This window comes from Papaver somniferum, chromosome 3 (assembly GCF_003573695.1).
Source record: "Papaver somniferum cultivar HN1 chromosome 3, ASM357369v1, whole genome shotgun sequence".
Classification (NCBI taxonomy): Eukaryota; Viridiplantae; Streptophyta; class Magnoliopsida; order Ranunculales; family Papaveraceae; genus Papaver; species Papaver somniferum.
In genome coordinates this window covers 36,883,819-36,955,122 of record NC_039360.1, presented here as the reverse complement: position 1 = coordinate 36,955,122, position 71,304 = coordinate 36,883,819, and the positions used below count along the sequence as shown (strand labels likewise).

The following is a 71,304-nucleotide window of genomic DNA, read 5'->3' as shown; positions in this document are numbered from 1 at the left end:
TGAGTACCCATAGCTTCATCATCAGGTTGTGGATGATAAAATCCATCATATGTTTGGTTAGGTTGAGTTTGGGGCAAAAAGCTTTCATCATCTAACAAATAACTCATTTCCGGATCATTAGAAGTATTGACAAATACACTATGAGGTGAAGGGGGTTCTGATTCTGAGGATGAGGTATCATCACATGAATCACTCAATCATAATTACTAAACTCAAAAAAAGATTTTTTTGGTTCACCCATCTTCTTCATCATATTTCCTTCATCTTCTTCTTATCTCTCAATAATAATGTTATAACAAAACAATCTCACTAATATAACTCACTAATCACTAATCAGTTATTAATCATTACACTAACACTAATCAATCATCACACTAAGTTTATCATCAAGGATAAAGCAGGTATTTAAAAAAAATTCAGATAAGGGGTGACTGAAAAATACTACCAATATCCATCCCAAAAACTTGAGAGTAGTCCCCCACCTTTTTTGAGTAGTCCCCAAAAAATCGTTCCAATTCAGCGCTGCTCCAAATCAACAACCTTTTGTGAGCCCAACTCAACAACCTTTTGTGAGCCCAACACACTAGCAAGAGTCAAGAGTATTGGTCAGTGTATATTGACATAGTCCACGGGCTTATCCTAAAATAAGCAGGGACTTAGTTTCAAACATGTAAATATCGTAACACGTTTTTTTTAAATACGGAAACAAACCCTAAAAAATCTCTGTCCTAATCTAAGATTTTTTCCCCCTTTTCCTTTCGACAAACCACAAAATCGAGCTCAAGGTTATGTGAATCAAACCCGGTTCCGGGAGAGATTTCACGAAAAAATATTCAGGTCAGCTCAATTACCAGATCTATGGTTTCATTTCAGAAAAAAAAAAGATAGATTTTTTTTTTTAATTTTGTTATTATCTTGTTTTGATTGGTTCTGGTTTAATCTAGTGTTTGTATGATGTTCTGTAACTAATTAAGTTAGGGTTTTTGCAGATCTACGTAAAGGGGTATCGGTGTTATATGATTTTGGAAGGAGAATGTCAGATTATATAAAGAATGATTCGATTCAAATTAGAGATGTTTGGTGCGATAATCTGGAAGAGGAATTCAATTTGATTCGAGAAATTGTTGATGAGTATCCATATGTTGCTATGGATACTGAATTCCCTGGAATTGTGTTGCGTCCAATTGGGAATTTCAAAAACAGCTCTGAATTTCATTATCAAACATTAAAAGCTAATGTTGATATGTTGAAGTTGATTCAATTAGGTCTTACTTTTTCTGATGAAGATGGGAATTTACCAACATGTGGAACAGATAAATGTTGTGTATGGCAATTCAATTTTAGGGAATTCAGTGTAAGTGATGATGTTTTCGCAAATGATTCGATTGAGTTGTTGCGAGAAAGTGGGATTGATTTCAAGAAGAATAATGAGAATGGAATTGATGCACATCTTTTCGGCGAGTTATTGATGTCGTCTGGGATTGTTTTGAATGATAATGTTCATTGGGTGACGTTTCATAGTGGATATGATTTTGGTTATCTGTTGAAACTATTGACTAGAAAAACTCTTCCAGATACTCAAGTTGGTTTCTTCAATCTGATCAAGACGTTTTTTCCAACGGTTTATGATATTAAGCATTTGATGAAGTTTTGTAATAGTCTTCATGGTGGGTTGAACAAGTTAGCTGAATTGTTGGAAGTTGAAAGGATTGGAATTTGTCATCAAGCTGGTTCGGATAGTTTACTCACTGCATGTACATTTAGAAAACTCAAGGAATCTTACTTTGGTGGATCAACTGAGAAATACTCAGGTGTGTTGTATGGTTTGGGTGTTGAGAATGGCGATTGAAATGAAACAAATGTTGTTAAAATAGTATGAATATTATGAAGAAAAAAAAAAGAAAATATGTTGTTGTGTTTGATTTTTACTACCTGAGAGATGGGTTTGTTGTTGAGATTACCATTCTCTGTAGTTTGTAGTACACATCTCTTTGGCAAAGGAAATTTGGCTTTTTAAGTTATGGTGTTTCTCTCTTTCATTTCTGGTATGTTTGCTTCTCTCCCTCTCCCTCTCTTGTGCATATTAGTTTGGATTCAGGGTTCAGTCCTAAGCTTTGGTGGGATTTACCACATCTAGAGTTCTAGGTTTGAATTGATACCAAGCTTTGAGTCATATTGCATTGAAATATCTAACAAATATTCTGGCTGCCAAATTCTTCTGTCAACTTCCAGTAGAAATATATTTTTGCTTTCTTGTCCTGACATATGACGGATTGAAATTTTGGTAACTGTCATCCCCTTCGCTTGGTTCTAAAGATTTTAATAAAATTTCAGTGCATACCTCATGGATTGCAATTTTGTTAGACAAGTCCGTTTCTAGAATGAAATCAAGCTTTGGGTTCTGGGAATTCTAGCTATCTGCACGATATTATTGTGAAGCTTTTCAGGGGTGCATGTGGATTCATGATTCTTGGATGTTTAGCAGGTTTTCTCTTTGCAGTTGTTTTGACAGTTCTGTGTTGATGGATCCAGTCTCCATTAAGTGACTCTAGTAACAGTAACAACTGATGGATCATTAAGTGTTCCACTGGCTGAGCAGCCTGGTTAGTCTTTGTGCCATAGCCGCCTACGAAACAGTGTGTTTTATTTGAGAGAAAAACTATATGACCGGAAGTCCTGGCCGAAGCAGATAGTTCTCTTTTGTTGTTTTTCCTGGCCTTCTGAAATCACCTTAGTATTAGCTGATTAGTGTGCTGTCTTTTTTTCTTCTTTTCTTTTGAAGTTCATCTGATTTCATCCATTTCTTCTCCTGCCAACTATATGGTATGCTTACTGCTTTCTTTCTCCAGTGGTGTTGAAAATTTGTGGAATCTGGTGTCTCACCTCTTTTGCCACTTCCATTTAACAAAATGAGCGTTCGTTTCTTACTGACGGCTAGAAATGTTATGGATTTTAACAATTCAGTACATCAGAAGAAACCATGTGAAGACTGGTATCATTCCTTTTCATCCAGACCCAATGACAAGGCGAGTCCCTGTGGAAAACCATATAACAGTTGATGTTAATGGGGTTTTCAACAACACTCTTGCGGTCCGTGATGTAGTTGCTAGAGATGGTTCAACTGCTTCTAAAGGGGTGTGTGTAGACTTGGAGAGTTGAGTACTCGAGTGCTTACTCTCCAAAGCAGCAGCAGAGCTCAGGGCTTTCAGTCTTGCAATTCAGTTTGCTCTAAGAACTGGTTATAGCAGCATCATCATAGATGGAGATGCTCGGGCCATCGGTAGCATCCTGAATGGAGAGTGAAGCTTATGATGGAGCATGCATCACAAGCTGCAAACCCTTACTACTCAAATTGACGCTCCTCCAGATTCTTATCCATTGATTTTTTTTTTAATTATTAAATGGATGAGCGGCATGTGAGCCAATGAAATGGCTCACACTCAATTATTAGAAAAACAAAAAAAAGTCTACAACTCTCACAAATCATCGATCAATCAATGTCAAACGGAATCAACTGCAAACAGATGCATGCTCCCAAGTCCCATTCTATTTTTAGGAAAATGTAATAAAGACCCAAGGAGTAGACACCAAAATAATGCCCAGCTTAGGTGTCGCACGGGTACTGCCTATTCACATTTAGTCGTGGACCCTACCATGGGCCGGAAAGGATTCACCGTCCCGGATCTACGGATTTGCATATCATATAGTGATGTCAAACGTTGGGCTATAATTCCGGGGTCTCACTAGCACAGTCGCTCATTTTGCCATGGTGGGATGACATTATGACACGTCTGAGGAGGAGTTGTGGACAAATGATTTGCTCTGCTATCACGTTTCAGTTAACCTAAGGCAACCGAAAGGGCATTAAGAAAATTCAACCAATTTTACTTTCCAGCCAAACTGGGGTATACCCGGATTAACTGGGGTATTGTAGATACTAAATACCACACGTCATAATATGTGCGTGAAAGTAATAATTCGATAAACGAGCGAAAAGTATCGCGTATAGTATATTTGAGATGACGCATCAGATGACGTCAGAAGAGTCATGAGTAAAGTGTGACAGTCGTGCGAAATTATAGAGGACGTGCGAGAAGAGTCAAGACTAGCGTGCGATAATGACGCACGCCAGATCCGAAAATAAAGGTTTTATTAGCTGTCATCCACTATGGAAACCCCTATATAAGGAGACCAAGCAACCTTCTGAAGAAGGGATCTTTTTGAGAGCTTAGACTTGGAATTTAGGAGAGAGAAAGATTATTTGTTCGAACTCATCTCAAATCTTGTAACCATATTGAAGATTTTATGAATAAATGTATAAAATTTAAGATGATTACTTGAATTGTTATTAATATAGGGTGTGGTTGTAGGATTTCCAACAACTACATTTTGGCGTTAGAAATCAGTTTGGATTGATATACCGTGGTGGTGAATGTTTAAAGATTTAAATCTAACAATTCAAAAGAATAATCTCAGAAGGTTCATCTTAATTGCTCAAATTTTTAATTCGTTACAGAGAAATTCTTCTTTACATTGAAACAAGAAAAAACAAAAATGGTGAGAAGAAGCAAGAGAATCGCTGGAAGACGAAGGAGTGAAATTGCAGAGTCATCTAGGATGGGAGAAAGAGATAATCCTCAACAACAAGTTAATAATCCAGCTCAACAAGAACCTGTACAAAATAACGCTACTGATTATGACAGAGTAAGTGTTCATACTTCACAAACAGATTCAACAGAAGAGAATGCGCATAGGACTGGAGAAGGAAGATTCATAGAAGGAGATGATGAAGATATGACAATTGCATAACTTCGACAAAGGTTGGCTGATGAAAGAAGGCGAGAGGAGGAAGAACGTGCGAGTTTGATGCGTCTAAATAATGAGTTAAGAGAAGAGAATATAAGATTACAGGAGCAGAAATCGAGAAGTATGACTCGCTCAAGGCCGAGATCAAATACATCAAGACAAAGTCAAACTAGTCGAAGATAAATCAGACAACAACAACGTTTGGATGATATTGAAGAAAATAGTCAGGAAAATGATGATCTACATGACCGACGAAATGGATATCGCGTAGACCAACCGCCAACGGATGACTGGTACGTACAACATGGTGAAGATCATCGAATGCAAGAAGATAACAGAGATAACAGGTATGAACAGCGAGTCGAGAGGTATCAAGATGAACAACGTGATCCAAAACAAGGAAGAATGATATTACAGGGTAGACAAGTTTAAGAGATCAATGCGAACGCGAAGCCAAGGTTGAAAGATACACTGCAGAACAAAATCAAGCACATGCTGAGCGAGAAAGACGTAGGAGAAGAAGACAAGAAATTGAAGAACGAGAATTCCAAGACGTTGTACGCGAAAATAACCATGACAACCTGGTAAGAAGATGCGAGGTCCATCACACGCTTCCAAACCAGACTATGGAGAATGAGGAAGAACAGAGAAGAACAAGGTGGCATGAAAGTGCAATGATAAGGGATCGACACGATCAAGTCGGACAGGATGACAGAGAAAGACGGAGACGAATGGGAGATGCTGAAGAAGAAAGGGAGATGCAGGAGGCTATTCGTCAAAATAGACATGACAACAGAGTAATGCAAGAAAGATTAAAAAGACCAATGCAACAAGACCAGGTAATGAATGAACAAATTTTAAGAGAGATAGCGGAAATGAGAGAAATGATGACAACAAGAAGAGAGGGCGGTAGGAGACAGTTGGATGAGGAAATTGAAGAAGCAGGAAAAAACACCATTTGCAACACAAATACAGACGGCGGGAATACCACCTAAATGCAGTTTTCCGGTATTCACCAATATATTTGATGGAACAACTTGTGCGATACAGCACATAAAGGCTTATGTGCGAACTTTATTGCAATGAGAAGATCATGATGCGGTTCTTTGCAAGTATTTTCCGGCAAGCTTGTCAGGAGAAGATTTGAAGTGGTTTGAAGGTTTACCTACTGGAACAATCAGATCATTCAATCATTTGCAGTCAATCTTCCTAGGAGCATACATCAGCAACAATGTATTAAGACCAGGCATAGAGCAAGTATTTGGTTTGAGAAGAAGAAAAAATGAATGCCTGCGAAGTCTAACCACAAGATGGAGAACAATGTGCAGTGAAATGGCTGGACGAGTGGATGAAAGAAATCTCATATTAGCGTTTATCAATGCACTCTTTGCAACAGATTTGATATACACACAAATTTTCAGAATTAAAGACACCATATCAATGACAGAGCTACGAGAGTATCAAGAAGAATACATCGATCTTGAATAAAAGGAGAAAGAAATGGAATCCTATCCCGTGGCAAATACAAGCACAAAAGCTGGGAACGCGAGTTTACTTCCTAAACTAGCGAACACAACCGCAAGCACATCTCGAGGAGGATATGAAAAAGTGATAAGCGAAGATCAACAAAAAATGGTAGCAATGTGAAGTCGAGATCAAGAAGAGTGGGAACGAGAAAAACAATTCAATAATCGTGGAGGAAATAATAAAATTCAAAGACTTGATAATCAACCAGAAGGATATGGAGGCCAAAAGAAATATTTTAATCAAGGTCAAAGAGGCAATAAAGTAGTGTGGGAGCCTATAAAGATGCTGTATCTAAATGCTACAGTAGAAAAAAATTTGGGAAGCTATAATTTTGATGGAAGAAATACCGGCACCACCAAATGTGGGAAATGAGCCACCACCAGGGAGAAGAAGTAGGAAATTCTGTGCTTATCATCGCTTTCATGGTCACACAACAAATAATTGTAGGGACATAAAGAAAATCATTCTACGAATGATAGATCAAGGGAAGTTGGATCACTTTTTGGTACAACAGCCACAAAATTTACCTCCACCACCTCCAGAAGGTCGCACACAAGACACGGAGATAGGAAGAAATACCTATTTGATTGAGGTAGGTGCGAAAGCCAAGAATCTATACTGTAATTGATAATACATTCGTTCAAGAACATAGAAGACTTCCATGATAATATCTTGAGTAGAGTTTATGCGAGGGATAGTAATGGAAGAGATACATTGAATCTTGCGAAGATATCTCCCTTAAAAGATTGGCAGAAGCAACTTATTTCCTTCAATGCAGAAGAAGTACCTGGAGGTGAAGAACATCACGAGAATCCCTTAGTGGTAAAATTGGAAATCAATCCAAAAGCAAAAATTGATGCAGATGAAGAGGAAGAAACAGATACATGGGCTATCAACAGAATACTAATAGATCCTGGAAGTTCAGTAGATATCTTATTTTATCATACATACAAAACTATGGGTGGTATTGATGAAGAGCTTATTCCCTCTACTTATAAGATATACGGTTTCAATGGCACAGCTAATAAACCGAAAGGAGGAATAACAATGTGGATTCCTTTAAAAAGCATATCATCGGAAATAATATTCTGTGTAGTTGATGTAGAATCACCTTACAACGCTTTGATTGGAAGGCCGTGATTACATGGTATTTTATGGGTGGCTTCTACTTTTCACCAATGTATCAAGTTTCCTCTTCCTCAAGGCGTAGGAGTAATAAGAGGAGATCCAAATGAAAGAAAAACGTGTCATGATATTGACATTGACAAATGTGAAGAGCGCTCAAGCAAGCGAAGAAACTGGAAACAACAAATAAAATAAATTCAGCGTGGTGAAAGGTTGATGGTAGACGTCGTAAATAAGGAGAAGGAAATAATACATGATTCTTCACAAGCGATAACAATTGCACAAGAGCATAGGCGCGAATTCCAAGAAGGAGATCTAGTGATGAGGTAGAAACCTAGATATAAAAAAACAGGTAAAGGAAATGTGGAAAACATGTGGGAAGGCCCATAAAAGATCAAAAGAGTTGTTAACAATAGGATGTGCGAGTTGATAGATGAAAAGGGAAACTCATGTGATGAATTATGGAATCAAGTGTACTTGAAGAAATATGGTGCATGCGGTAATTCCCGCACGGCAGAAGAAATGGAACAAATACGCATCGATATATTCGATAGCGTGAGAGAACTAAAAAAAGTGCAGAAAGCGAATACAGCAAGTAATTCATCGCGGATGTAACAGTCCTCAAAGAATCAGTTGTTTTTCTAGTAAAAGAAAGATTATATCAGAATTGCATTAATCAAAAATAAGAATGCAATTGAAGAAACCTTTTTCATTATAATGATATAAGAAAAAGACAAAATAAGATTTTATAATAAGACCTTAATTAAAAGGCATCAGAAATAAAGACTTCAATTAAGGAGCCTAGCTATGCGATTGTGGCGTGCATCCTAGTTCGCGTAAAGCAAGAGGAAATAATAAGAACTAACACACGTCATAATTCGTAAGCTAGTTAGCATGGCTCAAGTGAAAGCTACACCGACCCTGGAGCTTGAGTCATGGAGATTTGGGGTGAAACAAAAACCCATCCGGTAGAGCGCCTTAGTTGAAAGACTAAGGTAAGAAGCTCTCTACTAAGGAGTGCAGAAACTCGATCAAGGCGCCGAGGTACACGGTTGAGTCAAGAGTGTCTGGGGCGTACTTGGCCATTCTTGACAAGTCTTGATTATGATGCACTCGGTCCAAAAAAACCCCACTTAGGGTGCGGTCTTGTAACCATAAACCATATCGGTGGAGGGATAAGAGACCGCGAAAACAACTGGTTGTTGCATTACTGGATGGGAGGAGTCCGCCCTAAACCGGTAGGGGTACGCCTCCTTGAAGGGGCAATTGATAAGCCTGTAAATGCTACATTTTATATCCACATTTATATTAGGTAGGATACAATATTTAGTTACTAATACTATTTTAGTGCTTTTGTAGAAAGTACAAGTGAATTCGATCATCCAGCGAATAAACAGTAAAATGTGAGACTTAATGGTGTTTGCGACGAAAATGGAAAAATGTGGTTGGTCTGGTACTTCCATATATCAGCAACCACAATGATGAAATGTGGTTGGCCAGGTATTTCCATGTATCAGCAACCACAATGATCAAATATGCTGGCCTGGTATTTTCATATATCAGCAGCATTTATTATGCTGGCCTAGTATTTCCATGTATCAGCAGCCGGGTTGGCCTGGTATCTCCATATATCAGCAACCATAATGACAAAATGTAGCTGGCCTGGTATTTATATATATCAGCAGCATGAAATTCCACGGCCATAGAACGAAACAAGGAATTGAACTGCACAAAGGAAACAGAGCTCAACGAATGAGATGGTGGACTGTCAAGCCAACAGTTATACTGTTGGGTCACTTAAGCCAACACACAGCCAGAGATAGTGCAAAACCAAACAAAGAACTTATATTTTTGCTTTCATGCAGACACGTCAGGTCAACTAAGAGCAACAAATGAGTTATGAGTGAGAGAAGGTGGTACTCTTATCCACGGGAGAGCAGAAATGTTGAGGATGAAAGAACACACTCAGAGGTACCCAACCGGTGTTTTAATTTCATGAGAAGCAGAAGTATTCGATGAAGAAGTGAGATGTTGCTGCTATGGTTGCGGAGATGGAGACTCACAGATATCCGGAGATGGAGAGAGTGAAGTCTTCCTAACTAAAACAATATCAGTTGGCTGCCGTTCTCTGCTGAGTCTCGGTCGTTTGAGACAGTGATATATCTGGTGGTTGTATACAGGACTTCTTTAAACAGAAACCAAGGAATATAATTGGAGATTCGAGCAAAAGCAGTGAAGACCTGGGTTGGTTGTGAAATGAATTTGGTGCCGAGAAAACAGCACTGAGCAGTCATTTTGTCGCTGGTTTCAGGTGGCGTGCGATTGATATTACGGTGTTGTGAGAGGTGATACGTGATCATGAATGTATGATGTATATGAATCTCGTGTTTGCAGGTGAGGAAAGCTATAAGGAGGAGCTCAGAAATCAGTAAGGATGCAGCTCCTTATGCACTGAAACTGCACTTCAGTTGTTTGTTACAATTCCTGAAAGAGGAATGGTTGTCTTTGTCGTTGATTCAATGGATGTGCGACTGAGAATGGAAAGAACAGAAGAGCTGGTGGTGTTGGTACTGAAAGAAGAGCTGTAGTTGTCTGAGGAAGGTGCTTATCAAGCCAAGCAATAAATTGTGGCCGTATATAAATCTGAAGATGGGAACTGAATTGTGTTCGGTGATTGGTGGATGAGTTTGTGCTCGAGTGGAGTTGGCGAGGTTAAATGTTCTCGATGCTGCTGGCAGAGATGAGTAGAGAACGTGGTGCTGGTTATGAAGGTGTTGATGGAGCAAAGAAATGGCAGTTGGTGCTGAGGAGATGGAGGAGACACGTATGACATTAAACAATTCTCAAGAAAAGATACTTGGCATTTCAGTGGAGTTAAGTCGAAGTTCTCAATGGAGAAATACACAACAGAAGATAGAAAAGATCGGTGTTGTGGTTGGAGTTGGCGCAATGGCCTAAATTTATGCACCTGGTTGCAATAGGTCAAAAAGAGTAGTGGCCGAGATTGAGATAGGCAGCAGTGCAGTTGGGTCTGAATTTATAAGTTGGGCTCGGTGAGAATTGGGCCTTTGGAAACACCTCTACGGTCCAGTTACAGGACTTCACAATACCTATATTTTTGAAGATACAGAAGAGAGACAGGGAGGAGGCTGCGGCTGGGAGCCGACGACAGCAGCAAAGGCATTCTAGGGTTTGGAGTTTCATTTTCTCCCATTGGATTTCAATTAGCTAAGGATTGATTCATATTTGTTTATGGTTTTTAAGAAAGCAATAGCTAGTTAATTCCACGTTAGGGTTTAGGTAGAAACCAATTTCATCGTGTAAACTCTACATTTACATGCTTAATAATGATATGATTGATTAGTATTTTTTCTTCATATGGCTTGGTATTTAATTTCTCATGTGATTTTCTTGATTACTTATGCTCTTCAATTGATATTTCGTGCTTCGATTAAATCCCTTGACGTGGTATGCTTTAGGATTGATAAGTAATGCTTTAGAATCACTACCCTTGAAGCGAAGAAAATTACAGCGGAGAAACAATATTTGAAAATGATTGGAATAGGTTTTTAAAGATTAGAAGAGTTTGCATAATTAATTGGTGGAAACCGAAAATCCTAACAACCTTCTATCATTCTGTTTATCGTTAAATTTATTTATTATTTCATTTTGTCTGAATTTCTGAAAACTCTTAAAAACATCATATTGTTGATTAGTTATTCTTGGTATTACTTAGTAGTGGTATTTCACACTCCTCGTGGAACGACCTGTACTTACCATTGTCTACAAGTTAGACGCTGTGCACTTGCAGTAACAATAATGTAGGTTTTCGAGCCTACCAAGTTTTGGGGTGAAACAAAAACCCATCCGGTAGAGCGCCTTAGTTGAAAGACTAAGGTAAGAATCTCTCTACTAAGGAGTGCAGAAACTCGATCAAGGCGCCGAGGTACACGGTTGAGTCAAGAGTGCCTGGGACGTCTGGAGCGTACCTGGCCATTCTTGACAAGTCTTGATTATGATGCACTCGGTCCGAAGAAACCCCACTTAGGGTGCGGTCTTTTAACCATAAACCATATCGGTGGAGGGATAAGAGACCGCGAAAACAACTGGTTGTTGCATTACTGGATGGGAGGAGCCCACCCTAACCCGGTAGGGGTACGCCTCCTTGAAGGGGCAATCAGGGGGAATATAAGGACGACACCCTCCATTAGGGAGCTGAATTGTGTCAAAAGCCGTAAATATCATGAGACTTTTTACTCAGGGAGTATTAAGGCTTGTCATATTTGCACGATAATAAAACTTGAAGAGGTAATAATACAAGAAATTGATAAGGCGAGAACAATGGGTCATTACGCGAAAACGTAAAGACGTCCTGCGATCTCGTCGCATAGCAAGAATATCATATACAAGGAAAAATAAGACCTTTAATTAGGAAGGCTAAATAAGACCTCATGAGAGAAATATTATAGAAGCTAATAAACATTATTATTTTGCAGGATAAATACACCTTGCGAAGTTTGTCGCACGATACTGAGACAAAAAGGATTCTCAAAAGAGAATTTCGCATGATAATGCACAGAACATAGCTGAGGAAAAACGCAAAGGTAAATTTAAAAAGAAGACAGAAGGTAAAATAATGGGGAAACAATATTCATCCATATATTAGTTTCATCCAATCATCTGTTGTCGAATAACAGAGGCAAGTATGGGAATGCTAGCATTTAAAAAAGTGTTATTTGCCTCCACATGATAGATTTATGCTTATTTGTCATAATAAACGAATGTCATCATGCACATTTAAAAGGGTGATCTCACAAATAACTTTATTTGTTAGAAGGTGAAGCTTTTACACGGGTATATAGCAAGGAGGTTACACATTAAAGGATGGGAATATACATTAAAGAAATATTAAATAATCAAAAAGATTACATCAAAGAAGCAATTTCAGGAGTTAATATTTGAAGACCAAAGAAATGATGAAAACTTTACAAATGTGGCAAAGTAGAAAAGCTATTCAAGAATAGAGAAGCTACTTTTTGCCTAAGTTGTCTTCATTCACCTTATCAGCTTCAGAATTATCAACTTCATCGTCAATTTCTTCATATTCAGAGTCTTCTTCATTCTCAGAAATATCAGAAATTTCTTCATTTGGAGAAACATCAACAAGCTTATACTTTGAGAGAGGAATGCCATTCTCAGCACAGATCTTCCTTATAGCATCATCACGGACGCGAATATCATCCTTGCTATTATTGGAAATGATAGCAGCAACTTGTCTCTTCAACCTGCGATATTTAGAATCACGAGCGATAAACTTCGCTTCAATGCCTTCATGGGAGGAAACCTTTGCTTCCATCTCCTTAATTTGACTGCGAAGTTCTCTTTCAACTACTGCGAAGGAAAATGAGAAAGTTAATGTCATTCATAAAAAATAGATCAAGGGGTAATAAATGGAAGGGTATGATAAACGACCTTCTTTATTGGAAATAATATCTTTAATCAAAGTGGAATGATATGATTCGAGACTAACAGTCACAACTAAGTCATTCCTAGCATTATCTAAGACTTTAGTAGCCCAGTCAAATTCAACATCACTTTCTATGAGAAGTCGAGAACGGATCATTTTTCCTAGATCATCAAGTGCGTCCCTCTCACTTAAAGCTTGATCTCGTTCCACTTGAACTTGAAGAATAGCCTCTTGGAATTTCTTTAAAGCTTTGGCACCATTAATCCTGTTTTGTAAACTTTGTTTTTCTCTTTAATTTCTAAAAAGCGATGTCTAAAATCATTACTGGTAGACAAGGCCTTCCTACGGTGAACATTAAGATCTTGGTACTTCATCTTAAGCTCCTCTAAAGCAAAGGTATTCAACTTGTTATCAACGAAGTTATTTAGAGAAGCATTAAGATATTCTAGAAAAATATCATCATCAACAGGATGAGGGAGAAAATGAAATAAGGAATTCTCCTCATCAGTAAGGCTATAAATCTCTGCAGGAACAGATAATTACAATGGAAGCAAAAGACATAAATAAACAGATTGACAAAATAAGTAAACGATTACGCACCAATTAATTGATCGTTCCTTTTTTTGAAGATCGGAAATCTTGTTTGTACAGGAAGAAATATTAGATTCAAGTTGATGGTTTCTCTTGCGAAGATCAGTAGCATCATTCTCATGAATAGAAGCTTGGGACTTAAGTTCATTATTCTTAGTTGTGAACCTGCGAAGCCTTCTTTCATAGTCTGCAGAGACAACATATGATGAGCGAGCCACCTGCGAGGTTATTAAATAAATGTGAAAAAAAAACTTTCGTGTAATACAACTTTAAAGAGAATGCGAAGTTATAATAAATTACCATAGAAGCAAGCGAATATTGAAAACTGGGACTCAAAGCTGAGGCAGCTCCGCGAAGAGAATCATCATCCAAAGTAGGAGCATCTATTATCTTCGCAAGAGTCTTACATGTGTGAGCCAATGAATCATCTCCAACTGCTGTCATGGAGTCAGAAAAAATACCAGATATCTGATCCATTGCAGATTTAATAGATGGATCTTCACCAAGGAGACTGTCATCATCATCATCATCATCATTGTCGGATTGAGAGCTTGAAGAGGAAGGTGTTTTTCTCTTCTTAGAGGGATTCTTGGAAGAAGATTTGTAAGCAGTCTTTTTTACTGCGAATTACACCTTTTCCTTTCACGCTTACACTTACAATCTCCTCATACGCACATAATAGAAGACAAGAAACAGAGGAAACAATATTGTTAAAATTAAACAAAAGGTGTTTCTTACTTCATTATTGTGCAAAGATGTCGCCCGAGATAATTTTCTGGCTTTTTTTGCTTGGTCAGCCATCTGAAATGAGGAAAGTAGATAAGAGTGGTAGAAGATAAAAGGAAAAAGAGGGAAGTAAAAATAATTAAAGATAGCCTACCACTTTCTCTTCTTCGGGCCATTTGAAAACCCAAGGGTCATAAGCAGGAAGTCCCTCAGGAAGGGGAAGATTTAAGCCATGTTCATCCCTACCAGTTATATATGGGCCCACCAAGATGATTGGGTAATCTAACCATCGCGTATCGTTCGACCAATGAGCGGTACTATTTGAAGGGTCATGCCAATCAACATCTCGCATGATCCTTTTCTTTTCAGCAATACCATCTTTTCTTGACAAACGAATACCCCATTTAGAGGCGCTACTTTTCATGATGGTAACTTCGTAATTCTTGAAAAAATTATCAAGGGTATAATCAGCAGGATTAATTTCCTCATCTCGATGATCAGGATTTCGCTTATCCACTGGGTACTGAGATTCTAAACCTGCTGCATGACGAGAATATTCAAGAGCTATTCTAATACTATCACCGCTAAGTTGAGATATGCCACGCGAAAAATTCTCATGTGAAAGGATCTCATAAAACAAAGGAATTCTGGGATAATAAAGGGGAATAGCAAGACCAGCAAGAAGTTTTCCCACTGAAATGGTGATCTTTTGATCACTCCATTCTTCAAGAGAAAACCATTCAGGTCCAAGTTTGGGTGAAGGTTTTGATCCAGCAAGGGCAGATAACGAAAAACCCCGTGAACCAAACTCTCTCTTCAATCTATCAAATGCTTGTTTGTTCTTCCAACCAGCCTCAGGCATTTTGAAGTATGGGAATGAAGAATAATGAAAGGATGATCAGAGATGATCAAGAAGATCAAGATCAAAATGGGAGAGCAATAACAGAAGAAGTGCGAGAAGAAATCAGAGGAATAGTAGCAGGAGAAAATAGTTGCAGAGAATAAAGAAAAATCCAAGAGTAAAAAGAAGTATGAAGAAGAAAATAAGATATTTACCCTCGATTCCCGAGATATTCATTCATTAATGCGATGATTAAGAATGAACGGATAAGAAAAAGCGGTTATAAAAGACGTGTCAGATCAAGAGTAGCTGAAAAGACACACGTGAGTTCTCACGCTTAAATCAGGGGAATATGTCGGCTGAAAAAAATATGAAAAGATGAATGAGTGCGGCATTTTAAATTGAAATTTCTCATATCGCTCCCTTTCCAAAGAAACGACATGAGAAGAGGCAAAATATAGATACTAAATACATCACGTCATAATATGTGCGGGAAAGCAATAATTTGATAAACGAGCGAAAAGTATTGTGTATAATATATTTGAGATGACGCATTAGATGACGTTAGAAGAGTCATGAGTAAAGAATGACAGTCGTGCGAAATTATAGAGCACGTGAGAGAAGAGTCAAGACTAGCGTGCGATAATGACGCACGCCAGATCCGAAAATAAAGGTTTTATTAGATGTCATCCACTATGTAAACCCCTATATAAGGGGACCGAGCAACCTTGTGAAGGGGGGATCTTTTTGAGAGCTTAGACTTGGAATTTAGGAGAGAGAAAGATTATTTGTTCTCCAAGTTAGAACTCATCTCAAATCTTGTAACCATATTGAAGATTTTATGGATAAATGTATAAAACTTAAGATGATTACTTGAATTGTTATTAATATTTCATATAGGGTGTGGTTGTAGGATTTCCTACAACTACAGGTATACCCGATTTTAAGTGGACTCTTTTTAAGGGCTAAGGGGAGAGTTCTAATGGATGAAGTTACAAAACTACCCTTACTTTTTATAATTCCTTCTCTTCTTCTTCTCCTCTACCTATACCTTTCCGGCTTCCCCATCCCCCATCATTGAAAACTCGTCGATTAATTCGTCGTAATCGTCGATTCGAAAATTATGATTAATCTTCAAACATGGAGCCGCCGCGGCCTAGGGCTAGTAATTTAGTTGTCGACCCTTTCGACCATTGTTCCGCCGACTTGATTATATCTTTCGACCCTGCCGACTATTGAATTTTTTTCTTAATTGTTCTTGTTCAGGTTGGCAAAGGGAAAGAAGAAAAGTATTACTCCTCCTTCAAGACCTCCTCTCTTTGGTAACAAACTCTTGACTGCAACACATCGAGGGGCATTAGTTGATCCGAGAACGCTCAAGATCCGGGAAAGAAATGATTCTCAACCACCACCGGAACCAAGTGATTCAGATGAACCTCCAGATAAATACCAATCAATTCCATCTGGTAGAAGAGGTAATGATGATGATGATGTTGAAAGAACTCCGGCTGCTGGAGGAGGTAACAATGATGATGATGGTGATCAAGACATGCCACCTGTTGGAGGAGGTAATGATGATGGTGATAACAATAATGGAGATAAAGATAAGGATAGAGAATATGAAATTGTTGAAGAGGAAGAGTAAGAAGAAGAATAAGGTGGAGATAATCAACAAACTCAAGTTAATGATCAACAAACCCAAGATGCAACTACAACTGAAACCGGAAAGAAGAAGAAGGTTATCACTAAACCAGCTGATTCCCACATGCCTCTTTCTCACTTGAAGGTTACACTGAAACCAGGTGAGCCTCCACGGGGGACCTCAGAAGATGGTGGACATGTTCTTTTTGGATACAAAGACTCATAGGCATGTGAAATCCAAAATACTATCGTAAGTAATCTCAATTCGTCTTTGTTTTTTATTTAAGTGTATCTATCTTAAATTTTCTTCAAGTGTTTATTTTTCTTTTCATTTTGTGTTTTTGGTATTTAGGATCACAAGCATGCCATCGGTCTCTTGAGACGCCAAGCTTCATGTTCAGTGATTAAGAAATATCCACTTGACAAGGAATGTGACGAGGTGCAAGCGATTGTCAAGAACTCCAGGTTGTGGCCTGCGGTGGAGAGTTCGATTGTTGAGTATGATGGAGTTACCGTATCTGCATTCTGTGAGAGGTTCTACAGAGAGACTGATACAATATTATTCACATTCGGTGAGATGGCGATAACTCCCGATGATGCTCATTAAATTCTAGGCCTCGAGGTTGAGGCAAAAGCAATCAGTAATGGATACGATGATGGCATTAATTGGGACAAGATCTTCGAATTGACTAAAATTTTGTTCGGTTGGAATCAGATTGATACGGAGTCTATGCTTGTGATGAAGGATGGTTATCTAAGCATATTGCATTGAATTTTGACGGATATTCTGGCTACCAAATGCTTTTGCCAATTTTCTTTATATATATATATATTTTTGAAAATTTGAAATTGTTATCGAGTATATGAGTAAAATCTTAAATTTTGAGTATTTTTATCTTCTGAACTGACGAACCAGGTGCAATTCAAGTTTTAGTCACTCGAAGAGACTCACTTGAATGGATACGTTATTTATGAGGTGAAGATCCATTTGATTTTTCATGGATACCCCATAAGGACATTCGGCTACATGATTGAGCAAAACTAGATTATGATTTATTATGGATACAACTATAAGACAAGAAGAAATTTCAAATTCTTATACACTGCTGGTTTGATTAGATGGTATGTACATTCGCTATTAAGTTCTTCACCTTTTTAAGTTGTTAGTAGATGTCAAAATCAGTTATGTTTCTTTTTTGTTATGAAAAAAAATCCTTGATAATTTTTATCCCCTTCGCTTGTTCTAAAGATTTTTGCATCCTTTACGGGTTGCAATTTTGTTTTACAAGTTCTTTTCTAAGACATAGTCAAGCTATGTATTTTGGGTGGCGCTTGCATGATATTATTGCGAATTTTTCTTTGGTGTATGTGGATCATGAATGAATCTTATTTTGGTGGACCAACTAACAATTACTCAGGTGTATATATCAAATGAAGACTGGAACGAAACAAATATTATTAAAATAGTATGAATATTATGAAATAAAAGAAATTATTGTTGTGTTTGATGTTTATTACCTGAAAGATGGATGTTTAATTACCCTTATTTGTAGCACACATCTCTTTGGCAAAAAAAAATTGTCTTTTTAAGTTACGTGTTAATCTTTTTTGTTTGGGGTATATATGCGTAACTCCTTATCCCTCTCACTCTTTTGTGCATGTTATGGGGTTAAATTTGAAACCTTGGATAATACGAGTTTGGATTCATAGTTTCATACCTAAGCTTCGATGGGATTTACCAAAACTTAGGTTGGAATTTGATTAACCCACACATAGAGTTTTAAGTTTGAACTCATAGCAAGCTTTGAATCATATTGCATTCAATTCTAATAGATATTTCTGATTACCAAATCCTTTGGTCAACTTTCTGTATATAAGTTTTTTAATTTTTTATCGAACATATGAGTAAAATCTAAATGTTGAGAATCTTGCTCTTCTGGACTGATGAATTAGGTGCACTTCAAGTTTTAGTCACTCGCAATTCAAGGTTTGGTCACTCGAAGAGACTTATTTGAATGGTTACCTTTTTATGAACTTTTTTTGATGAATACCCCATAAGAGCATTCGTATGCATGATTGAGCAAAACTAGGTAATGATTTTTTTTGACGCAGCGATGACACAAGAAGAAATTCCAAATTCTTACACACTTCTGGTTCCATCCATTTCTTCTCTTGTTGATTATATGGTATGTATACTGCATTTTTAGAATCTGGTGTCATCTCTTTTGTTCCTTATAAGTCTTACAAAATGGATGTTTGTTTTCTAACCTTAAGGAAGACTTAGGCTTAGTCCTATGGCTTTCCAAGATTCAACATGTTGCCACGTAAGCTTGAATCACGAACCAACTGTGATGGAAATTCAACATTCAACAATTCAAGATTCAATCTATTGGGCCCAAAATCTTATACGCCATCAGATTGAGAAATCTATTATTCAATCTAATGAATAATAATGGTAGCGACTAACGGTTAGGCGCTTATTGGCATTTTTATAGGGAATATTTTGTTAAACGACAAATCATATGGCGCTAAAGTATAATCTGGGGCGCCAAACCATTGGTCGCTCTTTTGTTGATTCAAGATTGCGTCCAAGCAGTTGCTTGAATGCTATATTGAATCATGGCTTTGGAGACGCTTTTGTTGCGGTTCAAATGTTGAATTTTGAACTTTGAAGATCCATAAGACTAATCCTTAGAAGTGATTTGGTTTTAATAGTGTGAAACACTCTGTTGCCAACATTACCAATGACGTATATTAGTTCGACATTATATCAGAACCTGTAAAAAGAGGAATGTTGGAAGACTTGTCACTCCTTTTGATCAAATCCAATCACGTGAAGAGTTCCTACAGAGGGTGTCTAGATACCAGAAGTAGATTTCTTTAGAAGTGAAGCAAAGAAAATTTTACAAAAAAATCAACCTTTCAATTTTAGAAGCCATTCTCAAATTTTATTCCCAACTTAAGTTCTGACTTTTTTTGCTTTTAGAAGTTGAAAAGTTAGTTCTAAAGGTGTATCAAAACATACTTCTTAAGAGGATATTCGGATGCCAGAAGAATAAGTCAACCCCCGAAGTTAGAAATTAACTTTTCAGCTTCTAGAAGTCATTATGAAATTCTATACTCAAATAACTTCCGACTTTTTTTTTGCATCGAGAAGTCGAAAAGCAACATCTTAAATGATATCTAAACATGCTATTAGGATACCCGCATAAGGGTGTTAGGATACCTACATAATGAGAAGTAGCCTCTCAACTTAATTAAGTCAAAAATAAAATTAGCTTGTGAATTGAATTTTAAGATGACTTTTAAAAATGAAAAGTATCTTATTTTGTGAGGCAATTTTTTGTTTTTGCATCTAACCTCTAAAAACTACCATGCCTTTGGTTTATCAATTTCTTTTTGGTGATGTTAAAAGTGCTTACTTTCATTGTCTCTAGAAACTAATCTACCTTTGGTTTGTCAACTTCTTTTGTTGGTGATGTTAAAAGCAAGAGATAAAACATGTTTTCATATAGGACAAAACAAGTTTTTCCTTGGCTTGGTACACCCTCACTTAACCTAGTACCCAATTTGCAGCCGTGGTTAAAAGTGCTTACTTTCATCATCCTTCCTATTGAAACGTATTGTCCTTCCTATTGAAGCATAGGTCTAAGTCGCGGCTTTCATTCTTCCAATTCAGTTTGCTGTGGATAACTGGATATACAACAGCTCAAGTTACTCTTATCAGAGATGCTTCTCAAGATTTTCTCCAACATTGTTAATAGGGGTACCAAGTTAAGTGGGGGTGTACCAAAACTATAATAAAACAAAACATATTTTTATATAGGACAAAACAGTTTTTACCTTGGCTTGGTACACCCACCAAACCTGTCACCCAGTTAACAGCCTTGATTCTCTCGGCCATTGAGTTGTAGTAGTTATTATGTCAGGCATGCGCCACCGACAATGGATTGGCTCACACTGACTCGATCAATTATTAGAAAAACTAAAAAATCCAACTCTCACACATCCTCTCACCCGATCTATGTCAAAAGAAAACAATATATTATGGACTGCGAATGCAAACAGATGCATGCTCGCAAGTCCCATCCCCATTTACCAAGTTGGGGCTGTCTTTATGACACATCTGAGAAGGCTTTGTGGACAGATGATCGCCACCTCCCACCAACTTCACGTTTCAGTTAACGTAAGGTAACTCCAATCATTTTAAATCGTTGATGTTTTTACTGGACCCGCAGAAAACCCATCCTACGGTTTAAAAACACAAACAAAATTAATCTGTGGGTGGGTAACATGATTGATGATGATGATGATGATATGAACCAGTTTATATCTTCTTTCGGTTAAAGCAACCAACAACTTACTGCACAAATCGCACCACCACCACAACTGTCCACAAACCACCTCTCAGCTCAGGTTCTCTCTCCCTCCTTCCTCCCTCTCTCTCTCGAACGTTATCTCAGATTCAGTTCTTCATTGATTTCACAATGTTTACTGTAATTTCATAGCTAGTGTCTTTGTAATCTAATTGAACTGAAAAAGAATTTGGGTGAGATGATGATTGTTTTGACAATTTTTGAATCGATTCTTTGTTTTAATAAAGGTTTAGATTTTATAGATCGTGTTTGATTAATCTGATTCTTGAATATTTAGAAGCTGGAAATTGAATGAAATTTGATAATTTGAGCTGGTTATATTTTGTGTCGGAGAAGTTCAATTTTATAGTTAGATTAAGAGGAATTTTAAGTATTCAGCACAAGCATTTTAGTTCAAAGACCTGATTTATTTAGGTTAGTATGGTCTGTAATTTTAGATTTCTGTATAATCGTTAACCTCTGATTAATGGTTGTTGTTTCAGGCTAAGGAATCATGTTTGAGAGTACGAGTGGACGGACTTTGTCATTGCAGCTGTTACTGGTTTGTGTAGTTCTGTTGAGCTGTACGGAGGATAGCAAAGCAGGGATTACTAGTACTTTTATACGTAAGCAATGGCCGTCTAAAGACATTCCTCTTGATAATGAAGTATTTGCAGTTCCTACCGGTCATAATGCGCCTCAACAAGTAAGTCACTGTATCTTTCAATTGCTATACGGAAAAGGGAATTTTACGAGTCTAATGATTAATATAGTGTTCGAATAATGAGCAAAATGTTATTTATGTATACGAGAGAAGGGGGATTTACTTGTATATGCTTTCAGGTGTGATGTTATAATTCATACATTACTTACCTAATTAACTTCTTTACTAGGTGCATATTACCCAAGGTGATTATGATGGGAAGGCGGTCATAGTTTCATGGGTTACAACTGAAATTCCTGGACCAAGCAAAGTGCAATATGGGAAGTCTGAGGAACAACTCCAGTGGAGTGCTGAGGGAACAATCACGAACTACACATTTTACCAGTATAAATCTGGCTACATTCATCATTGCCTTGTAGATGGTCTCGAGGTATTTTTCATTAACTTGTGACATTAGACCAAAGATTAACTTGTGAAGATTTTGCTCCTACCTTGAGATTTAACTTACTAATATAAACTTCTGTTTACTATTACACCATTGGCCTATAACCAAACTCTAGCAATCGGGATTTGTTTGCTAACTCTTACAACATCTGTCTGCTGATGAAACTAGTGATTTTCCAGCACATATCTTGTTCATTATACTGATAGAAAATGAGTTTCATGTTCTTAGTATGACGCCAAATACTACTACAAGATTGGAATGGGTGAGTCTGCTCGAAAATTTTGGTTTCACACGCCTCCAAAGATTGATCCAGATGCTGCCTACACTTTCGGAATTATTGGTAAGTTAATCCCTCTAAAATTTCTTAAGCTCTTGACGCTTTGCGCTCTATAGGGCTTCTAAATGCAAGAAAAGAATACCACCGCTAATCACACCAAGACACACACACAGATATGAGATCTTGATGGTCACTGATACAAACAAATAACCAGAAGCTACTAGTCTTAGTTTCTTCTTAAAGTTTTGCTGATATTACTTAGAAAAGTTTGTAGTTTGTGAGTAGAATTCTCATCTCTTCCCTGTTTTGTGTATTCAGGCGATTTAGGCCAGACCTATAATTCTCTTTCAACCCTCGAGCATTATATGCAAAGTAAAGGACAAGCAGTTCTATTTCTTGGAGATCTTTCTTATGCGGATAGATATACAAAGAACGACATTGGTATCAGGTGGGACTCATGGGGCCGCTTCGCCGAGCGTGTCGCTGCATATCAGCCATGGATTTGGACAGTTGGGAACCACGAAATCGATTACATGCCTGAGCTGGTACTTTTCTTATTTGTTTTCACATGGACATATTTTTTGGTTTCATTTCATCGTTTTCACTTAAATCCCTTTTGTTGCCTTGAGTCTTTCCAGTCACTTCTTACACCATTAGTGGCTTTGATTGTTAGGCTTGGTGTTGTTTGGTTCCAGATAGGTACGTTTGAGTGATGCATGTATTAGATGCTCACACTGTTACAGATTTTGGGTTATTTGAACTGGCAAATTAGACAAAATTTATCTATCGAAGTATATTCCTTTAGGCCAACACGGTAAATATGATGTATGAAGTTGCAGATCCTTTTGACTAAAAGAGCTTGCAACTGAAATGTAGGTAAACCAAATACAGTACTTCTAGGTACTCATCCATAGCTAACCATTAAAAATTGTTCCGGTTCTTATCTAAGCTATCTCTCCCTTCGAGTTTTTCTTAAGCTTTTGATGTATGCCGTGAAAGAGATTTTAGTGTATGGTAGGGGGAGCATAACGTACAATTTACAGGATCCTTTAGCTTATTTTGAAGAACTAAGGTGTTACACTGTAAATCTTAGATATGCATACAAGTGTCTTTCAAGCTCTACTAAGTATAAGTAAAAAAGCGAAAAGTCAAGATTTTCTGAATTTCAGTATAAAAATATGTAAAGAAGGGCGGAACAGTCTAAGTTAAAGTGAAGAAAACAATTATGTTTCTGTAATTACTGTACTCGTATTTTGTTCTCTGATTACGTACATGAAACGGAAGCAATTGAAATTTCTTCGTCATTGTCTTATCCACGTAAATAATTTCTTTGTGAACCAGATTTTTTTTAATGGTACTAATGAAATGATACACAATGTTTGACTGGCAATATTTGTGCAGGGAGAAGTTCGCCCTTTCAAAAATTTTAAGCATAGATACACTACACCTTTCCTGGCTTCGAAGAGTAGCGAGCCTCTTTGGTATGCAATCCGACGTGCTTCTGCTCATATTATAGTACTATCAAGCTATTCTCCATTCGGTAATATCTCAAATCTATATTCTGTGAGTGCTCGCTATTTTCTTCAGTATATGGAGGATGTATTTGTATGTAACCGAGTTCCATGGACAACAACTTTTCATAGTCCTCTTTTTTGATTTGGTAGTAGCAATTAATGATCACTAATATGTTTTGAGTTTCACTGGAAAGCATAAACTTTACAGGGGAGCAGACTTGACCATAAGTACTCAGTAAAAAACATATTTGTTGAGTAAAGAACATGACAACTTAAGAATGGATTCCCTGTTTGCAGCGCTTGTAGCGTACCATACATAATGGTGACTGGATACCAGGGAACTACGAGATTTATTTCTCTATCTCGAAGTACAATGTTAACTTAGACGGATCATCTCAGGTTCTTCTTATCCTGCTTAGGTGTTAAAATTCAGATGATTTTTCCTTGGAAAAAACTATGGCTTTAGCTGTCAGTCATTTCTAATCACATGCACAGCCAATTCCAATTGTTCGATCTGCCATTTTCACCCAATTCCAATTGTTCCATCTGCCATTTTCAGAACTTAATTACGCCATTATTCTTTCTGGGTGAAACTTTAAGTTCTGTGTTAGACTCCTAGTCCATCTGATTTCCGAGTATTGTTGAGGTTTAATTTGTGTTTCGTTAGAATTGTGGAGATTATGTTTCTTGTATATGTTTTTCTAACCTCGATACTATTAAAATTCTTATCAGTGAAGTACACCCCTCAATGGTGGTGGCTCCAAGAAGAACTTGCTAGAGTGGACAGAGAGAAGACACCTTGGCTTATTGTTCTTATGCATGTACCGATTTACAACAGTAACGAAGCGCACTTCATGGAGGGTGAAAGCATGCGTGTTGCATTTGAGAGTTGGTTTGTACAATATAGAGTTGATTTCATCTTTTCCGGCCATGTTCATGCTTACGAAAGATCAGTACGTCTTTTCTTTTCTTTTCTTTTCTTTTTTAATGTATCTTGGCCAATAACATCATACCTCATTAACTTATAAACACGGTAATACCGCAGTATCGAATTTCCAACATAAACTACAATGTATCAGCGGGTGATCCTTATCCTGTGCCTGACAAGTCAGCTCCTGTTTACTTAACCGTTGGTGATGGAGGAAATCAAGAAGGTCTTGCATCAAGGTAAGCCTGGATTTCATAAATCAAAAGCTTTACTCTGATAATATGTGCTGATAGAGCTTCAAGTTGTTTATGTCCTCTTTCATTGTTTCACATCCTCTTGATACGGATATCTCATGTTTACAACTATTCCTGACACTTACAGGTATAGGGATCCACAACCAGAATATTCTGCATTCAGGGAAGCCAGTTATGGTCATGCTACTTTGGAGATAAAGAATCGTACGCACGCATTGTACCATTGGAACCGCAATGATGACGGCAAAAAAGTAACGACAGATACTGTTATGTTCCTCAATCAGTACTGGTAAGTACTAATATATAAAGTGTGTGCGCACGCCACATCTCCTAATGTTGTGTCACTAGCATTACAAAAGGAATTAATTTTTGCACTCGGATCAATTTATGTAGGGCAAGCCATTTGCATAGGAGAAGAAGGAGACTTGAGAAAAGAGGTTTGAAAAGCTTCACTGCCTCATATTAATACAGCAATCTCATCATGGTCTACTCCAGATGGTTATAATTTGGTTTACTAGTGGTGGAAGAGGAAGAGCATAAATAGATTTACATACTGAGCACCATGTTTTTTCCAATTGTTGGAAATAATTGAATCTGGATGTTGTATCTATAATTCCTGTGAGTTAGTGTGTGGGGCATATCCTGTACCTGCCCTTCTGCTTATAGAAAAACATAAAGTTTCTACCATTTCAAACTCCTTGTGGGTTCCCTGATTATATTGCAACTAATTTAATGTACTTGCCATGTAAATTAGTAGTCTTCGGTTCTTTTCGACAGTCTGTTAGGTTCAAAATATGTTGGGCATTTATGTATTTGTGATTGAAGTATTCTGAAATATCATTATTATTTAATCTTATGTGAACATGATGCTGTTGGTGGTGGCGAATATTTGTTATCAAAGCCTCCTCAGATGTGCCATATATAATGTCAGCACAACTTGATTATAGGGAATCTGACGGCAGCAGTTGTTCCTTAATTTGTTTTGTTTCGACATTGATTGGGGTGAGGCAGTGTAGGGCCTTAGTTTCTTTTTTTCTTTTTTTCTTCTAATAATTTAATGGCACATGCAGCACATTTCTTAAATAATGAAAGCTCAAATTGGATGAGAATCTTGCGGAAGCATCTTTGCCAGGGAAGGATGGAGCTTGCCATTCCATTCAGGATGCGATCACTGGTCCCATCATCTATGATAATGCTTAGTGCAAACTGGGATTGCAAGACTTTTAAAGCCCTGACCTCTGCTTATGAGGAGGCTTTGTCAACAATTACTTGCCACCCCATCAACATCATGTGATTCATGCTCAAATAAGATTAGAATATATACTAATTCGATCAGTGAGTAGCGTGATCATAATTGATATGTTGAACCTGTTTATATATATCTTTCTGTCAAAGCAACCAATAACTTACTTCATAAACGGCATCTCCAGAAGTCAACAACCAGCTCTCAGCTCAGGTTCTCTTTAACACACTCTCTCTCTCTCTCTCAGATTCAGTACTTCATTTCACAAAGCTTACAGCAATTTCATTGCTTGGTGTATTCTGTAAAATTGTTAACCTCTGAGTAATGGATGTTGTTTCAGGCTAAGAATCATGTTCAAGAGAATGAGTTCATGGACTTGGTCATTTCAGGTTTTACTCATATGCTTTGTTCTATTGAGCTGTGCGGAGTATAGCAAGGCAGGGATTACTAGTACTTTTATACGTCAGGAATGGCCGTCTACAGACATTCCTCTTGATAATAAAGTATTTGCAGTTCCAACCGGGCATAATGCGCCTCAACAAGTAAGCCACTGTATCTTACACTTCATATAAGGAAAAGGCGCAGTTCTACGAGTCTAATGATGTAATAATAAGCATGAATTTCTGTGCGTGTTAGAGAAATGGGATATACTTGTATGTACTTTCAGGTGTGGTGTTATAATTCGTGCATTACTTACCAATTAACTTCTTTATTAGGTGCATATTACTCAAGGTGATTATGATGGGATGGCGGTCATAGTTTCCTGGGTTACAACTGAAATTCCTGGGCCAAGCAAAGTGCAGTATGGGAAGTCTGAGCATCAATACCAGTGGAGTGCTGAGGGAACAATTACGAACTACACATTTTACCAGTATAAATCTGGCTACATTCATCATTGCCTTGTCGATGGTCTTGAGGTATTTTTCGTCACACTAGGCAAACGGGATTCATTTGCTAACTCCCATAACATCTGATTGCTGATGAAACTAGTAACTATCCAGTACATATCTTGATACAAAATGAGTTTTTTGTTCTTAGTATGACACCAAGTACTACTACAAGATTGGAAACGGCGCTTCTGCTCGAAAATTTTGGTTTCACACACCTCCAAAGATTGATCCAGATGCTGCTTACACTTTTGGAATTATCGGTAAGTTAGTTCCTCTATTTGTTTCTTAAGCAGTTGCCCCTGTACCAGAAGCTGTCTATTACTAATTTATTCTGCTCTCTTAGTCTCTTCTTAAAGTTTTGCTGATATTACTTAGAAAAGGCAGACAATTTGTGAGTATAGTTTTCATCTCTTTGATGTTTTGTATATTCAGGTGATTTAGGCCAGACCTATAATTCTCTTTCAACCCTTGAGCATTATATGCAAAGTAAAGGACAAGCAGTTCTATTTCTTGGAGATCTTTCTTATGCGGACAAATATAAAAAGAACGACATTGGTATTAGGTGGGACTCATGGGGTCGCTTTGCTGAGCGTAGCACTGCGTATCAGCCATGGATTTGGATAGTTGGGAACCACGAAATCGATTACAGGCCTGAGCTGGTACTTCTCTTGTTTCTTTCAACATGGACATACTGTTTGGTTTCAATACGTCGTTTTCGCTTTAATTTTTTTTTATGGTACTAATGGAACTATGCATAATGTTTGACTTGCAATATTTTTCCAGGGAGAAGTTCTTCCTTTCAAAAACTTTATCCATAGGTACGCTACACCTTTCTTGGCTTCGAAGAGTAGTGATCCTGTTTGGTATGCAATTCGGCGTGCTTCTGCTCATATTATAGCATTATCAAGCTATTCTGCATTTGGTAATATCTCAACTCCATTTTTTGTAACTGCTCGATCATTTCTTCAACATATGAGTCAGATGTATATGGATATATCTGCGTGTAATCTATTTCCTTGGATTGTCCTCATTGTTTTCGCACTTATGTGGTGGATTTATCTGCACATGGCTATCAATACATGCGAAATTGTTTCTCTTGAAAGCATAAACATCATTTTGGGACACAATTAACCATTTTGGAATGAATTCCCAGTTTGCAGTCCTCGTAGAGTACCTTAGGTACATTTATTGTCTCATAATGGCTTTCATCTGAATTCTAAGGCTTATTGTGGTTCATTTTGTTTTTTCTCAGAATTGTAGAGATTGCATATCTTATTTATGTTTTCCTAACTTTGAGCCTATTAAAATTCTTATCAGCAAAATACACCCCTCAATGGAGGTGGCTCCGGGAAGAGCTTACCAAAGTGGACAGAGAAAAGACACCTTGGCTTATTGTTCTCATGCATGTACCGCTTTACAACAGTAACGAAGCGCACTTCATGGAGGGTGAAAGCATGCGTGTGGCCTTCGAGAGTTGGTTTGTACAATATAAAGTTGATTTCATCCTATCCGGCCATGTTCATGCGTATGAAAGATCAGTATGTCTCTTCTTTTCTATCTTGGTTAATACCTGCCTAAGATATCCTGTTCATTACACTCAGAGTTAATGGTACTTCTGTGTCTGGATTTCTACCAATAACAAAATTTGATTTGCAGCACCGTTTTTCCAACATACGCTACAATGTCTCAGCTGGTGATCCTTACCCGGTGCCTGACAAGTCAGTTCCTGTTTACTTAACCATTGGTGATGGAGGAAATCAGGAAGGTCTTGCTTCAGGGTAAGCTAAGGCTCGATAAAGCAAAAGCTTTGCTCTGCTTATATGTTCTGATAGAGTTTCAAGTTGTTGTTGTCCTCTTTCTTTCACATCCTCTTGTTTAGGATATCTCATTTTAACAACTGTTCTTGACACTTAAAGATTTAGAGATCCACAACCGGAATATTCTGCATTCAGGGAAGCCAGTTATGGTCATTCTACTCTGGAGATAATGAATCGTACGCACGCATTGTACCATTGGCATCGCAATGATGATGGCAATAAAGTAACAGCAGATTCTGTTATGTTCCTCAATCAGTACTGGTAAGTATTATGGACATCACCAGTTATGGTCATTCTACTCTAGCGAGAAACCAACTGTTTATCATGCCTTTGATGCTTACTAGTGCGGTGTCACAGTCTAGCATGAGTTTCACACGATTGAACGAAACTCTAGGCCTTCTGCGCATGGGATACTGCCCCAAGTTTAGAAATTATCTTTAGCACCAAGTCATCCGGCTTAGCCTTTTTCTAACATATAACGAAGCTGCAATCGGATCACTTTTGCAGGGCAAGCAAATTGCATAGGAGAGAAGAAGACGTGAGAAAAGAACTTTGAAATTATTGAATTTGAATGTTGTATAAATCCTGTGCAAGTTAGTAGTATGTGGATATCCTGTACCTGCTCTTCCGCTAATAGGAAAAAATTATTGCAAACTCCTTGTGGGTTCCCTGATAATATTGCAACTATTAAATGTACTTGCCTTGTAGATGAGTAGTCTTCAGTTCTTTCCGACAGTCGATTAAGGCGCCTGTTAGGGGCAAAATATGTTGTGCATTTTATGTTTTTTCTTTTTTTTTTGTAATTGAAGCATTCTGAACAATAAAATGTTTGCTACCCGGTATATTTAAAATATCATTATTATTTAATCTTATGTGAACATGATGCTGTTGGTGGTGGCGCATATTTGTTAACAAAGCCTCCTCAGATAATGTCGATTATAGGGAATCAGAAGGGAACAGTTGTTCCCTATTTTGTTTTGTTATGACATTGAGTGAGGAGGAAAGGGTAGATTTTTTTGTATTTTTTTTTTCGGATAAAATTTCTTAAATATTGAAAGCTCAATGGATGCGAATCTTTAGGAGCATCATTGACTAGAGCAATTAGAGCTGTAATTTTCGAGAGGAGGAGGATGGAGCTCGTCATCCCATTCAGGATGCGACAGATGCCCCTAGCATATCTTACATCATATAAGCTTGATGCGACTGGATTTTGAGACCTGATCTCTGCTTTAATAGGAGTGTCTACACCCCAATCAATGTCAAAAGAAAACAAACATCTGAGGAGGCTTTGTCAACGAAGATCCAGTGATTCATGCTGAAATAAGATTAGTAATATACTAATCCGATCATGGGTAGCATGATTGATCATAATTATACGATGAACCTATTTTTTGAACACTAAAGAAACAATATACTGCGACCACCGCAAGTCAACAACCAGCTCTTAGCTCAGGTTCTCTCTGATTCAGTTCTTCATTTCACAATGTTTTCATTGTTTGGTGTTTGGATTGTGTAAAATTGTTAACCTTTGAGTAATGGATGTTGTTTCAGGTTTAAGAGTATGAGTACCCAGAATTGGTCATTTCAGTTTTTACTCATATGTTTAGTTCTATTGAGATGTGCGGAGGATAGCAAGTCAGGGTTTACTAGTACTTTTATACGTCAGGAATGGCCGTCTACAGACATTCCTCTTGATAATGAAGTATTTGCTGTTCCTACCGGTCATAATGCGCCTCAACAAGTAGGCCACTTTAACTTTCACTTCCTGTCAGGAAAAGGTTGTATGAGATTGTCTATGTATGATTTACTTGTATATGATTACTTACCGAATTAACATATTTATCAGGTGCATATTACACAAGGTGATTATGATGGGAAAGCTGTCAGAGTTTCGTGGGTTACAACTGAAATTCCTGGACCAAGCAAAGTGCAGTATGGAAAGTCTGAGCATCGATACCAATGGAGTGCTGAAGGAACAATCACAAATTACACATTTTACCAGTATAAATCTGGCTACATTCACCACTGCCTTGTCGATGGTCTTGAGGTATTTTTCGTCACACTACGCAAACGGGATTTGTTTGCTTACTCTTATTGCATCTGACTACTGATACAAAATGAGTTTTTTGTTCTTAGTATGACACCAAATACTACTACAAGATTGGAATGGGCGATTCTGCTCCAAAATTTTGGTTTTATACACCTCCAAAGATTGATCCAGATGCTGCTTACACTTTTGGAATTATTGGCAAGTTATCTCCTTCTTAAGCAGTTGCCCTGTACCAACAGCTATCTATTATCACCTCCGTTTCTAGAAAAGAGGTACTACACTGTTTCATTTTGGCGTAACAACAGGCCAAACTGAAAAAGCAATAGTACTAAGTTATAATTCTCATCTCTTTTCTGTTCTATGTATTCAGGTGACTTAGGCCCGCCAGACCTACAATTCTCTTTCAACCCTGGAGCATTATATGCAAAGTAAAGGACAAGCAGTTTTGTTTCTCGGAGATCTTTCTTATGCGGATAGATACACAAAGAACGACATTGGTATGAGGTGGGACTCATGGGGCCGCTTTTCTGAGCGTAGCGCTGCATATCAATTTGGACGGTTGGGAACCACGAAATTGATTACTTTTCTTGTTTGCATTAACATGGACATATCGTTTGATTTTTATTTTATGGTACTAATGAAATGATACACAGTGTTAAATTGATTTGCCATATTTGTGCAGGGAGAAGTTCTCCCTTTCAAAAACTTTATCCATAGGTATGCTACACCTTTCCTGGCTTCGAAGAGTAGCGAGCCTCTTTGGTATGCAATTATAGTACTATCAAGCTATTCTCCATTTGGTAATATCTCAAGTATAGTTTTTGTGAGTGCTTGATCATTTCTTCAACATATGATTGTCAGACATATGTTTATTTTGTTTCTCCTCAGAATCGTGGAGATTGCGCTTCTTGTATATGTTTTCCTAACTTGAGCCCATCAAAATTCTTATCAGTGACGTACACCCCTCAATGGAGGTGGCTCCGCAAAGAGCTTACCAAAGTGGATAGAGAGAAGACACCTTGGCTTATTGTTCTCATGCATGTACCGCTTTACAACAGTAACGAAGCACATTTCATGGAGGGTGAAAGCATGCGTGTTGCATTTGAGAGTTGGTTTGTACAATATAAAGTTGATTTCATCTTGTCCGGCCATGTTCATGCATACGAAAGATCAGTTTTCTAATCTTTTCCTTGTCTACTTATCTTGGTTAATTATGTATTAACTGTACAAGCTACTCAAAGTTAATGATACTTTTATCTGAATTTCTATTAATAACAAAATTTGATCTGCAGCACCGTATTTCCAACATACACTACAATGTCTCAGCTGGTGATGCTTATCCGGTGCCTGACAAGTCAGCTCCTGTTTATTTAACAGTTGGGGATGGAGGAAATCAGGAAGGTCTTGCTTCAACGTAAGCTAAGCCTTGATACAACAAAAGCTTTGCTCTGATAGACTTTCAAGTTTCTTTCTTTTTTCCTCCCTTTCACATCCTCTTGTTCGGATATCTCATGTAAACCACTGTTTGTGACACTTGTAGGTTTATGGAAGCCAGTTATGGTCATTCTACTCTGGAGATAATGAATCGTACGCATGCACTCCACCATTGGCACCGCAATGATGATAGCAATAAAGTAACAGCAGATTCTGTTATGTTCCTCAATCAGTACTCGTAAGTACTTTAGGCCTTGTGCGCATGGGTACTTCCCCGGTTTAGAAATTATCTTTAGCACAAAGTCATTTTTTTTTAACATATAATAACGAAGTTGCAGTCTGAACACTTTTGCAGGGCAAGCAAATTGCATACGAGAGAAGAAGATTTGATAAAAGAAATTTGAAAAGCTTCATTGCCTCATATTAATGTGAGGTTTTCAGGGTCTTTTTAATTCTTTAAAAGTTAATATATTGAAGAAATTACAAGAGGCTATTTAACCTGTTGGCTACCCTTATATCATTAGTGTAAACTGAAATATGAGAAACTGTCAACAATCCTCAGATTGTGAATACATGTCATTTGAAACTTGAAAGTAAAAACCTAGAGTCATGATTTAAAGCGGATTGATTAAAAGATGGCATTTGTCTCCATTGTTGTTTGTGAGAATCTTGCTTTCTTGCATGTTTTTCTAGAGCATCTGCAACCTTATTACTACACTTATGATTAAAAGTAAAACTCATAAAAGACTCACATGTCTTCAAAATCCTCAGATATTATTGCCTGAAATCTCCACTAAATTGTGTTTGCTTGGCCTTGTGCAAAATCAATTACTCCCTTGCAATCTCCTTCAATCCAGAAGAAGTGACAGTCCATGCTTGCTGTTTCAAGTAATGTCAGTGCTTCTGCCTCTTCACAGCTGGAGGCATCGATGATCCTAGATCCAGTTTGGATAGTTGTACCTGTTGCAGCACGTAATATCAGTCCATAACCCGGAGACTATTTTGTCCTGACGTCGATTCAGAAAAAATGTTTAGCAAAGATGATGCCCAAAATTTAAGATGTCTCAACATTGTTAATGATGTCCGCAGATTAGTTTTCGGTTTTCGTTGTTAATGATGACATGTTCCTCTTATAAAGCTATATAATCCATTCAAAAACAAGTGCATTCTGATATATATAAGACCACCATCTACCATCGCGTATAAAACTATATAATTCTAATTTGAATTTTTACAGATTCTCAATTATCTATAAATTGAGTACACCCTTAAAAAGGAAATAATAATTGGGGGTCCCCAGAAAATAATTAGGGGCCTGCACTATAAAGTCAAAAAAAGGTTATCAAAACCTAATTCAAAGGCACCCCTTAACCCAAATTTTTTAAATGGCTAAAATGGCCTTATATGATTAGTGTTAATAGTTAATTAATTGGATTAACATCAAGTTTTAGAGTCAGTATTGAAGAAAAAAATTGGATTTTTGTGAGTTGAGAAGAAGAAGAGTGGGTTTTAGAGGGAAAACTAGGGTTTGTAAAAATGAGTGATTTAAGTGGGAGAAATGTTGCTCAAAATACCAGGTAAACTTCATACTCTTCTAATGGCCTATATGTTGCTCAAAGTGGTCGAATCACAGCTAATTGCTAACCACCCAGTAAAAGAGTCGTCAATATCGAGAATCTAAACCCAAACGACTCAAACCTGCAACTTTTCCGAGTTATGAAAAGTCGACAACTTTTATTTTATACATAACGACCCTAAGGAAGAATCGTTATAGGGTTTGTCTATATACGTAGACGACTCTACAACCCAAAGATTCTGTATAAATATACCCCTTAGAGTCATCATTTGGTTATGTATAAACCCAAGCGACTCTAAGCTGCCATTACAATTTTCCGAGAAGTCTTCCTCCTCCTCAATCTCATCTCCACCACCATCTGCCATTAGAATTTAGCTCCGTTTCGGGGATTTCGATGTTTCATTTTACTCCTTGGTGTAGCTGTTGACTAGGGTAATGCAAGTCAGAGTTAGATATTAAGAACCCAGCATCTACGTGTATCCAATGTATCTGGAGTGAACATTATGTGGTGTTCCGATACGGTGTCATTTTCACTTTGTCTACTTCATGTGGGTTTCATACCCTTTCATACGTTGGAACGGAAAGTTCTTGGGTTTCGCTTACAATTTTGATTTACTAAAATTGACACTGTTGATGTGTGTTGATTTAATTTATCTATTGCGGACACTACGAATCAATTTCTATGAAAATGAGTTTTCCGTGTGCCTGATCTGTCTACAAGGTACTAATTCCCAAATCAAGTTTCAAGTGTGCTAGGAATATATGTTAGATTACTACCAGTTGGATTCTTGTGGTGATTTAATCTTCTTTGAGATTAATCTATGTGGTCAGTAGACGTGATAGTATTTGGACTTTATTGTTCTTTTAAAGGCAATGGCTTGGATGTGTACTGGAACTAGTCTTAGAAGACTCCAATTTAATGAAGTTCATACTGGAGGTACTAGTCGTTCAAGATTTGCAGTGCTCTCATTAAAAGGGTTGTCAACACAATAACAATACCCACAAATTACAGTTGACGACTCCATGTATGTATGGTGACGATTCTCAAATATAAAATGACGACCCAAAGTGAAAGGATGACGATCCTCTCATATATTTTGGACAGAGAGGTGAGTTTTTTGGTCACCGAGAGTCGTTATTGCATAAAAACAAGTCGTCAGTGAAGGATCGTCAATGGTCCCATAAGACTCCAGTAAATCATAAAACCGTTATCTCTACACTATAAACCTATCGATATGACGACTCTATAACTGTAACTGCAATTTTTCGGTTGGAAAATCTAATTCAAAAGTAACCCATCAAATTAAACACAAATAGGAAATAAATTACGGAGTTTTAATTTCCAATAGAAGATTACGACGATGAAATCAATTGAAGATTTCTGTTTTCTTCGGCGGTCGTTAATGGCGAGAGAGATAAGATTTCTGTTTTCTTCGGCGGTCGTTAATGGCGAGAGAGATGGGAGTCGGGTGAGGAAGGGGAGGGTTTTGGTTTTCTGATTTGGGGGCTTTTAGATTAAGGGTTATTAGGTTTTAAGTTTTTATTATTTGGGAAAGGGGAAAATAGTACTTTCATCTATTTTTGGAACCCCCTATCAATTTTGGTGTGAGTATAAATTGGGCAGGGCCCCTAATTAATTTTTGGGCCCCCAATTAAACTAGGTTAAAAAGGTTTGACAAAAATAAATAACCGAGCTGCTATTCCACACACTTATTGCAGCACTACTTAGCACTCAACCACATCCAGACCCTGGGATTTTGGTAAACAGGTGGGTCACAGCTTAACAATCTTGACCAATAATACTGGGACACATGGATTTGAGCTGTAAGTAGTGCTGTGATTAGAGCACCGAATAGCATTTCCGAATAAATAAAAATGAAGCCCCTAAAAATATGTTGCACGTCAGGGCCGGCCCTGGACACATCATGTTGAGTCTCTGTATATTGGTTGTGCCGACCACTTGAGATGCAAATTCAGCTTTCCTGATTTGGCACCATCTAGAGGGACAGTGTCACTGTATTCCCCTTCCAGAATAACCCTGGTAAGTGTAATGATGCATCGCCCGATATAGTCCTGGAGGGATTAAACAAGCAAATATTGTATTTAGCTTAATACTTCCAAGGGGAAAATAAACATACACAGAAACTATGCTAGAATGTGAAATTTAGAAGACATACCTTTCCAAATGTATCATGATCATAAAGTTCCAGTACTAGCATATCGTGTAAACCATCCTCCACAACAAAGTCAAAAGTTTGGTTCCAGACTGGATTCAGACTGTCATTTACAACCTGACAACAGTAAAGCTTTTAGAAATAGGGAGAGTTCAAGCAAAGATGAAAGTAATAGACATGGTGCACGTGCATGGAGCAAAAACCAAACAAATTGGGTCCAACCCATCAGAGAAAAAAGAAAACCATACGACTCCTGTACTATGTGAAGTTAGAAAGTTACCCTAGTTTTATTTTTGGTTCCCGCTTTCTTCAAACTCAGTATAACGTAGGGATCGGCCTTTCCCAGTATATCAGTTGCTGGCACCTCCTCAGCTGAAATCACTGTCACAGAAAGTACTCCTCTCACTATGACCTCTCTTTTCTTTTGGTTGGCTGCTTTCTCAAGATCACCAGCCTCGGTTCCATCAGACCCAGATTTGAGGGCTTTCTCGAGGGATGTCATTGAGAACTTTGGAGCAAAAGGATTAGTAAACGAATTCTCCATGCCAAATGGAATATACAAAAGCTCCAAATGAACCTAAACAAAAAGCACGATACAGTTGATTAAAACTCAAGATAAGGATGTATTGATTCCACAAGAAGAAAAACTCAAAAACATTTAGGACTGCCATTATTTAGAAACCAGTGATGACAGAGTTAACTGAGACAACCATCTGCCAAGGTATTTCTTTGCAGATAAGCTATAAGCGAACAGATTTAGCTTCTAAAGAGCAGCAGTGTGTGTAGTAAGCAAACACCATCCACAGTGCATCATAAGCTACAAAATTCACAAATGGTCTAGATATGAAGATAATAGAAATATCTTACATGCTATAGTCCAGCTAGGAATTTCTCAGCAAGGGGACATTCTTTTCTATATGATATTTTTAAACCAAGAACGACACAAGAGATTAACAATGAACAATTCTAAAACATGCATCGTGGAAGAAGTTTAACTAAGAGAAAGAAAACTGAAGTACCTGGCCCCTGTTTTTCGTGTCTCTCTGGAGATCCAAATCTTTGACCAACTTCAGCCAAACATCCTTCACTTTACCAGGCTCAAGGTCTTTCAACAACACTTGTGCACATCCAATCAGTTCAGATGCTTGAACTCCTTCATCATCAAAAATTTTGACTATCAAATGTTGAGTAGATGCATCCTCGACTATAAATTCAAAGTGCTCATTCCAAATAGGATTCAGCTGATTGTTCTGCAGAAAATAATTCAACAATTAGTTTTTTAACCCCATGGGCCGATAACTAAGTTAAAAAGAAATATTCGAGAAGGAGGAACAGCTCACTTACAATTGTTTTACTTTTCTTCATTCTGTCAGCTAATGGGCGTATATACACTACAGCATACGGATCAGATTTCCCAATGATGTCCTTGTTTGTTAATTCCTTAGCCTGTACAAGCTTCACTTCTAATGTCCCAACAGGTTTCAGCTCTAGATCACTAAACCAGCACAAAAAGAAGCAGGTAGAAGTTTGTGATACACTAAGACAGATGAGCACTGAAACATGAGAGCATCGAATGTAACACCAAGAAGACAAGCGGAGTAGCTTAGCACCCAGCATGCAGCAATGACACATCCAAGTCCAACCAATAATGCAAAGGGTCCTACTTCAAAGGTCATCCACACAAAAAATGTTATGCATTCAAACCATAGATCTGTGGGCAGTTTTGTATACCTACCATGAATTTTATCTAGTGAAAAAGGAATCCTAGAGTTTGGAGCCTTGGTTGGCTAGATAAACTAAACTTTTCCTAAGCAATGCTAAAAAATCCAATTTGATCTGGTTCAGGGGAGATCTAGTGGTCCAAGAAGCATCCACCAGTTACACACCTTAACCCTATGTTATCTTATGCATGGTTGGAAATTTCAAAAGTTTCAAGAACATGAACGAGATCATTAAGTTTGGACTAGGATTGACCCTTACGGCCACAATGGTGATAGTAAGTACAATAAATAAATCCATACCTATAGTCCCCAGGTATGATGGGAATAATTTTCCGAACTGGCCATGTTATAGAATCTTCAATTGCATCGCGTATCGTGCTCTGCGCAAAAAAGGTGCAATTTAGATAAGTAACCTGACAGGTGCTATCAAGGAATAAAATCTGGGAAACAGTAATAAAATCTCTATTGTATTCTAGAATTCATAATAATAACTAGGAGTTTCATCCAAAAACACCACACGTGCAAGGTTACCATTATGAAATCTACAAAGACTCGTGAACACGACATAATCAACATTATCAGGGTACAAACATATATTAGATAGACATCAAAAAGTTTAATAGTAAGGGAAATTGAACTGCATAAAGGGTATACTACTCATAGTATTCCTATACGAAAACTTGATCTATGGTATATAACATTATCTAAGGGATTTAAACAATCTTACACTTATCAGGCCTGATGTTGGTAACATTTATGTTCTTCACCAGGCTAAAAAAAGCTTCAGAGATATATGGACGTCTTACATATATGGAGACTGGGACTGGGAGGGTAGTAAACAATCTTCCTAACAGGTAAAATCATCATTGGTAAACTACCCTATCAAGAGAAAACAGTTTACCCAGATGAACTGTGATTCTGTCATTCGCAATCGATCCGTTTAACAGAAATAAGAATTGAAATGGTTCATACAAGTAAGGCTGAACCTCGATAGCATTGGAGAGTAAACTACCCTCCCAATCAATTTGCTCAGATGAACTGCTCTTCTATCATAAGCAGTTGATCCATTTAACAGGAATAAGAAAAGAAATGGCTTATACAAGTTAGACCGAACCTCAATAGCATCAGAGATTCCAGGAATAGATGATACATCACCACCAACAACTTTAAGTGTAAAATCCAACTTCTTCTGCAATCCAATAATTCAGAATAATTGTAAGATTAAGTATCATGTTAGTGTTCAGAAAACGGCACTAAGCCAGACTGCTAACAAAATTTTAAGAAAAAGCTTATCAAGGGAACTCCTGTCAGAGAGAAAACTGCACCTTATGCCTCAACGAATAACAAACAGCTCCGAAACAAGGAAACTCATTAACTAGTGGCTTAAACATTAATCTGAAAACCCCCGTGAAACCAATGTTTTTGACCTACATAAGTTTCGAAAGGAAGAAAGATCAGCTAAGCAGACAATAAGGTGAAAGCAAACAAAAATAAAATAACAACAAGGTTGTGTACCTGCAAACATGAAAATGGATGCCAAGTAATAGAGAAGATGGGCACGGGGAGATAATTTTTCTCTCTAACAGAAACAGGCATAGTCACATAGAGAACGGTAAATAAATTAAACCAATTCCTAATATTTTGGAAGAGGTCAACAGGCTAATATATCGACCAGTAAACCAAATGTACATTCGTTGTCACATCCTAGAATTCTAATAAATAGTCAAAGCAACATCCTGTCAGCCATCCTGCATAGCTACATTAATCAACAGATACCAAACTGCTTTAAAATGATAGAAGTGACCGGTGTTTATCTGGCATTATTGTATAAGCACAAATCCAACTACAAGGTCTTTAACAAAAATGTAATTTGTTTGTTAATAGGAATACAGGAGGCCTATGCTGTGAACAAAAAATGTTCCGAGGCAGTAAAAGAACTTGACCAGCAAGACTTCATGAACTGGAGGGCTAATACTATTTACATTGTCTCTATGAAATTCGTATTTTTAGCCTACAAGGTCAGTGACTCAGTGGATATAGGTAACTGAAGAAACTTATGCATTCATATAATTCCACAACAGGAGGAACTACAAAGATGGGGAGATAAACATTCCAGAGGCAGAGATGAGGAGATAAACATTCCAAAGGCGGACAAATGCATAGAGTACTGGTTGCAGGATCACAATGCTGGTCTAGTTCTCTAACTGAACTAGGATACAAAGTAAAGGTTGCAAACAAACAAAAAAGTACTAAATACAAAGTGAATTAGATCATATGTATACAGTTACAATTATCTATGCTCTCAGTGTGCCTATGATGTAGCACCATGCGATACTTAGCTAGTGTGTATCATCTTACGATTCTGTTTTCTTTTCTTTGGAAGATATACCCATTATTGAAATGAAATTCTAGTATTCGACCAAAGAAAAAAAGGAAGAATCAATCACATTCGTGATGCAATCATCCCGGTATTACAGCCAAAGGTCATGAAATACAAGATGCTCGTTGAATAATAAGAACCTAAATTTATTTTTACGCCGCGAGATATTCAAGAATTTTTTTTACAGCCTCTTCTAGGGCAAACAGAGTAATCTTCCACAGAAAGAAGAAAGGAGTCTCCCCCCTTTTTTACCCGAAAGCTCCTTTTATTCCCTGGGCTGGTCAGTACCTAGCCCGGGCCATTTCTTGCTTTTTTTCCAACGCAATAAATGATCATTTCTCTGATTTGAAGCAGAAATACTTGTTTGTATTTTTGTTTTTAAATCAGAGAAAGATGAGTTGATGCATCATCCACTGCGTTGGAATAAACCAAGATAGGGGATATGGAACAATAGGTAGACGCTACAGATTGCATTGAGTCTTGGTATGGAAACCTACTAAGTGACGGAGAAGACAGAATGGGCTACACAAGAGGACATGAACATGGCCAAAGTGATATATAAGCTATTCAGAACTGGAAATTTCTCCATTTGCTACAAATCATCAACTCGGCCAAGTTACAAAAACATGTTTTCACTTCTCAGCCAGTTAAATGTTAATTTTTACTGTTCTTGTATTCTCTTTTGCCCCTTTTACGAAATTGGCACTCTACAATACAAATAAACAGTACAGCAAGATATATGTACGGTATCCAGTATATGAAAAAAGATAACATCAAAACTGAGAACTAAAACATCACCTGTATAGGTAAAGAAACACCAAGTTTCGTCTTGATATCAAGTACTATGCTTGGATTCCCATCCCACTGCATCTCCAACTCCATTGTAATGCCATCCTCACCATCTTCAATGATTGAAACTCCTTCATAAATGATGAACCAGTATCAGTTTCACGTTCCAATAACAATACAACAAGCTGACTAGTTAAAATAAAACATTATAAAGCAAAAACAAATCCATTAAATCAACACAAGCTGGTGAAGGACGTGCTTAAACTCCTGATTTTGTCAATAAAAAGGAATAATTCTGAGTGTCAGTGCTTAACTGCTCATATAATGTAAAACATACAATTAGGAGCACTGGTTATTGAACTAGTGTGTGCTTAATTAATAGAGAAGTTCATGATAAAAGCAGCAATTTAGTGCCATTTTTCATTAATACCAACTATAACTTTCTTTAGCTAAGCAGCAGCATTAGACATCCTTTTGCTTGCTTGAAGATAAAGCATCATGAAAAGTTTCAAATAAAGGATTCATTATTAATACGATATGATATGCAGAACATCTCTAAATCCATTTTTAATTGTTTGAATACTACAAAACAATAAATTTTAAGCAAATTTCCTTGTTGTGCAGCCCTGTTATCAGAAGGTACCTATGAATTCCCTAAGGCTGGTGTTTACCCAGGGAATCAATTCCCTGAAATATGAGCTATTTCCACGGACAGATTTTGGGGAGGCAGGGAGAACTACAATCATTCGATCTGTGACTAGCTTAACAATCTGCTCTAAGTAAGCGAGCATACGTTGACTTGTCTCTCTGAGAGCACCCGAATTAAGTCAAGCTTCACAAAATGCCTAGTAAGAAACATTTTGATTCAGAATCAACAGAACACTCCTCTAGAATGCCTTACCACTTGTCACAATCTAAATAACACAGCTAAGCGAACAACAAACCAATTTGCCCAAAGAGCTAAATACTTAACAAGTTCAAGCATCGAAAGCTACAAAGTTTACGCTAAACTAACTAATATACAGGCACCAACATTGAAATTAGTTTACCAACAAGACTAACCTGTAAATTGTGGAGCAACAGTACCAAGTGTCAACTTAGAAAACTTAAGAGATGAAAGTATAACAGGTCTATATTGTTCAAGAACAGGTTCAACTGAGGTTTTAATCAGTTCGGACGCCGCCTGTAGCGACAACCACAGTATAAATTACATTTCAATTTCAGCTCATAATCAATTTAGAGACAGCAACAACACGAAACTACAAAATTATTACCTGATCAACATATGGCCAGATCTTAGTGAGCTCAAGATTAAGCCATGTTAGCTTTTGTTTCTCTGAAAATACAACCCATGATGGATAAAAATCTAATGGAAGTAGCTTTTTAGAATCTTCAACTGTCATCTTTGAAAACGCTGATACTGTTGCTGCCTGTAAAACAAAAATCATACAAAAAAATCAAAAATAGAAAAACAAAAAAAAAATGTTGCTTTTTTAATGTTTTGTTCTTCTTCTTACCAAATCAGATCGACGTTTTGATCGATAATTCTCAGAACGAACAAAACCCATTATCAATCCAATACCAACAGTGATTCCAATAAACAACCCAAAGAAGAAAGACATGATGAGAAGAACAAAAAAAATTCTTTTTTTCTGATTTTTTTTCTTTTAGGGTTTAGTTAGCTTCTGCAAGTGAGGAGTAAAAAAAAAAAGAGGTTGGGTTTAGTTGAAGCAGTTAATTTTGAACAGAAAATCAAAATCGAAAACGATATCTTTCTTTATGATTAATCATCATATTATTGGGAGAGCGGGTGATTGAGAGTGTGATGATAGATAATGAATGAATATGAAATTTTGGTTTTTTTAGTTTTGATTCAGCTTGGTTTCCTCATTCTGATTATTTAGCTTTTTTGACACGTGCCGACGTGGAAAACTTACAACATCTCGAGACTGTAAGGATTTATTTTACGGGTGGTGGCGCACGGCCGTTCTTAGTTGGTCCACCGACAGATTATTCTTTCTGCCGTGCCCGCCCAGGCCAAGCAAATGTGAGGCAGTAACAGCGTGGCCTTGTAAGTTCTAACCCCATGGGTATCATTGCAACGCGGTTGAATACCGGAAGCGGGATATATTTCTGATTCTTCGGAAGTAGAAGTCAGAAGCATAACTGAAAAGCAAATATTTTGCTTTAAGAAATTGTGTAACCAAAAGCTAATGTCGTTTTTTTTTTTCTAGAAATCATTTTAAAATTGTATAACCAAACTAATTTTTGACTTTTCTGCTTTCAGAAATTAATGTGTATTCAAATCGCCTCTTAAGCATTGAGCCAAAATATTTTTATTGCGGACGCCACAGAGTCAATAAATAAATAAGCAAAAACCTGTATACATCCAAATTTTACCAACCCAAATGAAGCCAAGGGTATCAATTAGAAACTTAATAAGGTGGTGCACTTGCGCAGTTGGTGTAATGAATACATAAAGTTGATTATTCATAAAGGCAGCAGCAGTTCACGTGTAAATACAAACAGAATGTCTTACGAATTACTAAGTTTTAAGCTTTTTAGGCGTGTAGGGTAGGGAAGGGTTACCGTCCCCCAAATTAAAAGGAAGATCTGTTTCCTACTTTAATACTAACACAAACACTGAATTATTGTTAACATATGGCGTGGAAGAGTTGGTAGTATCGGCACAGCTGTATAGAACATCCCGAGCTCTTTGACTCACCACCATTTTTACTTGTAAAACTCACAAGACCGTCAATTTGTTTTCTTCAACAAGGATTTCGAGAGAATTGTTAAAAAATGCTTGTATATGACAAACAGAAGATGTCTGTCGACTCCAATAATACATCTCAAAGAGTAAAAGTTTACATTCTTGATCACTTAAATCCAATGGAAAATTCCAAAGTTTACCTATTCACGCATTCAACTCCTGCAATGTCAAAAAAGAACATATGTATACAAGGGCGGTGAGAGTAAAGAACAGCTGAAGATGGTTTTCAGTAATGTTTGCAGGCCATCACCATTATCAATCTACTGCCAGAGAAGGCTTTTAAACAAAACTAAAATCAATTCTATATCTGTGTATAGTTTTTTTTACATTTTTGGATAAACTCCAGGATTCTTTCCATAAAAAATGGCACCAGACTCAAGAGACAAGTCTTTTCCAGAAAATACAACAGCAAGACTATGATACTCTAATCAATAGCTAAATAAAATTTTCAATTAGACAACCGAAAACTGCGCAACAGCGTGGGAGACCTTCTTTAACTTCAATGACGAGAAGAAAAAAACAAACTAAAATACTAAAGTTGATGGGACTTGATTGCTAAAATATTTGTTTAACTAAATGAAATCACAAAGTTACTGCCCGCGTCATATAGAAAGATATAAACAAGGTTTATGACTACCATAAAGCATAGGAGAAGGAATTTATGGTGCGGTGTGTAGCTCTTCCTATGCACATACATGGTTGATGGCATGGAACTTGCTCATCATTTCTTCATGTTTCTCGGCTTAGAAGAGGAATGCACAAAGCATGTTTCTGTTATAAATCAAACAATAATCATGTACCTTGTGAAGGAGCTCAACTTAGACGTGACTAAACTAGATCCACGCCATTTACAGGGGATGACCTGAAAACTTTATACAAACTGGAAACTCGAAATCGTAATCTGTTCCACTTGCTCTTAAAGAGGAAAGGATGCAACCCCAGTATATGCTCAGGCATAAAATCGTGTCTTGTTAATATACCAACAACAGGTAATCTCTGCATTACAACAAAAACAATTACATTAAAACCACAAGTCAGCATGAACACAGAAGTTACTTAAATAGATGAAAACCAATTTCACGTGCTAGTCATCCAATTATAAGCTTCAACAGTGAATAAAGTCGCAATTCATGGGTATTAAGCTCATGTATTAGTAATTAAAATAAGCTAACATGCATATATAAACATGAGGAGAACACCTGTGCTTCAGGCGAGTATCATGTCCACAAGATATAAGGTATATCAGTGCATCTACCTAGGTCTAGCAGTGACATTCTAAAATAAAATAAGTACAAAATGTTCAAAAAGAGTATAAAAGATTACTTACACCAAAGGTCTTCGGTATCACCAACATATGTCTTAAACCAGCCTCTCTGAATATCATTAGAGCTTTCCCTAATGACATTGTCTCCACAACAGTATATGGAGAGCTGTTTGTAAATGGATGCAAGTCTATAAACATCTCCAGCTCTTCATCAGTCAATTCTATATTTTCTATCGAGTCACATTTGCCTGATCCCCGTTTGCCAAAATCATCTGCACACAACTGCCCAAAGGCATGAATCCCTGTGGGTACAGGACTGGGCAAGAAAGCTTTTTTCTTTAACAACACAATAAGATACTGCCTAAGGACTAAACCGTACAACACCGGTGTCATTGAGATTGGAGGTTCATCAATCACAGGAAATCCATTATGCCCCGTGGTTTTTAAGACTTGTACGATATTCCTAACCTTCTCAATACCGTTAAAGAACTGAAGCGGACCCGTGACAACATCATTGACTGTTAGCTGCCTCATGTATGGCTCTGCGTGAGCTTCTAGGTAGGGGAACCCCTTCAACTTCATGATAATGTCATAAATATTGCCATTAAAACCATCAGCCACTGCTTTAGATATGAGTAAAACTAACATTATCAGGGGAAGCAATAACAGATTGTTGGTAAGTTCCAACAGGATAACACATGTGGACACAGTTATCCTCATAGATCCCCCGAGAAGAGAAGCAGAACCTAGTACCGCAAAGAGGCCATGGTTGAGGTTAGAGCGTGAACCCAATAATATTCCAACGAAACGTCCATAAGAAGCCCCTGTTACGATAACAGGGACAAATAGGCCTGAAGGAGCTACAATCCCGTAACTGATGACACTTAGAAAAAAGCAGGTAACAAAGAAGATTAGGATCGAGAAAATGTAGAACTCAGCATCCGTGTCTTTGCTGAAAAGATTCTTGATGGCATCATCATTTGTAGTGAAGAAAAGGCTTGCCAGATCATTGTAGTGACCGGGTGGACATTGATACTTCTTGTAGTTACCAGACCTTCCAATAGTTGGACATGCTTCATATGAATCAGCTGGACAAGGTCGGCAAGGTGCAAACCATGGTAGACCAAATAGCAGACATGAAGTAATTATAGAGATCGCACAAGCGAGAAGTATTTTATATGCAACTCCTTTTCTGAAACAGTGAGACAAGTGAAGGACAGTAAGACATTTACTTCTTTAGAAAAATAACTTCATGGAATGGAATTTCTTTTTCGTTTTATGTTGATGGATGATGATGACGATAAGACGAGCTGAGGGAAAGAAGTATACTTACTCGTTGATGACACTATATACTCGTAGGACCTTATCCAAAAGATAATTGTATAAACCTCCCAACAATCCTCCAATTACTGCAAGAACCAGCACAGGAGGTACATCTGCAATGTGATAAGCAGTACTTGCTGAGGTCACATCAAACATTATCAGCCCACCCTTACCAAATAACCCACAGTGGCCGTTGTTACAAACATCAATGAGAGCCCGGAGTACAATAGCAACCACAGTCGTTGTGAAGAATGTTCTCCAAAGTAGAGAACTCTTCCACCTAATAGATTAAAACATTTGAGGTTAAAATCGAACAACGAGAACTCTTTTCCACAAAGATTTAACAGTTCCAGGTGGAACCAGAATCCATAAATGGGAAAGAGATTTGCAAACATTCGCGAACCGAGATACACTTTTAAAACCAATTAAGTTATGCAATACCATGATGCCATTTCTTCAAGAGCAAAAAGAACACCACCAACTGGTGCACGAAAAGCAGCAGCAATTCCTGCAGCTGATCCACAAGTCACAAGATCACGCCTGTCTCTGTCATTCTTGAACACCCGTAACCATTTCCATGTCATCCCATATTTCTTAGATCCACCCTGCCCCAGTAATGCTGCTATACAAGCACCAGTATGCACCATGGGTCCTGCCTTGCCAACTTGAAGAGAAGCTGACACGGCAGCAATGCTACCAATGATCTGTTAATAAGATAACAGACTCCAAGTCGTCAGCCTTTCCACTGGAGCAAAGAAACATAAAAACTATAATGCCAAAAGGTTACTGTGTGGATAAGATCGAGATGATACAATGAATGATTATAGGTCGGATTTTATCCTTATGATTCAATAGTTCATCCAAAATTAACCCATCATCCATTGGTTGCAACTACCAATAAATTATCCATTCACAGGTTATTTCAGATCTTTGGATTATGGGATTACAAGTGCTAGAAAGGACTTTGGTGCGCATAAATAAAACTAATGTGCAATTAACATTTATGTTATATTTGAATTCAGCATTGGTTATTGAAACTAGGTGTAAGCAGCATCCTCCTCCTATATCCTAACTAAGATATTTTCCATATTCCAAGGCGCATGTCATTCAAATTTTTATGTAATGGATTTTAACATTCCACTTCTACAGAACTGCTCCCATACGATAAATAAAACAATACAACAGTAAACTCAACGGAAGTGAAACCCTAAACATCTTACTTTTATGACCAGTGTTTTCGGAGAAAAGATTCCAGGGGCATCCACACCATTTAAGTAAGCCTTTACTTCTGGTATACCAGAACCAGCTGCAGCAGGTGCAATATAAGCCGTAATGACTGATGAAAACAAAGTGAGACCCAAATTTGAAAGAGCAAATACTGTGAACGCCCCTCCAAACCTGCACAAAGATTTCAAACTTTCATCCAACAAGAGCAAGATTTCAAATCAAATCAAAGAATCTAATGAGGGTGGTGAGAATAATTACTTTCTAGCCAACATCAGATTAGAAGTAATAACAAACTTCATTCCAGCAATATTCTCAACAGCCAAATTATTGAAGAACCCAACAAGCCCAACTGAAATCCCAATAAGGAAACACAATATCCATTTCATACAAATATACTGAAATATCTGAAAACACCCACGACTTCTCCAATCCTGCTTGAAGAAATCATTCTCAGTTATCCTGAAATAAGCAAACGATCAAATTCCAAACAGAACTTACTCATGATTTAAGATCAATTTGTAGATAGAACAGTACAGTACTTACTCATAATCTAAGCTTTCAATTGGGCAAAATTTAGCACCAACAAGTGCAATTTGAGATGTGACATTAGAGGATCTAACAAGTGGTGATGGGAACTGATTATGATAATGATAATCAGGAAGTAATGGTTCCATTAAACCTGGAGATTCTTCTTCTTCTTCATTATCAGTCTTAACTTCCATCTTTAGGGTTTATCAAAGAAGAAAGTGATATGGGTTTGACCCTTGGTGTACTGGTTTTATTGGTTTTTTGAGGAACTGTCAGTCCCAGACCGTATTAAAAGACTTGGAGTTAAGACTCCTTGTTCGCGAGTGGATTCTGTTTTGTTTTTATTTCAGGGGAGAGAGTTTCAATTTTGTTGTATCGGTGGATTATTATAATTTGATAATAATTCTGTTGCCATGTAGAATATTCAACTGCTTCCTGAGCAGTATCACAAGTGGGGTTGCTGAGATTCAAAATTGGGAAACGGCTTGTCAAGTGTCCGTATAGGTAGGGCTTATAACCCGTTTGGACATAGAAGCGGAAAGTGCTTTTGTTTTTCCAGAAACAGAGGTGCAGATTTCTTCACAATAATTTGACTTATTTGCTTCTAAAAATCGTTCTCAGATTTTATGCTCAAATTAACTTTTTGTTTGGAATTCTAACATTTCAGGCTCAATAGCTTATGTCTTGTATGATAAACAAGCTAATACTTGACATCTCCAGTCTAAATGGAGCAAGTCCACTTTTGGGCACATTTAATCAAGAATCTCTGAACTGCAACTTGAATTAACAAAATTTCAAGCAAATGATATTTAAGGAAATCAAATTTCTCAGATTTTATCTATAGAGAAACAAATTGAAGCACTAAATGACATTCAAGCCAGCTCAAACAGACAAAAGTCAAGAGATACTTTCTACAATGATATGGATAGGAACTCAAAATATTTCCACATCAGAGCTAATCAAAGAAGAGTCAGGAATATAATTGATTCACTCCAAGCACCTAATGGCTCATGGTGTCAAGACAGATCTTCAATTGAACAACTTCTGCTCACTCATTTCAAGAACATCAGTTCTACTTCAAATCTTTTAGACAGTTATCATTTTCTTCAGCATATCCCTACTTGTATCAACCAACAAGTGAATAATGCTTTGGTGGCAATCCCAAATGAAAAAGAAATACACAGTGCTTTAATGTCTATGGAACCTTGTACCTCTCCAGGGCCTGATGGTTTTCCTCCAGGTTTTTATCAAACTCAATGGGAAGTAGTTAAAGATGATGTTTGTAAAATGGTACAGGCTTTCTTTCATTCAGGTCATCTATTAAAGAAGATTAATAATACAAGAGTTACATTGATTCCCAAAATAAACTCTCCTCAAAAGCCAGAAGATTCTGGACCTATTGCTATTTGCAACACAGTCTATAAGATCCTCTCAAAAGTTATAACACTGAGAGTTAAAAAGCATATGGTATACCTTATCTCTCCAATGCAATTAGCTTATGTTCCTGGAAGATATATCTGAAAATATATGCATGGTGCAAGAACTTGTTCAAGCTATGAAGAAGAAAAAAAGGAAGAACTGGACATCTGGCACTTAAAATGGACATATCAAAAGCCTTTGACATACTAGAATGGATCTTTCTTTTAGAAGTGCTCAAGAAATTTGGGTTTTGTGACAAATTCTTCCATCTCATCTCTGATTGTATCTCAACTACTCAACTTGAGATCATGATAAATGGCTCTCCTTCAAGTCCTTTCAAACCTACAAGAGGGATTAGACAAGGGGACCCCTTGTCCCCTTATCTTTTCATTTGGCAATGGAAGCATTCTAAAGATATTTGTATCACTGTGAAGCCACCAAGCAATTAACAGGGATGAAAATCTCTAGGTCATCAACTAAGATTAATCACTTATTATTTGCAGATAACTGTCTCTTATGCTGCAAGGAAAACCTAGACCAAACAAGAAAGTTTTTTAAAGTTATTGAAGATTTTAGTTCCTGTTCAGGACAACTAATAAACTTCCACAAATCTGCAGTTTACTTCAGCAAGAACATGAGTCCTTAATATTGTCAGACAATCATTGGTATTCTCCAAGTCAGAAAGTTAAATCTTAATGATGAAAAATATATGGGTCTACCTTTCTTCATTGGGAGAAACAAGAGAATTCCTTTTTCTATTCTTGTTGATAAAATGGATACCAGGTTATCTATATGGAGATGCATTAACATGTCTGAAGCTGCTAGATCTGTTATTGTCAGAAATGTCACTAACGTTATTCATGTTCGTCATATGACTAGCTTCAAGCTCCTAGATACTACTATTAATAAGATGAATGCTTCTCAACAAAAGTTATGGAGGAAAAAGAAGACTAACAAAGGAAAGAAGCTAATTACTTGAAAAAATGTGAATGCTCCTAAAGAGGAAGGTGGCTTAGGATTTAGAGATCTTCAAATTTTTAACAAAGATCTCTTAGCAAAGTCTGCTTTGAGACTATGTACTGATTACACCTCAATTTGTTCAAAGTCTTTACAAGCTAAGTACTTCCCAGATGGTGATATTTTTAATCTCAAGAAATGTTCTTCCTCAACCTGGTCCTGGACTAGCATCAGTTCTGAGTTGGACTTCATCAAAAAATATAGTGCCTGGAGCATTGGGAATGGTCACAGCATTCTCATATGGAAACACAATTGGGTACAAGGACTAAATAACCCTCCAACTCCAAAACCTGGTATCACAACTTATGAGCATTACAATTGAAAAATGATTAATAAAATCAACCAACATCTGGAGCAGATACGCGACTACACAATCACACACATATATAGGGAGTCGAATCAAGCGGCAGATGGATTGGCCAACTATGCAGTCGACAAACAACTACAAATAGGAGGTAACACACACTTTCATTTGTGACAATTCATGCCCAACCTTCCTAAATGTAATTGTACTGAATGATTCACTAGGGCAACTGTGCCCCAGAGAAGTTCCTTGTTAATAATAACAAAAGTTACTTCTCTCTAAAAAAACCAAAAACTAGAGTCCAGTCTAAAGTTCATTGGTAGTAGGCTAGTGTCTGTAGCGGCTTAATATAGTGTGGTTTTCAAATCTGGACTAGGTCTCGGGGTTTTTCTGCGTTTGTGGTTTCCTCGTTAACAAACCTTCTGGTGTTTGTGTTATTTCTTTTCCGCATTATATTTTTTTATATAATTGAAATATCACAGGTTGTGCGTTAAATCGATCAATTGGGAAATCCAACCTTTGGTTGTTGATTGAAATCGATTGATCCTTGAACACTGGTCTTTGCTGTCGTTCAAGTTATTTCTCTTATATTCAATCGGGCTCGCAAATTCCTATTTGTTGATTGCATATTGATTTAAGAGATAGAGATATAAAACTCTTTGATATACTTTTCTCTAGATTGAATCTGACTATCTGGTTGATTCTCTTGAAAGTATATTGGAGTTTGTCTATTCATATTTCCAAACGAAATATTGGGTATGGTTGTTGTACCCTTGTTTATTCAATTGGTATAAGAGCAGGCAAACACGTTTAAGACCTTATAAGTCTGTGTTTTTAGCGATCTGACTCTATGGACAGAAGTGTTATCTCAATAAATGCACTACCAGATCCAGGGATTTCAGAATTTTCTTCCATGATTTATTTAATAAAATCTGTAGAAGAAATTCTATCTAAATCTCATTCAGGTTTAAAATCCCTTGAAGTGTTTTCAGGGCTTGAAAAGCTTATCTCTTGATGTTGAGTTATGCCTCCAGAAAGAACAAGAATCTATTGACAAGCTACATCAAGTTATGATGAATAATATTCATGTCGAGGTTGATATTGATTTACTAATTAGTGAGAGCAATGCTCCTCATGTGTAATCCACTTGGTTGTAGTAAGCTAAACGTATTATAAGAGGAGTTTAAATCTCATTCATCTGACGGTATTACCTCAAAGAATGAATCAGTTCATTGGTCAATTCCTGATACATTGTGTCATGATAATTGTTTTGTTTACTATTGTAAACATATCAGGATGTCTTCTTACACCAAAAGAGTTTCCCTGCACAATACTAAACATTATCTGCAGACACTGTTTTTATTAAGTTATAAAATGAGACATCAGGGACTCAAATTTTGTGTATCTCTCTAATTTTTTTCAAAACTTGTAAAGACAGATTCTTGGATGTTTCTCAACTTTGTTGAATGCAAAGTAGTTGGAAAAAGACTCTTTCTTGGTGCCATGGTGAGCAAGACATTGTTCACCTCAACACAACTTGATTGTGTTGAAAATGCATCCTCACCAAGAAATGCCATGTTATGTATACAGTGAGGGAAGCACAAGAATTTGGGCACACATATTATGTTGGGTATGATTTTGAATGTTTGGTAACGTTGTAGAATTCAATCGGATTCTTCTAAAAAGATGTTAGAGCATAGCTCGGTTGAACCCACCAAGATTGGTATGTCAAGTTTGGTTGTCATATTTTAGTGAACCAAAACTCATTTAAAGAGTCGCTTGATTATTTACTAGAGTCAACTTCGTATAGGTTAGCTAGAAAGTTATTAGGATATAAGACATACAAGTTGTTAGAGCACTGCTCGGTCGAACTCGCAAGCGTTTCTATCTCAAGCTTGTTAGTCATGTTTAGTTGCCAAAACTATAAGTCTTGATTTCTAGTCCACTTATATCTAAGTCTCTGACTAGGATAGAAAGTGTAGTTGAGCTCTAGACTCCACGACTTTCAACATACAAAGACGAAAAACTACTTAAGGAACTGGTGGAACTTCATCGACTAAAAGGTATGTGGAGACTTGAACTTATCTATCACTCAAAAGTCTATCTACTCTATCTCCTATCTTGAGACAAAAGTCGTATTGCTATTTAGACTTCAATTATACACATTTGCTATTTCGAGCCGAGTTTATCTCGCTTATCTATTTCTCGAAATATGTGTTGGTAAGCTTTCGCTTTGTCCAAGTTTATCTTTACAAGTGACAAAAGTCATGTTGATTATTTTAATATCTTGAAAATCGCTTTGATGAAAAATAGTGTGTGAATAACCTCTATTTAACATCCTCTAAGATCTTTCAATTATTGAAATGAGAGTTTAGAATATATAACCTTGAATGGATATAAACATTGTATGTGAACTCATACTTGTGTAAGTCCAAAATTCATTGAACTAAAGTATGCGTACCTTACCGGTTCAGGAAGTCCGGAAGCTAAGTCCGCATACCCATACGTGTACTGCCGGAAGTTCACATCCGTGAATTTCTGCTGGAGTTTGTGAACTGAAAAAAACTCAAACCGGGTAATTAAGTATGCGTACGGGTATGCATACTTGAGTGAGTTATTTTCTAAAAACAGTTTATTCGTGAACTAAGACATACATAAACTAAGGAATGCATATTTGCAAACCGTGGCTATGATGTTCATGAATTAATTCGAGTGAATCAAAATCGTTTTTGCTTCAAATGTGTCTTATATACTTCTATGAGATCTAAGCAATTGAACAACTCTCTAACTAGTTCTTTTGAGTCATTTGAACTAGTTATGGTGAAGATGAATAAGGTTGATATGAAAGTGCTCATATGGCTAACTATTTGGTTAACTACTGTTGAACCAACTAGGTGTAAATGTTTAGGTACGGTTACACAAACCTAAATGAACGTGCATTTAATTTGTGCATAACAAGCTTGTTAGAGCATTGCTCTGTCGAACTCGCATGCGTTGCTATCTCAAGATTTTTTGTCAATGTTAGTGATCAAAACTATAAGTCTTGATTTCTTGTCTATTATAGCTAAGTCTCGGACTAGGGTAGAATGGGTAGTTGAGCTCAAGGATTTCATGGAGATTCATCATACAAGTAGAAGAACCACTCAAGGAACAGGTAGAACTTCTCGACAAAAAGGTATGTGAAGACTTGAACTTATCTATCACTCAAAAGTCTATCTACTTTATCTCCTACTCTTTGAGACAAGAAGTCATATGTTATATATATAGATTTTGATTATACACATTTGGTATTTCGAGCCGAGTATACCTCGCCTATCTATATCTTGAAATATGAGTTGGTAAGATTTTCGCTTTAACCAAGTTTATCTTTACCATGTGACGAAAGTCATGATATGTTTCAATCATCTTGAAAATTGCTTTGACGAGAAATGGTGTAACAACTGTATAACGTCCTCTAAGAATGTTTCAATGATTGAAATGAGAGTTTAGATTACATAACCAATGGTGGACATAGGCATTGTTGTGGAAACACATTTATGTATAAGTCTTATTCCTTAAACCAAAGTTTGCGAACTTTGTTGATCAAGAGAACCGGAAGAATGGCGTGAGCCAAGTCCGCGAACTCAGTCTGCAAACTGCCGAAGTTCTCAAACCCGAGAATTTCTGTTGGAGTTGACAAACTACTTGCGTGAAACTAAGTCCGCGAACTCAGTCCACGAACCCAGTCCGCGAACCGGCGAAGTTCTCATACTCGAGAATTTCAGCAAGAGTTTGTAAAATCTGTCCGGTAACTTAAGTCCGCGAACCTAGTCTGCGAACTTGAGAAGGTTATATATCTGAAGATGATTTCTGAACTTAAACTTAAAAATACTAAGGAATGCAGTTTGCAAACCGTGGCTATAAAAGTTTATGAACCGATTCAAGTGAATCAAATCATCTTTGCTTCAATTGTGTCTTGTGTGATACATGAGATTTTCTTGCAATTGAACCACTCTCTAACTAGTTCATTTGAAATCATTAGAACTAGTTATGGTGAAGAAGAACGTGGTTGATATGGAATGCTCATATGGCTAACCATTTGGTTAACTATTGTTAAACCAACAAGTGCATACATTTGGGTATGGTTAACAAACCTAGAAGAGTGCATTGTCAAGTGTGTGTAACAAGCTAAGTTTTTGATCTAACGGTTGAGAAATATTAGCTTGAATCTAAATCAGGTTTTTATCTAACGGTGGATATTGATTGCTTTGTTACCAAGGTAACTTAATTGCAAACCCTGATTTAAAAGACTATATAAGGGGAACTCTAGTATATGTGAAAAACTAATCCCCACACCTTACGTGTGATACTAGTTTGCGTGCTAGAGTCGTTTCTCCTATAACCTTTGGTTTTCTTCTTCTAAACCCAGGTTAACGACTTAAAGACTTCATTGGGATTGTGAAGCTAGACCGATACTACTTTTATCGTAGTTGTGTGATCTGATCTTGCATCTTCTATCGTACGATTACAATCAGATTGATTGGCTTGAGATTGATATCTTCGATAGGCAAGATATAAAAAGTAATCACAAACATCTTCGTCTCATTGTTTGTGATTCCGCAACATCTTGTTTCGCTACCATACAATTAAGATTGTTGTGAGGTGATTGATAACTCTAGGCTGTTCTTCGGGAATGTAAGACCGGATTATCAATTGGTTCCTGTTCACCTTGATTATTATCAAAAGATGGAACAAAACCTTTTAGGGTTTATCTGTGAGAGACAGATTGATCCCTTGATAAACTTGTCTGTGTGAGACAGATTTGTTTGTTTCCAAGTCTTCGACTTTGGGTCGTAGCAACTCTTAGTTGTGGGTGAGATCAGTTAAGGAATCAAGTGCGCAGTATCCTGCTGGGATCAGAGGCGTAGGGAGTACAACTGTACCTTGGATCAGTGGGAGACTGATTGGGGTTCATCTACAGTCCAGTCCGAAGTTAGCTTGGAGTAGGCTAGTGCATGTAGCGGCTTAATACAGTGTATGTTCAATCTGGACTAGGTCTCGGGGTTTTTCTGCATTTGCGGTTTCCTCGTTAACAAAATTTCTGGTGTCTGTGTTATTTCTATTTTCGCATTATATTTGTTTATATGATTGAAATAATACAAGTTGTGCGTTTGAATCAATCAATTGGAAATCCGACCTTTGGTTGTTGATTCATATTGATTGATCCTTGGATATTGGTTTTTGGTACCATCCAAGTTATTCCTTGTATTTGATTAGAACTCGCAGTTCTTGCTTGAGTAAATCAAATCAAGAAGAGAGATATAAACTCGTTGCTATACTTTTAATTGATTGAGTCTTGTTGATTCTCTTAAATGTATTTTCGAATTTGTCCATATAGATTGCTGAGCGAAATATTGGGTGATGTTGTTAGACCCCCGCCTTTTCAATTGGTACCAGAGCAGGCAAACACGTTTAAGACCTTACAAGTCTATGTTTGTAGCGACCTAACTCTATGGACAATTGTGCTATCTCAGTAAACGTACCACCAGTCTTCAATGGCTCAAACTACCTATGGTGGAAAATTGTTATGCGTACTTTTCTTCAATCGCACGATTTCCAATCATGGGTTTATGTTGTTAATGGCTATGAGGTTCCCGTTGTTATAGTTGAAAATGCTACCATGCCTAAAAACATCGGTATATATATTGTTCCTGAGTCGCTAGCTGCAAAGAAAAACTTCGACGGTTTGAATGCCATCATGTATGCCATTACCCCGGATCTTCGACACCATGTGGCTTCATGCTTTACGTCTAAAGATGCTTGGGATACTTTAGAAACTGTATTTGAAGGTAACACCAACGAAAAGGAATCTAGGCTTCAAAACCTTTACTCCGATTGGGAAAACCTTCATACGACAGAAGAAGAGTTATTTGATTACTTTTATCACAAAATGTCTGAAATTGTTAACGCATCCTGTGCATTGAGTAGGACTATTCCTGAAAGGGAAATTGTGATGAAGATTCTCAGATCGCTTCCATCTAAATACGAATCTAAAAAACATGCCATCATTGAGGGAAATAATCTTGATACTCTTTCGCGAAATACGCTTGTCGGGAAGCTTAAAATTTTCGATCGCGAACTTAAATCAAGAGATAAACATCACTTGTCTAGTAGTCATGTTACTACTCCTGATGGAAAATCTCATTGTCCAAAATTGATTGATAAGAAAAATGAGAATTGCTTTGTTTCTATGTTCTCTCGGTTCATACAACAACTTAAGAAAATTCTTAGACGAAGTAAAAGAAAGTCTCAAAAAAAAGTTCGATCAATCAAAAAGGAGGATAAGCGAGTTCAGAAAAATTGTACTAGCGAAACTGGTCTCGTGTGTTGTAAAAGTGTTCATACTTCCAAAGGTCCAGATAGGGAGGTGAATAAGATAACTAAAGCATGGATGAATACTCTTGATTATTTTCCCGAGGATGAAATCAGTGATTGTTCTCTTAATCTCTTTGCTGAAAATCACAATCGTGATTCTTATACGACATGTCGAATAACTCCGACCGTGTCTCATAAGTTGTGTCAACAAATGTCACCCGACTATGTATCACTCTCTAGTCATCTTGACAACAAGGGTGATACATAAAAACACAAGATGCTACCAAAACTCTCGGTTTCCTTGTGTAAAAATCAGGATCATCTTAGCACGAATGATCAAAAGCAGTCCTACTCTGCTAAACACTATGTGCAGAAGAAGAAGAAGAAATCTCCTATGAAATCCTTTTTTCCTCAAAAGGTGATTTCTGGAACGGTGCAGGATTTGAACAAATCAACAATCAAGTTCTTCAAAACTGTGATTAAAAGGGAAAAGAATGATGTGCATAACTCTTTTTTCCTAAAGAATAAGCAAAAACTTGGATTTACAAGATTCCCGACCTCACGAGATATATCCCAGTCCTATATTGGATTGGAATGATTATGATCTGTAATCTTGTTATTCATGATTCTTTTGTCTATCCCTCTTCGGCAAGAATTATGATTTTCGAGAGGGTTGTGTTGGAAACTTGGAATGTGTCTGTTAAATCTCTAGGAGTTTTCGGCTTTTGTTTATTCTCCTCTTGTACCGTTTTTGTTCATGTACGGTTTCTGAATATTTAAAAGACTTTTTCTGGATATAACCGAATTCTGCTAGGGTTTGGTAAAAGGTATTTTTTGGAAATTCTTCATCTTCATTCCTTTAAAATAAAGTTTCTCTTCTTCTGGATGATAATTTCATTTATCTTCTCTATCATGTCCTCCTCTAGTCTTTCAAGTAAAGAAATTTATTGTTTTGTTTCCCTCTAAGAAGATTCGTTTTGATTCTTCTGATAACGAGATCTGTTATGACAAGCCTCATCGTCTGATGAGAATCCTTCAGTCTCACAATTTGATAAGCTCTCTTTAACCATGAATCTTATCTTGGATCAAGTACGTGCCCTGAAAAGTGAACTCGAAAGACTTGAAGAAAAGATGGATAATCTTGAATCTAGGATTGATCTAATCGAAGATGAGCTTGATGAATATATGGAATATGAGAAGAATTTTCAAAGAAAGTGAAATGCATCATAGAAGTTTATTTGTTTCCTAGTAAGTCTTCTTTTTGGATTAGTTGGAAGAATAACTAGTGCTTGAATAACAATGATTCTGACTATACATAGCTATTATTTTTCATCTTTTTTTTTTAGGTTTATTGGTTTAAATTCTAAAAACTATTTGAAAGATGATGTTTTTGCAGTATTAATCTTTATGATATTGCAATTTGTTATGGGATATTGGTGTTTACGTCCGTGAACTATGTTTGTCCCATACTTTGTCAAAAGTAAAGTCGTTCGTGATCGGTATTCACGTACTAGTAAAAGAATGAATGGACTTTTGGTAATACAAAGGTTAAGCCTATATTGTCAATTCTTGATGGAAGACAGGTTAAAATCTTTTGTTTTCAAGGATTATGTCTATTAAATATCGTTATGCAAATAGTTATGAAAAATAGAATGAATCCTTGTGTATTCCGCAGTATTGATCATCCCTGATCCATATATTATGTATTACTGTGAGGCTCCGTAATGTATCTTATGTTGAGCAATATACAACCAAGTTGATTTTTTAGCTTAGTTGTTGTTCCGCGAGATATGTTATGTCGAGCATATTGAACTAAATTAATCATCTTGTTTGGTTATTTAGTTATTGCTCCGTAAGTTTTCTTATGTCGAGCAAAACAAATGACAATTAAACTGATTACTTTTGTGATTATTTTGGTTGTGTATTCCAATTAGATTAATTATGGGTTCTCTTGTAATTAATCTAGTTGAGTATATTCGTGTCTCCATAAGTTCTCTTATGTTGAGTTTAATCAATTGAATTGATCACTTTTTGTGTTTAATTTGATTGCGTATTCCGATTAAATTAATCATGCGTTTACTTGTGATTAATTTGATTGAGTTTTTGGATATAGGAAATCATTCTCATGGTTTTTTGTGTCCATCAAAATCCTTCTTTTCTTTCGAAATTAAGGTCGCTCTTGTTGTTCCTTCGGGAATGACATCAAATGGGGGAGAGTTCTTTTGAACTTGTGCTTAATGGTCATATCTTGAGGGGTGTGTGGCTATGGAATTTTAGAGGGGTTATCTTGTATCTTTAAACTCCTTGATGTATGTATTTAGATTCGGCTTTATGATTGCATCTAAATTAGTTGGTATGTATTCTTTTTTCTTTTTGTCATGAAATGTCTCTCTCGGAAATTTCATTATGATCCCGTTCTTGTACCTTTGCCAATTTTATTGACAAAAAGGGGAAGAATTAATATGTAGTTCACACTACAAATACATATAGTCTTAGGATCATTGCGTAAGGGGGAGTGGTTTCCATGTGAGATGGAGTATTGACTAAGGGGGAGTGATACATATCACCATAGTATTATTGTTGAAGTTGTGATACAATTAAACTTTGACGTTGTGTAATAATACTATGACACTGTATAAAAATGATCGAGAACTATGTTTTCTCATTGTTATATCTACGGATCTTCAACAGCGGTGATGCTAAACTTACAACCTTTGGGATTATTGGAGTACTTGGAAGTGACGAAGATTTCGAGGAATGTTGAAGATTAGACATGTGAAATAGGAGCTACTAAAGTTTCTTTATCTTTTTTGTATTCCATATGTATTGATAGTTTTGTCAATAAAATTGACAAAGGGGGAGATTGTTAGAGCATTGCTCGGTCGAAATCGCATGCGTTGCTATCTCAAGCATGTTTGTCAATGTTAGTGATCAAAACTAAAAGTCTTGATTTCTAGTCTATTATAGATAAGTCTCGGACTAGGATAGAAAGTGTAGTTGAGCTCAAGGATTTCATGGCGATTCATCATACAAGTAGAAGAACCAATCAAGGAACCGGTGGAACTTCTCGACAAAAAGGTATGTGAAAACTTGAACTTATCTATCACTCAAAAGTCTATCTACTCTATCTCCTACTCTTTGAGACAAGAAGTCGTATGCTATATATATAGACTTTGATTATACATATTTGGTATTTCGAGCCGAGTATACCTCGCCTATCTATATCTTGAAATATGGGTTGGTAAACTTTTTGCTTTAACCAAGTTTATCTTTACCATGTGACGAAAGTCATGATATGTTTCAATCATCTTGAAAATTGCTTTGACAAGAAATAATGTAACAACTATATAACGTCCTCTAAGAATGTTTCAATGATTGAAATGAGAGTTTAGATTACATAACCAATGGTGGACATAAGCATTGTTGTGGAAACACATTTATGTATAAGTCCAATTCCTTAAACCAAAGTTTGTGAACTTTGTTGATCAAGAGAACCGGAAGAATGGCGTGAGCCAAGTCCGCGAACTTCCGAAGTTCTCAAACCCGAGAATTTCTGCCGGAGTTGACAAACTACTTGCGTGAAACTCAGTCCGTGAACTCAGTCCGCGAACCCAGTCCGCGAACCGGCGAAGTTCTTATACCCGAGAACTTCTGCTGGAGTTTGTGAACTCTGCCCAGTAACTTAAGTACGCGAAACTAGTCTGCGAACTTGAGAAGGTTATATATCTGAAGATGATTTCTGAACTTAAACTTAAAAAGACTAAGGAATGCAGTTTGCAAACCGTGGATATAAAATTTCATGAACCGATATAAGTGAATCAAATCATCTTTGCTTCAATTGTGTCTTGTGTAGTACATGAGATTTCCTTGCAATTGAACAACTCTCTAACTAGTTCATTTGAAATCATTTGAACTAGTTATGGTGAAGAAGAACGAGGTTGATATGGAATGCTCATATGGCTAACCATTTGGTTAACTATTGTTAAACCAACAAGTACATACGTTTGGGTACGGTTAACAAACCTAGAAGCGTGCATTGTCAAGTGTGTGTAACAAGCTAAGTTTTTGAAAAAACGGGGGTCTAACAACACCTCCCAATATTTAGCTTAGCAATCTGTATGGACTAACTCCAAAATACTTTCTAGAGAATCAACTAGACAGTCAGACTCACTCTAGGTAAAAGTATCTCAAGGAGTTAATATCTCTCTCTTGTTTTGATTTAGATGAGCTAATAGAAATCAGCGAGTCTTTAATCAAACACAAGGAATAACTTGGATGGTACCAAAGACCAATATCCAAGGATCAATCAATGAAAATCAACAACCAAAGGTTGGATTATTCTAATTGATGATCTAACGCACAACCTGTATTATTTCAATTATAAAGATAAAACAATATAATGCGGAAATTTGAATAACACAGACACCAGAAATTTTGTTAACAAGGAAACCGCAAATGAAGAAAACCCCCGGGACCTAATACAGATTGAACGTACATTGTATTAAGCCGCTACAGACACCAGACTACTACAAGCTAGCTTCAGACTGGACTGTAGTTGAACCCCAATCAGTCTCTCACTGATCAAAGGTAAAGTTGCACTCCCTACGCCTATGATCCCAACAGGATACTGTGCACTTGATTCCCTTAGCTGATCTCACCCACAACTAAGAGTTGCTACGACCCAAAATCGCAGGCTTTAACAATAAACAAATCTGTCTCACAAAGACAAGTCTATAAAAGGATCAATCTGTCTCCCACATAAAGACCCTAAAAGTTTTGTTCCGTCTTTTGATAATAATCAAGGTGAACAGGAACCAATTGATAATCCGGTCTTATATTCCCGAAGAACAGCCTAAATTAATCAATCACCTCACAAAAATCTTAATCGTATGGTAGCGAAACAAGATGTTGCGGAATCACAAACAATAAGACGAAGATGTTTGTGATTACTTTTTATATCTTGCCTATAGAAGATATCAATCTCAAACCAATCAATCTGATTGTACTCGTACGATAGAAGATGCAAGATCAGATCACACAACTACGATAAAAGTAGTATCGGTCTGGCTTCACGATCCCAATGAATTCTTTAAGTCGTTAACCTGGTTTTAGAAGAAGAAAACCAAAGGTTAAAGGAGAAACGCCTCTAGCACGCAAACTAGTATCACACGTAAGGTGTGGGGATTAGTTTTGCACAATACTAGATGTCTCCTTTATATAGTCTTTCAAATCAGGGTTTTGCCTTGGTAAGAAAGCAATCAATATCCACCATTAGATGAAACCCTGATTTAGATTCAAGCTAATATTTCTCAACCGTTAGATCGAAAACTTAGCTTGTTATACACACTTGACAATGCACGTTTCTAGGTTTGTTAACCGTACCCAAACGTATGCACTTGTTAGTTCAACAATAGTTAACCAATTGGTTAGCCATATGAGCATTTCATATCAACCATGTTCTTCTTCACCATAACTAGCTCAAGTGACTTCAAATGAACTAGTTAGAGAATTGTTCAATTGCAAGGAAATCTTATGTACTACACAAGACACAATTGAAGCAAATATGATTTGATTCACTTGAATCGGTTCATGAACTTTTATAGCCACGGTTTTCAAACTGCATTCCTTAGTCTTTTTAAGTTTAAGTTCAGAAATCATCTTTAGATATATAACCTTCTCAAGTTCACAGACTAGATCCGCGGACTTAAGCAACCGGGCAGAGTTTACAAACTCCAGCAGAAAATCTCGGCAAAAGACCTTCCACCGGTTCGCGGACTTGTACTCACGCAACTAGTTTGTCAACTCCAGCATAAATTCTCGGGTTTGAGAACTTCGGCAGTTCGCGGATTGAGTTCGCGGACTTGGAAACAAGCCATTCTTCCGGTTTCTCTTGATCAACAAAGTTCGCAAACTTTGGTTCAAGGAAGAGGACTTATGCACATATGCGTTTCCAAAAAAATACTTATGTCCATCATTGGTTATGTAATCTAAACTCTCATTCCAACCATTGAAACACCCTTAGAGGACGTTATGTAGTTGTGACACTATTTCTCGTCAAAGAAATTTTCAAGATGATTGAAACATACTAGGTAAATATAAACTTGATCGAAGCGAAAAGCTTACTAACACATATTTCGATATATAGATAGGCGAGGTATACTCGGATCGAAATACCAAATGTGTATAATCCAAATATATATATATAGCATACGACTTCTTGTCTCAAAGAGTAGGAGATAGAGTAGATAGACTTTTGAGTGACAGATAAGTTCAAGTCTTCACATACTTTTTTGTCGAGAAGTTCCATCGGTTCCTTGAGTAGTTCTTCTACTTGTATGATGAATCGCCATGAAGTCCTTGATCTCAACTACACTTTATATCCTATTCTGAGACTTAGCTATAATAGACTAGAAATCAAGAATTTTAGTTTTGATCACTAACATTGATAAACATGCTTGAGATAGCAACGCATGCGAGTTCGACCGAGAAATGCTCTAACAATCTCCCCCTTTGTCAATTTTAGTGACAAAACTATCAATACATATGGAATACAAAAAAGATAAAGAAACTTTAGTAGCTCCTATTCCACATGTCTAATCTTCAACATTCCTCGAAATCTTCGTTACTTCCAAGTACTCCAATGATCCCAAAGGTTGTAAGTTTAGCATCACCGTTGTTGAAGATCCGTAGCTATAACAATGAGAAAACATAGTTCTCGATCATTTTTATACAGTGTCATAATATTATTACACAACGTCAAAGTTTAATTGTATCACAACTTCAACAATAATACTATGGTGATATGTATCACTCCCTCTTAGTCAATACTCCATCTCACATGGAAACCACTCCCCCTTACACAATGATCCGAAGACCATATGTATTTGTAGTGTGAACTACATATTAATTCTTCCCATTTTGTCAATATAATTAGCAAAGGTACAAGAACGGGATCATAATGAAATTTCCGAAAGAGACATTTTATGACTAAAAAAAATAAAAATACATACCAACTAATTTCGATTCAATCATAAAGCTGAAGCTAAATGCATTCATCAAGGAGTTTAAAGATACAAGATAACCCCTCTAAAATTCCACAGCCGCACACCCCTCAAGATATGACCATTAAGCATAAGTTCAAAAGAACTCTCCCCCATTTGATGTCATTCCCGAAAGAACAACAAGAGAGACCTTAATTTCGAAAGAAAAGAAGGATTTTTATTGGACATCAAAAACCATGAAAATGATTTCCTATATCCAAAAACTCAATCAAATTAATCACAAGTAAACGCATGATTAATTTAATCGGAATACGCAATTAAATTAAACACAAAAAGTGATCAATTCAATTGATTGTGCTCAACACAAGAGAACTTATGGAGCATACGACTAACATAACCATTAGAAAATGAATAGGATAGTCGTTCATATACTCAACATAAGAGGAATCTTACGGAGTATGAAAATACTCAACTAGATTAATTACAAGAAAACCCATAATTAATCTAATTGGAATAAACAACTAAACTAATTACAAAAATAATCAATTTAATTGTCATTTGTTTTGCTCGGCATAAGAAAAATTACGGAGCAATAACTAAATAACCACACAAGATGATTAATTTAGTTCAATATGCTCGACATAACATATCTCACGGAACACCAACTAAGATAATAAATCAACTTGGTTGTATAATTCTCAACATAAGATGCATTACGGAGCCTCACAGTAATACATAAAAATATGGATCAGGGATGATCAATACTGCGGAATACTCAAGGATTCATTCTATCTTCCCATCATTATTTGCATAACTATATTAATAGACATAATCCTTGAAAACAAAAGATTTTAACCTATCTTCCATCAAAAGTTTGACAATATAGGCTTAATTTTTGTATTTGTCAAAAGTCTATTCATTCTTTTACCAGTACGTGAATACCGATCACAAACGACTTTACTTTTGACAGAGTATGGGACAAACATAGTTCACGGACGTAAACACACATATCCCATAAGCAATTGCAATGTATAAAACCATAAAGATTAATACTTCAAAAATCATCTTCCAAACAATTTTAGAATTTAAACAAATAAATCTAAAAACATGAAGATGAAAACGTTGGACATAGCCATGTGAAGTCACAATAATTGCTATTCCAAACTCTAGTAATCCTTCTCAAAAACAAGAATAAATTCTCATAAGAAGTTTCCTAGGCATCAAGACAAACTCGTAATGCACATATAAGATGATTTTTCCTTAGAGAGTAGAATCAATATTTTCCGCCCGGATTTATACCAATAATAGCTACCAAAGGCGTATAAAAAGATTTTCAAAGAAGAACATACAAAGTCATTAACGACCATGCACCATAGTTCACATAAAATGATTGTGAACATTCAAGAATCCCATAGTAATGCGTACTACTACCCATTCTTGAACTTCCTTCTTTTTGATTCACAAACAATATTCTTGTTAAAGCTATAAATGAGCTTATAAGAGTACTTCTCCATGAATCCAAGTGCCCAAGTCCAAGAGAAGTAGAACAAGTGGAACGAAACGGAGCAAAACACTCAAAAACAAGAGACATGACAAATACCAATCTTAACTCATCCAAAATCAATAATTATCATCTTCATTTTGAAGATAATTCAAATAGGAAGAGAATTCAAAAAGAATGAATTCATTCCGATTTCGGACGAAGAAGTTACGGCCAAAACAAGTCGACCGAATATTGACGTCTACAGGCAAATATGCATAAAACGAATTTTCAAGTCCGCGAACTTAAACCCCTGGATTTTGTTTTTAAAAGATGTTATGCGTATCTGGTAGGTATACCATGAAGTGCAAACATCCCGAACTACTATTTTCATACCTAAACGTTTAAGAACCTTAAACACAGATCAAGTTAGGTAGAAATGAGCAATAACCAAGGTACATGGATCATTATAAAAACACAAATCTTTCTCAGGTTTATAGACATACCTTTTTTAGAAGAATCCAGTTATATTCTACAGCCTTACCGAACATAATATGTGTGTCCCAATTCTCGTGCTTCCCTCACCGTATACGTAACAGGGCATTCCTTGGTGAGGATGCACTTACAACACAATCAAGTTGTGTTGGGGTGAACAACGCCTTGCTCACCACAAGTGACCTTTGAATTATCATGAAAGAGATCGCTTTTAGAACCTTTCACATCCAATTCCATTTTTCCAAAACACTTGTTAAGTTCCAACATCATGGATACTGCCTTCTCCACAGTCATGGAATTTTCTGGAAGATCATTCCTTTTCACACTCAAAGCATCATTGGCTTTCTTTGGTACCCACTTCTAAGTGCGTTTAGGAACAACCAGAACCTTCTTCCCATTACTCTCTTCTAGAATTCTCGGAAGAGAATTGGATTGACTATTCTTTTGCAAGTTAGTCTTTCTCCAATTGGGAGCATCGGATCTTGTCTTCGTCTTTAAGAAGTTATCCTTTTGATAACCATTACGATTGTGAAAAGGATTCGTATGACGTTTATAGGCAAAACTATGATTATCACAGCACTGATTCCTTTACATAAAGGTTGGACAGTTACAACCTGTAACGTTAAGGGGATTAGTCTTAACATATGATGTTGGTTTCACAACTTCTTGTGATCCCCAAATAAGAACATCATGAAGTTTCCCATTCCTTATACGGAAACGAAATCTCCTTTCCAGGTGACCTTTATTTCCGCAATAGTGGAAAACATAAGGAATGTTTTTACCTCGATCCGTGTGTGCTGACTTGGGAGGTTGATATACTTTGGTCTTTCAAACTTTAACTTCTGGTGAAGGTATTTAAATTTTGCCATCAGTGGAAACCTTTTGTTGAGAAGAATCACTAGCCTTAACAAATTTTACCTCTTTGCTAATACTTGGAGCATCTATTCCCTTATAGCCCAATCCTCGTGTATCACGATGATTTTTACTTGCTCCTAGCATAATGGTTAATTTGCTTGAACTAGTATTGAACTTTTTCAAGTCATTTTCCAACATCTTGATTTTATCAAGAGCAGCAGCTAAATCAGCCTCAAGGCGTTTTTCTCGAGTGAGACAAACACTTTCTCTGTCATCAAAACTAATTTGTTGAGAGTTAAATCTTGCTTCAGATTATGCAAGTTTCTATTCCAACAAAAAGTACTTTTGATAAAGATTATCACATTCAAGTGACTTCATACGTAGGTTTTCCTCAGAATCCTTGAGGATCGATTCGTTAGAACGATTCGAAAAATAAACACCTGCATAACATCTTCTCAATTTCTTGTTTTCTCGACAGAGAGGAGTCAGAAGAGGTGTGATATGAGAAGTTGTAATCTTCTTCATTTTTGATGAATCCAAAATCTTAACATACTATGAGACTTCCTCATCAACATCTCTATCAATATCTGAATCACCTTCATCAGAAAAGTTCATCAAACTTTTCTTCTAGGGGAGTTTCCAAACCAACAAATTTTACATCAAGAGAATGTTTAGATATTGACTTAGATATGACAGTTCTCTCAGGTGAATCCAAGCTTTTAGGATCATCTGGTAATTTCTGAACTGGTACGTTATTAGAGATAGACTCATCCATAATCAGATCGCTACAAACACAGACTTATAAGGTCTTTAACGTGTTTACCTACTCTGATACCAATTGAAAAAGCGGGAGTCTAACAACACCATCCAATATTTCTCTTAGTAATCTGTATGGACTAACACCGAAATACTTTCTAGAGAATCAACTAGACAATCAGACTCACTCTAGGTAAAAGTATCTCAAGGAGTTAATATCTCTCTCTTGTTTTGATTTACTCGAGCTAATAGAAATCAGCGAGTCTTTAATAAAACATAAGGAATTACTTGGATGGTACCAAAGACCAATATCCAAGGATCAATCAATGACAATCAACAACCAAAGGTTGGATTACTCTAATTGATGATCTAACACACAACCTGTATTATTTCAATTATAAAGATAAAACAATATAATGCGGAAACTGGAATAACACATATACCAGAAATTTTGTTAACGAGGAAACCACAAATGTAAAAAAACCCCGGGATCTAGTCCAGATTGAGCACACACTGTATTAAGCCGCTACATTCACTATCCTACTACAAGCTAGCTTCAGACTAGACTGTAGTTGAACCCCAATCAGTCTCCCACTGATCCAAGGTATAGTTGTACTCCCTACGCCTCTGATCCCAGCAGGATACTGTGCACTTGATTCCCTTAGCTGATCTAACCCACAACTAAGAGTTGTTACGACCCAAAATCGTAGGCTTTAACAATAAAAAACTCTGTCTCACACAGACAAGTCTATCAAAGGATCAATCTGTCTCCCACAGAAAGACCCTAAAACTTTTGTTCCATCTTTTGATAATAATCAAGGTGAACAGGAACCAATTGATAATCCGGTCTTATATTACGGAAGAACAACCTAGATTAATCAATCACCTCACAATAATCTTAATCGTATAATAGCGAAACAAGATTGTGGAATCACAAACAATGAGACTAAGATGTTTTTGATTACTTTTTATATCTTGCCTATCAGAGATATCAATCTCAATCCAATCAATCTGATTGTACTCGTACGATAGAAGATGCAAGATCAGATCACACAACTACGGTAAAAGTAGTATCGGTCTGGCTTCACAATCCCAAGAAGTCTTTAAGTCGTTAACCTGGTTTTAGAAGAAGAAAACCAAAGGTTAAAGGAGAAACGACTCTAGCACGCAAACTAGTATCACACATAAGGTGTGGGGATTAGTTTTGCACAATACTAGATGTCTCCTTTATATAGTCTTTCAAATCAGGGTTTTTCCTTGGTAACAAAGCAATCAATATCCACCGTTAGATAAAAACCTGATTTAGATTCAAGCTAATATTTCTCAACCGTTAGATCGAAAACTTAGCTTGTTATACACACTTGACAATGCACGTTTCTAGGTTTGTTAACCGTACCCAAACGTATGCACTTGTTAGTTCAACAATAGTTAACCAATTGGTTAGCCATATGAGCATTTCATATCAACCATGTTCTTCTTCACCATAACTAGCTCAAGTGACTTCAAATGAACTAGTTAGAGAGTTGTTCAATTGCAAGGAAATCTTATGTACTACACAAGACACAATTGAAGCAAATATGATTTGATTCACTTGAATCGGTTCATGAACTTTTATAGCCACGGTTTTCAAACTGCATTCCTTAGTCTTTTTAAGTTTAAGTTCAGAAATCATCTTTAGATATATAACCTTCTCAAGTTCACAGACTAGATCCGCGGACTTAAGCAACCGGGCAGAGTTTACAAACTCCAGCAGAAAATCTCGGCAAAAGACCTTCCACCGGTTCGCGGACTGGGTTCGCGGACTTGTACTCACGCAACTAGTTTGTCAACTCCAACATAAATTCTCGGGTTTGAGAACTTCGGCAGTTCGCGGATTGAGTTCGCGGACTTGGCAACAAGCCATTCTTTCGGTTTCTCTTGATCAACAAAGTTCGCAAACTTTAGTTTAAGGAAGAGGACTTATGCACATATGCGTTTCCAAAAAAATACTTATGTCCATCATTGGTTATGTAATCTAAACTCTCATTCCAACCATTGAAACACCCTTAGAGGACGTTATGTAGTTGTTACACTATTTCTCGTCAAAGCAATTTTCAAGATGATTGAAACATACTAGGTAAATATAAACTTGATCGAAGCGGAAAGCTTACCAACACATATTTCGAGATATAGATAGGCGAGGTATACTCGGATCAAAATACCAAATGTGTATAATCCAAATATATATATATAGCATACGACTTCTTGTCTCAAAGAGTAGGAGATAGAGTAGATAGACTTTTGAGTGACAGATAAGTTCAAGTCTTCACATACTTTTTTGTCGAGAAGTTCCATCGGTTCCTTGAGTAGTTCTTCTACTTGTATGATGAATCGCCATGAAGTCCTTGAGCTCAACTACACTTGGATGGTACCAAAGACCAATATCCAAGGATCAATCAATGAAAATCAACAACCAAAGGTTGGATTATTCTAATTGATGATCTAACGCACAACCTGTATTATTTCAATTATAAAGATAAAACAATATAATACAGAAATTTGAATAACACAGACACCAGAAATTTTGTTAACAAGGAAACCGCAAATGAAGAAAAACCCCGGGACCTAGTACAGATTGAACGTACACTGTATTAAGCCGCTACAGACACCAGACTACTACAAGCTAACTTCAGACTGGACTGTAGTTGAACCCCAATCAGTCTCTCACTGATCAAAGGTAAAGTTGCACTCCCTACGCCTATGATCCCAACAGGATACTGTGCACTTGATTCCCTTAGCTGATCTCACCCACAACTAAGAGTTGCTACGACCCAAAATCGCAGGCTTTAACAATAAACAAATCTGTCTCACACAGACAAGTCTATAAAAGGATCAATCTGTCTCCCACAGAAAGACCCTAAAAGTTTTGTTCCGTCTTTTGATAATAATCAAGGTGAACAGGAACCAATTGATAATCCGGTCTTATATTCCCGAAGAACAGCCTAAATTAATCAATCACCTCACAACAATCTTAATCGTATGGTAGCGAAACAAGATGTTGCGGAATCACAAACAATAAGACGAAGATGTTTGTGATTACTTTTTATATCTTGCCTATAGAATATATCAATCTCAAACCAATCAATCTGATTGTACTCGTACGATAGAAGATGCAAGATCAGATCACACAACTACGATAAAAGTAGTATCGGTCTGGCTTCACGACCCCAAGAAGTCTTTAAGTCGTTAACCTGGTTTTAGAAGAAGAAAACCAAAGGTTAAAGGAGAAACGCC

The 71,304-nt window shown here is 36.9% G+C and overlaps 5 protein-coding genes and 1 pseudogene across 11 annotated transcripts; 4 read left to right on the top strand and 2 right to left on the bottom strand.

Moving 5' to 3' along the window:
* Positions 1-700: 700 nt before the first annotated feature.
* Positions 701-2,021, top strand: LOC113355875 (probable CCR4-associated factor 1 homolog 7). Its single transcript, XM_026598852.1, has 2 exons — positions 701-837; positions 990-2,021. Exon 2 carries the CDS (start codon positions 1,034-1,036, stop codon positions 1,847-1,849), a length of 816 nt encoding a protein of 271 aa, XP_026454637.1. The 5' UTR covers positions 701-837; positions 990-1,033; the 3' UTR covers positions 1,850-2,021.
* A 19,010-nt stretch (positions 2,022-21,031) lies between these two features.
* LOC113355872 (bifunctional purple acid phosphatase 26-like) lies at positions 21,032-26,025 on the top strand. Of its 3 annotated transcripts, none has more exons than XM_026598847.1 (10): positions 21,032-21,140; positions 21,583-21,785; positions 21,973-22,173; positions 22,417-22,528; positions 22,784-23,010; positions 23,867-24,005; positions 24,712-24,932; positions 25,025-25,146; positions 25,289-25,450; positions 25,555-26,025. In XM_026598847.1, exons 2-10 carry the CDS (start codon positions 21,594-21,596, stop codon positions 25,625-25,627), a joined length of 1,449 nt encoding a protein of 482 aa, XP_026454632.1. In that variant the 5' UTR covers positions 21,032-21,140; positions 21,583-21,593; the 3' UTR covers positions 25,628-26,025. The 3 variants fall into 3 exon arrangements, with proteins under 3 accessions (XP_026454632.1, XP_026454634.1, XP_026454633.1); XM_026598848.1 differs by having other exon boundaries at positions 21,131-21,273; XM_026598849.1 differs by lacking the exon at positions 25,555-26,025 and having other exon boundaries at positions 25,289-25,454.
* A 480-nt stretch (positions 26,026-26,505) lies between these two features.
* LOC113355873 (bifunctional purple acid phosphatase 26-like) lies at positions 26,506-29,989 on the top strand. 2 transcript variants are annotated; one of them, XM_026598850.1, is made up of 10 exons: positions 26,506-26,617; positions 26,745-26,946; positions 27,121-27,321; positions 27,443-27,554; positions 27,727-27,953; positions 28,078-28,216; positions 28,612-28,832; positions 28,951-29,072; positions 29,211-29,372; positions 29,619-29,989. In XM_026598850.1, the coding sequence occupies exons 2-10, from the start codon at positions 26,755-26,757 to the stop codon at positions 29,665-29,667; spliced, it is 1,425 nt and encodes a 474-aa protein (XP_026454635.1). In that variant the 5' UTR covers positions 26,506-26,617; positions 26,745-26,754; the 3' UTR covers positions 29,668-29,989. The 2 variants fall into 2 exon arrangements, with proteins under 2 accessions (XP_026454635.1, XP_026454636.1); XM_026598851.1 differs by lacking the exon at positions 26,506-26,617 and having other exon boundaries at positions 26,655-26,946.
* Positions 29,990-30,407: 418 nt separating this feature from the next.
* Positions 30,408-33,229, top strand: LOC113355874 (annotated as a pseudogene).
* A 2,548-nt stretch (positions 33,230-35,777) lies between these two features.
* LOC113355871 (synaptotagmin-5-like) lies at positions 35,778-43,114 on the bottom strand. 2 transcript variants are annotated; one of them, XM_026598844.1, is made up of 12 exons: positions 42,753-43,114; positions 42,510-42,665; positions 42,298-42,418; positions 41,245-41,366; positions 39,392-39,493; positions 39,181-39,255; positions 38,367-38,446; positions 37,690-37,840; positions 37,365-37,595; positions 36,626-36,922; positions 36,349-36,462; positions 35,778-36,244 (listed from the first exon to the last, which is right to left on the bottom strand). In XM_026598844.1, exons 1-12 carry the CDS (start codon positions 42,855-42,857, stop codon positions 36,095-36,097), a joined length of 1,704 nt encoding a protein of 567 aa, XP_026454629.1. In that variant the 5' UTR covers positions 42,858-43,114; the 3' UTR covers positions 35,778-36,094. The 2 variants fall into 2 exon arrangements, with proteins under 2 accessions (XP_026454629.1, XP_026454630.1); XM_026598845.1 differs by lacking the exons at positions 42,298-42,418; positions 42,753-43,114 and having other exon boundaries at positions 42,510-42,634.
* Positions 43,115-43,741: 627 nt separating this feature from the next.
* Positions 43,742-48,694, bottom strand: LOC113355869 (putative chloride channel-like protein CLC-g). 3 transcript variants are annotated; one of them, XM_026598842.1, is made up of 8 exons: positions 48,366-48,694; positions 48,081-48,281; positions 47,816-47,993; positions 47,037-47,299; positions 46,606-46,875; positions 45,336-46,464; positions 44,809-45,004; positions 43,742-44,167 (listed from the first exon to the last, which is right to left on the bottom strand). In XM_026598842.1, the coding sequence occupies exons 1-7, from the start codon at positions 48,542-48,544 to the stop codon at positions 44,837-44,839; spliced, it is 2,388 nt and encodes a 795-aa protein (XP_026454627.1). In that variant the 5' UTR covers positions 48,545-48,694; the 3' UTR covers positions 43,742-44,167; positions 44,809-44,836. The 3 variants fall into 3 exon arrangements, with proteins under 3 accessions (XP_026454627.1, XP_026454626.1, XP_026454628.1); XM_026598841.1 differs by lacking the exon at positions 43,742-44,167 and having other exon boundaries at positions 44,286-45,004; XM_026598843.1 differs by lacking the exon at positions 43,742-44,167 and having other exon boundaries at positions 44,286-45,004; positions 48,081-48,253; positions 48,366-48,465.
* Positions 48,695-71,304: the final 22,610 nt, after the last annotated feature.

Coding starts and splice junctions, on each gene's coding strand:
- LOC113355875 (XM_026598852.1), top strand. CDS start 1,034: ATGTCAGATTATATAAAGAATGATTCGATTCAAATTAGAGATGTTTGG.
- LOC113355872 (XM_026598847.1), top strand. CDS start 21,594: ATGTTTGAGAGTACGAGTGGACGGACTTTGTCATTGCAGCTGTTACTG. Junction 22,529..22,783: donor CTACACTTTCGGAATTATTG/GTAAGTTAATCC, acceptor TTGTGTATTCAG/GCGATTTAGGCCAGACCTAT. Junction 23,011..23,866: donor TCGATTACATGCCTGAGCTG/GTACTTTTCTTA, acceptor ATATTTGTGCAG/GGAGAAGTTCGCCCTTTCAA.
- LOC113355873 (XM_026598850.1), top strand. CDS start 26,755: ATGTTCAAGAGAATGAGTTCATGGACTTGGTCATTTCAGGTTTTACTC. Junction 27,322..27,442: donor GCCTTGTCGATGGTCTTGAG/GTATTTTTCGTC, acceptor TTTTGTTCTTAG/TATGACACCAAGTACTACTA. Junction 28,217..28,611: donor ATCAAGCTATTCTGCATTTG/GTAATATCTCAA, acceptor AATTCTTATCAG/CAAAATACACCCCTCAATGG.
- LOC113355871 (XM_026598844.1), bottom strand. CDS start 42,857: ATGTCTTTCTTCTTTGGGTTGTTTATTGGAATCACTGTTGGTATTGGA. Junction 39,256..39,391: donor GTTATTCGTTGAGGCATAAG/GTGCAGTTTTCT, acceptor ATTGGATTGCAG/AAGAAGTTGGATTTTACACT. Junction 36,245..36,348: donor ATCATGATACATTTGGAAAG/GTATGTCTTCTA, acceptor TAATCCCTCCAG/GACTATATCGGGCGATGCAT.
- LOC113355869 (XM_026598842.1), bottom strand. CDS start 48,544: ATGGAAGTTAAGACTGATAATGAAGAAGAAGAAGAATCTCCAGGTTTA. Junction 47,300..47,815: donor CGAAAACACTGGTCATAAAA/GTAAGATGTTTA, acceptor TCTTATTAACAG/ATCATTGGTAGCATTGCTGC. Junction 46,876..47,036: donor CTTGAAGAAATGGCATCATG/GTATTGCATAAC, acceptor TTAATCTATTAG/GTGGAAGAGTTCTCTACTTT.